This window comes from Delphinapterus leucas, chromosome 19 (assembly GCF_059928025.1).
Source record: "Delphinapterus leucas isolate spDelLeu-1000000601 "Yukka" chromosome 19, BTC_Dleu_Yukka2, whole genome shotgun sequence".
In the NCBI taxonomy this organism is placed as follows: Eukaryota; Metazoa; Chordata; class Mammalia; order Artiodactyla; family Monodontidae; genus Delphinapterus; species Delphinapterus leucas.
The window spans coordinates 44,703,086-44,774,240 of record NC_143147.1 but is presented as its reverse complement, the minus strand read 5'-3'; the positions used below and the strand labels follow the sequence as shown (position 1 = coordinate 44,774,240).

At 42.7% G+C, this 71,155-nt stretch overlaps 2 protein-coding genes across 2 annotated transcripts; both read right to left on the bottom strand.

The window, feature by feature from the left end:
- Window positions 1-37,731: 37,731 nt before the first annotated feature.
- LOC111163733 (C-C motif chemokine 3-like) lies at window positions 37,732-44,178 on the bottom strand. The gene is made up of 4 exons (XM_022552679.1): window positions 44,050-44,178; window positions 39,389-39,576; window positions 38,625-38,739; window positions 37,732-38,229 (listed from the first exon to the last, which is right to left on the bottom strand). Exons 2-4 carry the CDS (start codon window positions 39,453-39,455, stop codon window positions 38,139-38,141), a joined length of 273 nt encoding a protein of 90 aa, XP_022408387.1. The 5' UTR covers window positions 39,456-39,576; window positions 44,050-44,178; the 3' UTR covers window positions 37,732-38,138.
- A 22,256-nt stretch (window positions 44,179-66,434) lies between these two features.
- On the bottom strand, window positions 66,435-69,423 carry LOC111163731 (C-C motif chemokine 3-like). Its single transcript, XM_022552677.3, has 3 exons — window positions 69,197-69,423; window positions 68,434-68,548; window positions 66,435-68,027 (listed from the first exon to the last, which is right to left on the bottom strand). Exons 1-3 carry the CDS (start codon window positions 69,270-69,272, stop codon window positions 67,937-67,939), a joined length of 282 nt encoding a protein of 93 aa, XP_022408385.2. The 5' UTR covers window positions 69,273-69,423; the 3' UTR covers window positions 66,435-67,936.
- Window positions 69,424-71,155: the final 1,732 nt, after the last annotated feature.

Here is a 71,155-nt window from a genome sequence, read left to right as displayed (position 1 = left end):
CTAAATGTTTGATAGAATTCACCTGTGAAGCCATCTGGTCCTGGATTTTTGTTTGTTGAAAGATTTTTAATGACAGTTTCAATTTCATTACTTGAGTTTGGTCTCTTCACATTTTCTATTTCTTCCTGGCTCAGTCTTGGAAGGTTGTACCTTTCTAGGAATTTGTCCATTTCTTCCAGGTTGTCCATTTTATTGCCATAGAGTTGCTTGTAGTAGTCTCTTAGGATGCTTTGTATTTCTGTGATGTCAGTTGTAACTTCTCCTTTTTCATTTCTAATTTTATTGATTTGAGTCCTCTCCCTTTTTTCTTGATGAGTCTGGCTAAAGGTTTATTAATTTTGTTTATCTTCCCAAAGAGCCAGCTTTTAGTTTTATTGATCTTTGCTATTGTTTTTGTTTGTTTGTTTCTATTTCATTTATTTCTGCTCTGATCTTTATGATTTCTTTCCTTCTATTAACTTTGGGTTTTGTTTGTATTTCTTTCTCTAGTTGCTTTAGGTGTAAGGTTTGGTTGTTTTTTTGAGATTTTCTGTTTGTTTGTTTCCTGAGGTAGAATTATATTGCTATAAAGTTCCGTCTTAGTACTGCTTTTGCTGCATCCCATAAGTTTTGTGTTTTTGTGTTTTCATTGTCATTTTTTTCTAGGTCTTTTTTGATTTCCTCTGATTTCTTCAGTGATCTCTTGGTTATTTAGTAGCACATTGTTTAGCCTCCATGTGTTTGCGATTTTTACAGGGTTTTTTTTCCCGGTAATTGATTTCTAATCTCTTAGCATTGTGGTCGAAAAAGATGCTTGATATGATTTCAATTTTCTTAAATTTTCTGAGGCCTGATTTGTGACCCAAGATGCGATCTATCCTGGAGAATGCTCTGTGTGCACTTGAGAAGAAAGTGTATTCTGCTGCTTTCAGATGGAATGTCCTATAAATATCAATTAGGTCTATCTGGTCTAGTGTGTCATTTAAGGATTGTGTTTCCCTTATTAATTTTCTGTCTGGATGCTCTATCCATTGGTGTAAGTGGAGTGTTAAAGTCCCGCCCTATTACTGTGTTATTGTTGATTTCCCCTTTTATGGATGTTTGCATTTGCCTTACGTATTGAGGTGCTCCTATGTTGGGTGCATAAAAATTTACAATTATTTTACCTTCTTCTTGGATTGATCCCTTGATCATTATGTAGTGTCCTTCCTTGTCTCTTGTAACAGTCTATTTTAAAGTCTATTTTGTCTGATATGAGTATTGCTACTCCAGGTTTCTTTTGATTTCCATTTGCATGGAGTATCTTTTTCCATCCTCTCACTTTCAGTCTGTATGTGTCCCTAGGTCTGAAGTGGGTCTCTTGTAGACAACATATATATGGGTCTTGTTTTTGTATCCATTCAGTCAGTCCGTGTCTTTTGGTTGACACATTTAATCCATTTACATTTGAGGTAATTATTGATATGTATTTTCCTATTACCATTTTCTTAATTGTTTTGGGTTTATTTTTGTAGGTCTTTTTCTTCTCTTGTTTTTCCTGCCTAGAGAAGTTCCTTTAGCATTTGTTGCAAAGCTGGCTTTGTGGTGCTGATTTCTCTTAGCTTTCCTTGTCTGTAAAGTTTTTGATTTCTCCATCAAATCTGAATGAGAGCCATGCTGGGTAGAGTAATCTTGATTGTAGGTTTTCCCCTTTCATCACTTTAAATATATCCTACCACTCCCTTCTGGCCTGCGGAGTTTCTGCTGAAAAATCAGCTGATAACTTTATGGGGATTCCCTTGTATGTTATTTGTTGCTTTTCTCTTGCTGTTTTTAATATTTTTTCTTTGTATTTAATTTTGAGTAGTTTGATTAATATGTGTCTTGATATGTTTCTCCTAGGTTTATACCATATGGGACTCTCTTCCTGGAGTTGATTGACTATTTCCTTTACCATGTTAGGGAAGTTTTCAACTATAATCTCTTCAAATATTTTCTCAGGCCCTTTCTCTTTCTCTTCTTCTGAGACCCCTATAATTTGAATGTTTGTGCATTTAATGTTGTCCCAGAGGTCTCTGAGATTGTCCTTAATTCTTTTCACTCTTTTTTTCTTTATTCTGCTCTGTGGCAGTTATTTCCACCATTCATTCTTCCAGCTCACTTATCCGTTCTTCTGCCTCAGTTATTCTGCTACTGATTCCTTCTAGTACATTTTTAATTTCAGTTATTGTGCTGTTCAACACTGTTTGTTCTTTAGTTCTTCTAGGTCCTTGTTAAATGTTTCTTGTATTTTCTCCATTCTATTTCCAAGATTTTGCATCATCTTTACTATAATTACTCTGAATTCTTTTTCAGGTAGATTGCCTATTTCCTCTGCATTTATTTGGTCTTGTTAGTTTTTACCTTGCTCCTTTATCTGCAACATATTTCTCTGTCTTCTCATTTTGTCTAACTTACTGTGTTTGAGGTCTCCTTTCTGCAGACTGTAGGGTCATAGTTCCTCTTGCTTCTGTGTCTACTCCCAGTGGGTGAGGTTGGTTTAGTAGCTTGCCTAGGCTTACTGGTGGGAGGGACTGGTATCTGCATTCTGGTGGGTGAAGCTGGATCTTTTCCCTTGGCTGGGCAGGGCTGCATCAGGTGGTGAGTATTGGGGTGTCTGTGGGCTTAGTCTGACTTTAGGCAGACTGTCTGATGATGTGTGGGTTTGTGTTGCTGTCTTGCTTGTTGTTTGGCATGGGCCATTCAGCACTGGAGCCTGCAGGCAGTCGGGTGGAACTGGGTCTTGGAGTTGAGATGGAGACCTCCGGGAGAGCTCTCGCCAGCTAACATTCCCTGGGGCTGGGAATTCTCTGGCATTCCAGTGTCTTGGACTCGGTGCTCCCACCCCAGAGGCTCAGGCCCGACCTCTGGCCTGGGAACCAAGACCCTGCAAGTCACACGGCTCAGCAAAAAAGGGGGAAAAAAATAAAAGAAAAAGAAGGGTGGGAAGAAAACAAATGAAAACAAACAGACAAACGAAACCCAAGACAAATAGCAAAGACAAAAACAAGCATACAACAACAGCAATAATTAAAAACAAACAAACAGACAAAACCCCACAGAAATGGTAAAAGCAAAACCATACAAATAAAAACAAACTAACAAAACACACGCATACAAAATAAGGAACAGAAACAAAAACAGAGAAAACAGAAAACAAGAGAACAACCAGACAAACAAAAGAATCACAAAATGAAATCGAACAATTAAAAACAAAACTAAGAAACACAAGAAATAAAATGGAAAACAAAAGCAGAATGCAAACTGAAGGAAAAAACAAAGAAAACAAAACAAACACAAAAATGATAAAAAGTGATAAGAAAAGAACAAAGAATAAAAAGCAAACTAAAAAAAAGGAAAAAGAAAAACAAGGAGAAAACACAGAACAACGAAAAAGTAACATAGAAATAGAAATATAAAAAAAAAACTAAACAAAAATAAAAACAAATATAATAAAAACAGCAACAGAACAAAACAAAATATGAAAAAATAGTAATAATTATATTTTCCTGGGGTCTCAGCTCTCAGTGTCCTTGCCTGTACCATTAGTCACAGCCAACTTCTTCTCCCCCAGGAGGCCATCCAAAACCTGTAGGTAGGTCTCTGGTCCCTCTGTGGGCACTGTGGGGGCAGCTCAGACTCTGACCTGTCATAACTCCTGAATGTACTAGTCCTGAAAGTTCACAGCTGCTGGAGCTAGATGGGTTTCATTTGTGGGAACACTTATACATTCAGATATGCCGTAGATACAGGGTTTACCAAGCCAATTGTGGTGATTTAATCTGTGTTTTGTGCAGCTGCACGGAAAGATGTTTGTTCTTCTTCCTTAATCACCCCATTGTTACCAAAGCAGGAGTCTGCTCCTGAGGCTGCCCTGGAGCAATTGGGTCTGCCCTGGTGAGTACAGGACACGGAGGTGGCACGACTGCCTGGGTTATGGGGGCCCCAGCGGTGACAGGTGCGCAGGAAAGCTGGCAGCCATGGGCACGAGAGATCCGGCCCTAGTGGGAGCCTTTCTTAGCACCTGGCAGCTGGCATGAGAAGGTCAGCCCTGGTGGGGGCTTTTCCTAGTGCCTGGTGGGGCAGAGGGCTGGCATGTGGGGAGAGAGAGGCTGCAATGGTGGCTCCACCCACTGCACGTCACTCAACAGTGGTGCCTTGCTTCTATGGCAGTCTGGGTCTCCTCCACAAGCATTCCTGTTTGCGGATTTCCTCCCTCCCATCCCCTCAGGCTGTCTCCTCACATCCAACAGCAGTCTTCCACCCAGGTTTATGCTCGAAGCCCCACACTCCAGCTCTCAGCCACCGTGTGCACCGGCAGACACACGTCCCAGTCTGGGGCACACAGGGCTGTGGCACGGACCACTTGCATACGTCTCACTCTGTCCTGTCTGCCACAAACCGGCCATTTCACTCTCCTCCAACAGCCTCAGATGCTCCCCTTCTGTCCCAACTGATTTCCCCGTCGGTGAGGGAGATTCCCAGGATGCAGGAACCTCTCCTCTGCTTCATTTCCCTACCAGGGACTCAGATCCCATCCCGCTTCCTCTCCTCTTCTTTTTCCCTTCTTTCTTTCATCCTACCCAGTTATGTGGGCATCTTTCTTGTCCTTTCTGGTGTTCAAGGTCTTCTGCTAGTGTTCAGCCAGTATTCTGTGAGAATTGTTCCACGTGTAGATGTATTCTTGATGCATTTGTGAAGAGAGATGAACTCCACAGCCTCCTACTCCTCCGCCATCTTGGTTTCTTCTCATAAATGATGTTTCTATGTGTAGTGACAAGATTATAGACTCAATAACACATTGAATGTTCTCTAGCACATATAGACGGTTGATAATAGAACACATGAAAAGAAGGGAACATTAACACAAAGTAAAGGGCCAATGAAAATCATTTAAAAATGGAAAAAAATGCTACAACTATTATTTAAAAGTTATCACTCAAAACTAGAAATCTGGGGCTTCCCTGGTGGCGCAGTGGTTGAGAGTCCGCCTGCCGATGCAGGGGACACGGGTTCGTGCCCCGGTCCGGGAAGATTCCCACATGCCGCAGAGCGGCTGGGCCCGTGAGCCATGGCTGCTGAGCCTGCGCGTCTGGAGCCTGTGCTCCACGACGGGAGAGGCCACACAGTGAGTGGCCCGCGTACTGCAAAAAAAAAAAGTTAGCCAATGTTTCTGGTTTCATGTCCTAGTATTCCATGACATTTATGCATTTTCTCTTTGTATTTCTTCTATTAAAGCATTTATAAAGAACTATAGCCTTTAGCAATTATTCAAACACTGGCCAATGTCAGCAGACATTATTATTCAATAACATAATATCCACATCTCCTAGCAAGAAACACAGTTGAAGTTGCCCATTTAAGGATATATTTTGTTTCCCGAGCTTGTTATTTCTTGAAATACTACTTATATGAGTTGTGAAAATTTATTAGTTTTACAAACTCATTAGCATTTCTTAGCAGCAGAGCTATGAACTTGTACCATGGCAACAGTCTCAAGCTGTTGGATGGAGACCACCTCTCCCATACATGCTCCTGCCCTGATCTCCACACATGCTGATCTTAACCTTGAACTCCAGGTGCCAAGTGTTTCCTGCTGTTGCTCCTGATGTCAGCAAATTCCTTTAAGTCAGTAACATCTCTCTGTTGAGTGTTAAGCTTTACACTTTCAGGAGAATTATAATACTTTTTTCCATTTTCCCAATTGCTCAACTGAGTTTTCTCGGGACTTGGAATTTAGAAAAACATATAATTTCCTGAGAAATGCTGAGAAGGAATTCCCACATGAAAATGCTAGTAGATGCCCAAGGTGGGCCACAGCAGGGTGGGACTGTTGCCCTGCATCTGAGAGGACCCTCCCTCACAGGTCTCAGGGAGGAGGGGGGGATGCTAGAAGAGGGGAGTTTGCTTGGCCCAGAGGAACAGGGCCTTGGCTAGGAGGCAGGAAAGCTTGACTTGTCCTTGTTTCTGCTCCTGAGAGCTGTGTGACTCCAGGCAGGACACTCACCCTTTCTGAACCTTTGTCCTTAAAATGGCAAATAGTAGTAATGGGGCAAGTACTGTGCAAATTGATTTTTATACTTATGATTGTTTTGTGCGATAAAGGCCTTACGACCCCTGTGGAACAGACGCAGAAGCTGAGGGTCAGCAAGGCTAAACGAGGCACAGAAGGTCGCAAGCTGACCAATGCGGAGCTTCCAGACTGAGGCTTCCTAGAAACAGATGTGTCTGCTTCTGCCCACCGCTGCATTCCAGGATGTTGCCTGAGTGAGTGGCACAGAGTAGGCTTTTAATATATAAATATATATACTTATTGAATGAATGAATGAATTCAATTTGAATCTATGTTTTCCTGACTGTAAAGCCAGTTAATTTCTCCATTCTGTTTTGCTGTTCTCTGAAGAAAAAAAAGCTTGCACTTACAGACGGTCCCTGATTTAGGATATTTTGACTTTACGATGGTGTGAAAGTGATACACATTCAGTAGAAACTGTACTTTGAATTTTGGATTGTGATCTTGTCCTGAGCTGGTGATAGGTGATAGATCCTCTCTTGTGATGCTAGGCAAGACAGCTGCAGCTCTGAGTCGGACATGGGATCACCAGACTCAACACCGACACACTTATAACCACTCTGTACCCAGACGACCATTCTGGTGTTCATTTCAGTGCAGTGTTAAAAAAAATTACATGAGTCAACATTCTTTCATAAAATACGCTTTGTGTTGGATGATTTTGCCCAACTGTAGGCTAAGGTAAGTGTCCTGAGTACATTTAAGGTGGGCAAGGCTAAGCCGTGGTGTTTGGTAGGTTAGGTGTATTAAATGCATTTTTTGACTTCTGGTATTTTCAATTTCCAATGGGTTTATCGGGAGGTAACCCCATTGTAAATTGAGGAAAGTCTGTACTAAGCCTCTACTACAGGCCAGGTGCCTGGCTTAGTTCCTGATGTGACTTATCTCCCTTCCTCACACAACCGTTTGAGAAATTATTACTTATCCCATTTCCAGATGAGAAGTCATACAATGAGAACTGAAATTATGGGAGAGCAGTAAAAAGCCCTTTTGCAGTCAAAGTTCCTGGAAAATAGCCATCATCCCTTGAACTGGCAGGATGTCACATGGTAGTCCTAGCATGGAGTGTTTTCTGTCTCTGATTTTGGTTGCAACTCAGCTTGGGAGAGTGGTTTCCTGGGAAACCTCCTCCCAGGGCCCCGGCTCTGCTACCTTCTCCCCTAGCTCCAACCCATTGCAGAGAGGCAACCGGGCCTGTTTAGGGCAGTGAGCTGGGAGTCAGGACACCTGGGGTCCAGCCCTGCCTCTTTCAGAGTCACCTGCTGCTTCCTCTTCCTGTATTCTACTGATATTTATTGAGAGACTACTACATGCCAGGAGCGACTGTGCTGTATACACAATGAGACAAGTCTTATAGGGAGAGGAGGGAAGTTGACACGGGTGTCTCAGGCTCAAATGCCCCCGCAGGCGTGTCAGAGAGAGCAGCTGGGTATGGCCCGGAAGTGGGGACCCCTGAGGCCTGGGCAGCACCCCTGTCTAAGGGGACAGCATCACCACCTCAGTTCCAGTTGGAGGTTAGCTCGTGGAAACTTGGGCTCAGGTCTGCTTGGTCTTCCATATTTGCGAGAGAAATGGGCAATATAGATTTTTTTTTCTATTTTTATTTTTTTTAACATCTTTATTGGTGTATAATTGCTTTACAATGGTGTGTTAGTTTCTGCTTTACAACAAAATGAATCAGTCATATATATATACATATGTTCCCATATCTCCTCCCTCCTGCGTCTCCCTCCCTCCCACCCTCGCCACCCCACCCCACCCCTCCAGGTGATCACAAAGCACCAAGCTGATCTCCCTGTGCTATGCGGCTGCTTTCCACTAGCTATCTACCTTACGTTTGGCAGTGTATATATGTCCATGCCTCTCTCTCACTTTGTCACAGCTTACCCTTCCCCCTCCCCATATCCTCAAGTCCATTCTTTAGTAGGTCTGTGTCTTTATTCCTGTCTTACCCCTAAGTTCTTCATGACATTTTTTTCCCTTAAATTCCATATATATGTGTTAGCATATGGTATTTGTCTCTCTTTCTGACTTACTTCACCCTGTATGACAGTCTCTAGGTCTATCCACCTCATTACAAATAGCTCAATTTCGTTTCTTTTTATGGCTGAGTAATATTCCATTGTATATATGTGCCACATCTTCTTTATCCATTCATCTGTCAATGGACACTTAAGTTGCTTCCATGTACTGGCTATTGTATATAGAGCTGCAGTGAACATTGTGGTACATTACTCTTTTTGAATTATGGCTTTCTCAGGGTATATGCCCAGTAGTGGGATCGCTGGGTCATATGGTAGTTCTATTTGTAGTTTTTTAAGGAACCTCCATACTGTTCTCCACAGTGGCTGTATCAATTTACATTCCCACCAAGAGTGCAAGAGGGTTCCCTTTTCTCCACACCCTCTCCAGCATTAATTGTTTGTAGATTTTTTGATGATGGCCATTCTGACTGGTGTGAGATGATATCTCATTGTAGTTTTGATTTGCATTTCTCTAATGATTAGTGATGTTGAGCATTCTTTCACGTGTTTATTGGCAGTCTGTATATCTTCTTTGGAGAAATGTCTATTTAGGTCTTCTGCCCATTTTTGGATTGGGTTGTTTTTTTTTTGTTATTAAGCTGCATGAGCTGCTTACAAATTTTGGAGATTAATCCTTTGTCAGTTGCTTCATTTGCAAATATTTTCTCCCATTCTGAGGGTTATCTTTTGGTCTTGTTTATGGTTTCCTTTGCAGTGCAAAAGCTTTGAAGTTTCATTAGGTCCCATTTGTTTATTTTTGTTTTTATTTCCATTTCTCTAGGAGGTGGGTCAGAAAGGATCTTGCTGTGATTTATGTCATAGAGTGTCCTGCCTATGTTTTCCTCTAAGAGTTTGATAGTTTCTGGCCTTACATTTAAGTCTTTAGTCCATTTTGAGCTTTTTTTTGTGTATGGTGTTAGGGAGTGATCTAATCTCATACTTTTACATGTACCTGTCCAGTTTTCCCAGCACCACTTATTGAAGAGGCTGTCCTTTCTGCACTGTACATTTCTGCCTCCTTTATCAAAGATAAGGTGACCATATATGCGAGGGTTTATCTCTGGGCTTTCTATCCTGTTCCATTGATCTATCTTTCTGTTTTTGTGCCAGTACCGTACTTTCTTGATTACTGTAGCTTTGTAGTATAGTCTGAAGTCAGGGAGCCTGATTCCTCCAGCTCCGTTTTTCATTCTCAAGATTGCTTTGGCTATTCGGGGTCTTTTGTGTTTCCATACAAATTGTGAAATTTTTTGTTCTAGTTCTGTGAAAAATACCAGTGGTATTTTGATAGGGATTGCATTGAATCTGTAGATTGCTTTGGGTAGTAGAGTCATTTTCACAATGTTGATTCTTCCAATCCAAGAACATGGTATATCTCTCCATCTATTTGTATCATCTTTAATTTCTTTCATCAGTGTCTTATAATTTTCTGCATACAGGTCTTTTGTCTCCTTAGGTAGGTTTATTCCTAGATATTTTACTCTTTTTGTTGCAGTGGTAAATGGGAGTGTTTTCTTGATTTCACTTTCAGATTTTTCATCATTAGTGTATAGGAATGCCAGAGATTTCTGTGCATTAATTTTGTATCCTGCTACTTTACCAAATTCGTTGATTAGCTCTAGTAGTTTTCTGGTAGCATCTTTAGGATTCTCTATGTATAGTATCATGTCATCTGCAAACAGTGACAGCTTTACTTCTTCTTTTCCTATTTGGATTCCTTTTATTTCCTTTTCTTCTCTGATTGCTGTGGCTAAAACTTCCAAAACTATGTTGAATAAGAGTGGTGAGAGTGGGCAACTTTGTCTTGATCCTGATCTTAGTGGAAATGCTTTCAGTTTTTCACCATTGAGGATGATGTTGGCTGTGGGTTTGTCATATATGGCCTTTATTATGTTGAGGAAAGTTCCCTCTATGCCTACTTTCTGAAGAGTTTTTATCATAAATGGGTGGTGAATTTTGTCGAAAGATTTCTCTGCATCTATTGAGATGATCATATGGTTTTTCTCCTTCAATTTGTTAATATGGTGTATCACGTTGATTGACTTGCATGTATTGAAGAATCCTTGCATTCCTGGAATAAACCCCACTTGATCATGGTGTATGATCCGTTTAATGTGCTGTTGGATTCTGTTTGCTAGTAGTTTGTTGAGGATTTTTGCATCTATGTTCATCAGTGATATTGGCCTGTAGTTTTCTTTCTTTGGGACATCTTTGTCTGGTTTTGGTATCAGGGTGATGGTGGCCTCGTAGAATGAGTTTGGGAGTGTTCCTCCCTCTGCTATATTTTGGAAGAGTTTGAGAAGGATAGGTGTTAGCTCTTCTCTAAATGTTTGACAGAATTCGCCTGTGAAGCCATCTGGTCCTGGGCCTTTGTTTGTTGGAAGATTTTTAATCACAGTTTCAATTTCAGTGCTTGTGATTTGTCTGTTCATATTTTGTATTTCTTCCTGATTCAATCTCGGCAGGTTGTGCATTTCTAAGAATTTGTCCATTTCTTCCAGGTTGTCCATTTTATTGGCATAGAGTTGCTTGTAGTAATCTCTCATGATCTTTTGTATTTCTGCAGTGTCAGTTGTTACTTCTCCTTTTTCATGTCTGATTCTATTGATTTGAGTCTTATCCCTCTTTTTCTTGATGAGCCTGGCTAATGGTTTATCAATTTTATTTATCTTCTCAAAGAACCAGCTTTTAGTTTTATTGATCTTGGCTATCGTTTCCTTCATTGCTTTTTCATTTATTTCTGATCTGATTTTTATGATTTCTTTCCTTCTGCTAACTTTGGGTTTTTTTTGTTCTTCTTTCTCTAATTGCTTTAGGTGCAAGGTTTGGTTGTTTATTCGAGATGTTTCCTGTTTCTTAAGGTAGGATTGTATTGCTATAAACTTCCCTCTTAGAACTGCTTTTGCTGCATCCCATAGATTTTGGGTCATCGTGTCTCCATTGTCATTTGTTTCTAGGTATTTTTTAATTTCCTCTTTGATTTCTTCAGTGATCACTTCGTTATTAAGTAGTGTATTGTTTAGCCTCCTTGTGTTTGTATTTTTTACAGATCTTTTCCTGTAGTTGATATCTAGTCTCATAGCGTTGTGGTCGGAAAAGATACTTGATACAACTTCAATTTTCTTAAATTTACCAAGGCTTGATTTGTGACCCAAGATATGATCTATCCTGGAGAATGTTCCATGAGCACTGGAGAAAAATGTGTATTCTGTTGTTTTTGGATGGAATGTCCTATAAATATCAATTAAGTCCATCTTGTTTAATGTATCATTTAAAGCTTGTGTTTCCTTATTTATTTTCATTTTGGATGATCTGTCCGTTGGTGAAAGTGGGGTGTTAAAGTCCCCTCCTATGAATGTGTTACTGTTGAGTTCCCCTTTTATGGCTGTTAGTATTTGCCTTATGTATTGAGGTGCTCCTATGTTGGATGCATAAATATTTACAATTGTTATATCTTCTTCTTGGATCGATCCCTTGATCATTATATAGTGTCCTTCTTTGTCTCTTCTAATAGTCTTTATTTTAAAGTCTATTTTGTCTGATATGAGAATTGCTACTCCAGCTTTCTTTTGGTTTCCATTTGCATGAAATATCTTTTTCCATCCCCGTACTTTCAGTCTGTATGTGTCTCTAGGTCTGAAGTGGGTCTCTTGTAGACAGCAAATATATGGGTCTTGTTTTTGTATCCATTCAGCCAATCTGTGTCTTTTGGTGGGAGCATTTAGTCCATTTACATTTAAGGTAATTAACGATATGTATGTTCCTATTCCCATTTTCTTAATTGTTTTGGGTTCGTTATTGTCGGTCTTTTCCTTCTCTTGTGTTTCTTGCCTAGAGAAGTTCCTTTAGCAGTTGTTGTAGAGCTGGTTTGGTGGTGCTGAATTCTCTCAGCTTTTGCTTGTCTGTAAAGGTTTTAATTTCTCCATCAAATCTGAATGAGACCCTTGCTGGGTAGAGTAATCTTGGTTGCAGGTTTTTCTCCTTCATCACTTTCAATATGTCCTGCCAGTCTCTTCTGGCTTGCAGAGTTTCTGCTGAAAGATCAGCTGTTAACCTTATGGGGATTCCCTTGTGTGTTATTTGTTGTTTTTCCCTTGCTGCTTTTAATATGTTTTCTTTGAATTTAATTTTTGACACTTTGATTAATATGTGTCTTGGCGTATTTCTCCTTGGATTTATCCTGTATGGGACTCTCTGTGCTTCCTGGACTTGATTAACTATTTCCTTTCCCATATTAGGGAAGTTTTCAACTATAATCTCTTCAAATATTTTCTCAGTCCCTTTCTTTTTCTCTTCTTCTTCTGGAACCCCTATAATTCGAATGTTGGTGCGTTTAATGTTGTCCCAGAAGTCTCTGAGACTGTCCTCAGTTCTTTTCATTCTTGTTTCTTTATTCTGCTCTACAGTAGTTATTTCCACTATTTTATCTTCCAGGTCACTTATCCGTTCTTCTGCCTCAGTTATTCTGCTATTGATCCCATCTAGAGTATTTTTCATTTCATTTATTGTGTTGTTCATCACTGTTTGTTTCATTTTTAGTTCTTCTAGGTCCTTGTTAAATGTTTCTTGCATTTTGTCTATTCTATTTCCAAGATTTTGGATCATCTTTACTATCATTATTCTGAATTCTTTTTAAGGTAGACTGCCTATTTCCTCTTCATTTGTTAGGTCTGGTGGGTTTTTATCTTGCTTCTTCATCTGCTGTGTGTTTTTCTGTCTTCTCATTTTGCTTATCTTACTGTGTTTGGGGTCTCCTTTTTGCAGGCTGCTGGTTCATAGTTCCCGTTTTTTTTTTTTTTTTGCGGTATGTGGGCCTCTCACTGTTGTGGCCTCTCCCATTGTGGAGCACAGGCTCCGGATGCGCAGGCTCAGCGGCCATGGCTCACGGGCCTAGCTGCTCTGCGGCATGTGGGATCTTCCTGGACCGGGGCACGAACCCATGTCCTCTGCATCGGCAGTTGGACTCTCAACCACTGCGCCACCAGGGAAGCCCATTCCCATTGTTTTTGATGTCTGTCCCCATTGGCTAAAGTTGGTTCAGCGAGTTGTGTAGGCTTCCTGGTGGAGGGGACTAGTGCCTGTGTTCTGGTGGATGAGGCTGGATCTTGTCTTTCTGGTGGGCAGGTCCACGTCTGGTGGTGTGTTTTGGGGTGTCTGTGCACTTATTATGATTTTAGGCAGCCTCTCTGCTAATGGGTGGGGTTGTGTTCCTGTCTTGCTAGTTGTTTGGCATAGGATGTTCAGCACTGTAGCTTGCTGGTCGTTGAGTGAAGCTGGGTGCTGGTGTTGAGATGGAGATCTCTGGGAGATTTTCACCATTTGATATTATGTGGAGCTGGGAGGTCTCTTGTGGACCAGTGTCCTGAAGTTGGCTCTCCCACCTCAGAAGCACAGCAGTGACTCCTGGCTGCAGCACCAAGAGCCTTTCATCCACATGGCTCAGAAAAAAAGGGAGAAAAAGTAGAAAGAAAGAATTAGTAGAAGTAGAAAGAAAGAAAGAAAGGAGGGAGGGAGGGAGGAAGGAAGGAAGGAAGGAGGGAAGGAAGGAAAAAAAGAAAGAAGATAAAGTAAAATAAAATAATGTAAGATAAAATAAAATAAAGTTATTAAAATAAAAAATAATTATTAAGAGGCAAAAAATCAAAAACAAAAAAACGGACGGATAGAGCCCTAGGACAAATGGTGGAAGCAAAGCTATACAGACAAAATCTCACACAGAAGCATACATATACACACTCACAAAAAGAGGAAAAGGGGAAAAAAATCATAAATCTTGCTCTCAAAGTCCACCTTCTCAATTTGTGATGATTCGTTGTCTAAAGGAGGGAAGGAAGGAAAGAAAGAATGAAGATAAAGTAAAATAAAATAAAGTTATTAAAATAAAAAGTAATTATTAAGAAAAAAATTAAAAACAAAAAACGGACGGATAGAACCCTCGGACAAATGGTGGAAGCAAAGCTATACAGACAAAATCTCACACAGAAGCATACACATACACACTCACAAAAAGAGGAAAAGGGGAAAAAATCATAAATCTTGCTCTCAAAGTCCACCTCCTCAATTTGGGATGATTCGTTGTCTATTCATGTATTCCACAGGTGCAGGTACATCAAGTTGATTGTGGAGCTTTAATCCTCTACTTCTGAGGCTGCTGGGGGAGATTTCCCTTTCTCTTCTTTGTTCTCACAGCTCCCGGGGCTCAGCTTTGGATTTGGCCCCGCCTCTGAGTGTAGGTCACGGGAGGGCGTCTGTTCTTCGCTCAGACAGGACGGGGTTAAAGGAGCCGCTGATTCGGGGGCTCTGGCTCACTCAGGCCGGGGGGAGGGAGGGGCACGGAGTGCGGGGCGAGCCTGCGGCGGCAGAGGCCAGCGTGACGTTGCACCAGCCTGAGGCGTGCCGTGCATTCTCCCGGTGAAGTTGTCCTTGGATACCGGGACCCTGGCTGTGGCGGGCTGCACAGGCTCCCCGGAAGTGGGGTGTGGAGAGTGACCTGTGCTCGCACACAGGCTTCTTGGTGGCGGCAGCGGCAGCCTTAGCGTCTCAGGCCCGTCTGTGGGGTCCGCGATGTTAGCCGCGGCTCGCGCCCGTCTCTGGAGCTCATTTAGGCGGTGCTCTGAATCCCCTCTCCTCGCGCACCAGGAAACAAAGAGGTAAGAAAAAGTCTCTTGCCTTTTCGGCAGGTCCAGACTTTTCCCCGGACTCCCTCCTGGCCAGCCGTGGCACACTAACCCCCTGCAGGCTGTGTTCACGCCGCCAACCCCAGTCCTCTCCCTGCGTTCTGACCAAAGCCCGAGCCTCAGCTCCCAGCCCCGCCCGCCCCGGCGGGGAGCAGACAAGCCTCTTGGGCTGGTGAGTGCCGGTAGGCCCGATCCTCTGTGCGGGAATCTCTCCGCTTTGCCCTCCGCACCCCTGTTGCTGTGCTCTCCGAAGCTTTCCCCCTGTGCCACCCGCCATCTCCGCCCGCGAAGGGGCTTCCTAGTGTGTGGGAACCTTTCCTCCTTCACAGCTCCCTCCCACTGGTGCAGGTCCCGTCCGTATCCTTTTGTCTCTGTTTATTCTTTTTTCTTTTGCCCTACCCAGGTACGTGGGGGGTTTCTTGCCTTTTGGGAGGTCTGAGGTCTTCTGCCAGCGTTCAGTAGGTGTTCTGTAGGAGTTGTTCCACGTGTAGATGTATTTCTGGTGTATCTGTGGGGAGGAAGGTGATCTCCGCGTCTTACTCTTCCACCATCTTCCCGGAAGCCACGTCAGTCCTTGATTTTCTAAACTCCTCGGGCAATACAGATTTTTAAGTGTTTCCAGTTTTTCAATGTTGGCAACCAATCCAAATATGATAAAACCCCATTAAACCATGAAGACAGTTTCATCCTTGGTGGTTTCCTCTCTCCCAGTTTATGCTCATGCCTGGCTCCTGTGTGTCCCCAGGAAGCAGCTGAGCAGATAGCCTGGAGTGCTCTGGATCAGCTTCTCTAAGTTGGGGACCAGAGACCAGGAAGGCTGTATTGAGGCAGGTTTTCCCCACCCAAGGGGAGGCAGAAGTGAGTCCCAACCAGAAATGGGGAGATATCCTTGGTAAAGATGCTGTCTGTTTTGCAGTAACTTCCAGGTTGCTTTTTCTAGGCCACCCTCATCTCTCCCTGCAGCCCCTCTCCCACCCCCTCCAGCCACAGTGTTCTTTTTGTTCAGAGCAATGAGACTAACAGGTCTCACCTTTATTGGCCTCGGAGTGGAGGGCAGCAGGAGTGAGGAGGAAGGCTAGGGTAGCCAGGCTGACCCTCACCCTTCCGGTGGCCAACCAGCTACAGGAACAGGGGTTCTCTGGCTCCTTGAAATCTAGTCCCTGAGCCTCATTTATAAGAGGTTGCTTGCTCAGGAAGTCACAAGATAGAAAAATCCAAGATTGCACGGGAGTTTTGATTCTTTGGAATTGTGACCAGCGAAGTATCTAAAATATGAGAACTAAGTCAATTCAGCTAAAGAAAAGCGGAAGGCAGAGAACGACCCCAGGTTTCACAGTTGCTTTATATCTTGAAGGTGGTGGTAGGAGAGGCCCAGAGACCAATGGCTTTGTTGGAAACTGCCCTCCTCTCCTGCCTCTCCCCAGGGAGCCTGGTTGAGCCCACTGGATGAGGCCAGCCTCAGGTGTGGACCATGAACTCAGAGGCCTGGATGACTGTCTCAGGATCAGCAACTACAGGGCCCACCAGGATAGGGATGTGAGGGTTCAGTGCTGTGTCCACCCTGAGCACAAGACTCAGGCCTGATGGGGGTTGGCAGTGGGGAGCTGGGTCCAGAGAGGATCCTGGGATGGCTGGGCCTCACCAGCCAGGATTGGACTGGAACCCCTCACCTAGGCTGAGCTTAAAGCCCTTGCCCCCTGCCCAGCACAGGGGGCTTGATCAGATCCTTAGCAACCAAGACAGGGGCATGGGGCTCTCTGCTCAGCCAGGACTGAGGGACAGGTTTCTTCTGGATTGAACTGGGGGGGCCAGAGGCAGGGCAGTTCTATTCCATAGAATAGAGTTATAACTTGTCACCCTCAAGTTTGTGCTGCAGGGTCCCTGCAAAGGACACCACAATGACTTAGTAACCGAGAGGTAGGGTACCAACCATCTTGGTTTGCCTGGGGCTCAGGGGGTTCCTGGGATGTGGGACTTTTAGTGCTGACACGGGGATGTGTTGGTCACCCCCCTGGAGGTCAGGCAGAGGTGACTGTCCCCATCTCCACTCCCACCAAATTCAGATCAGGCACCTGTGTGGTTTTTAAATTTCTCTTCATTGTGGTAAAATACATATAGCATAACATTTTCCATCGTAAACATTTTTAAGGGTACAGTTCAATGGTATTAAGTACATTCATACATTGTGCGACCATCACCACCATCCATCCACAGAACTTTTTTCATCTTGCAAAACTGAAACTCTATCCCATTAAACAATAACTCCTCATTCTTCCCTCCCCCAGCCACTGGAAATCACCACTCTGCTTTCTGTCTCTATGAATTGGACTACTCTAGGTACCTCATATGTAAGTGGAATCATACTAGGTACCTCGTATGTAAGTGGAATCATACAGAGTTTGTCTTTTGGTGACTGGCTTATTTCTCTTAACATAATGTCTTCAGGGTTCATCTGTTTTGTAGCATATGTCAGAATTTCCTTTCTAAGGCTGAATAATATTCCATTGTATGCATATACCACATTTTGCTTGTCCATCCGTGCATGGACACTTGGGCAGCTTCCACATTTTAGCTATTGTGAATAAATGTTGCTATGAATGTGGCCATACAAATACCTCTTTAAGGACCTGTTTCTGATTTTTTTTTTTTTTTTTTTTTGCCTGTGTACCCAGCACTGGGATTGCTGGGTCATACGGCAAATCTATGTTTAATTTTTTCAGCAACTCCCACATTGTTCCACAGCCATTGTACCATTTTATATTCCCATCAACAGTGCACAACAGATCCAATTTCTCCACATCCTCACCAACATTTGTTATTTTCTGTATCTTTGAGAGTAGCCATTCTAATGGTGCGGGGTGATATCTCATTGTGGTTTTAAGCACCTGTGTTTTTATCAGTTTTATATAATAGGGTTCCAGTGTGTTTGCAAAGAAAATGACCCCTACTAAAATGAAAAATTTAATGCCCTGTTCTAATGGAAAGAGCAGGAACTTTTGATCTAGTCAGAGGGAGGCATTGTTTTGTCCTGGAGTCCACTGCTTACAAGCTATGGGAACTTTTGAGTAATTTCATTAAGTTTTTAAAGCTTTGCATGGTTACTGAAAGGTGTATGTAACATAATCTAAGTGAGTGAAATCTTCCTTATATGTCCATATTTAGACCTTCCTTAGGGCTGAAGTTCATTCAGTATATTTGCAACTTTTTTTTTACTTTATTTTAAAAATTATTTTTAAAATTTAATTTTTTCTACTCATGTTTATTGAACCTCTCCTGTGTGCCAGGCAGTTTCTAGGCCCTTGGGATACAGAGGCAGACAAAAAAAGCAAGGCTTCTGCTCTTCAGGTGCTCAAATTATAGTGGGGAATCAGACAAAAAGGGAGTAGGAGATGGAGTTAGGAAGAGAATAAACCAAGGTGTTGTGATAGAGCCTGAGGGTTGAGTGGAGGTTGCTTAACAAGCCAGTGAGGGGAGCCTCTTCAGAGTGGGTGTCATTTCAGTTGGGACTGGCTTGTTGAGGAGGAGCTGGACTTGCAGAGATCAGGGGAGGTTCGTCCTGGGAGGGGGAACATCAAGGGCAAAGACCTGGAGTGGGGAATGGAGTTGGGGCATTTGAGGAATAGACAGAAGAGCAGGTGACTGGAGAGAAGGGAGGTGAGGTCCATCGTCCAGGTCCTTTGGGCCTGGTCACTCAACAGTTTGCATCCCATTTCATCCACGTGGGCCCTGAAGGTAGCTGTATCCTGCCGAACAGGTGGGTGGATGTAACAGGAACACTTGTCATTTGCTTTAAGGGAAAACAAGGAAGAGAAGACCACGGAATCATCCCCCTTAGACTTCAGTCTCCCTCCTGTAGGTAGATGGAGAGGGTCTGAGCTGCCTGATTTCTCCCAACAAACAAAAGCCTAAGTGGGGATCAGTGCCTTTCCCCATTCTTTATAAGTTCAGAGAGATGGAGAGGCATGTAGCGGATGCCTCTGATGGCTGCCTTTCTCCTCCCTGCTGACTGTGGGCGACTGGGTATGCAAAGGACGGGGCGGGTGGCAGTCAGTGGCCTTTGTCCCTTGGTTAGCAGAACATCAGATGTGGGGGAGGTGTGGGACACGCAGGGTCAGAAGGATGAAAGAAGCTGACTCATACCAGAACTTGGGTCCCTATGCTAACTCCTGGGTTCTCGAATCTAAGTTCCTGGTGACACTGAGTTATCTGCCTTCCATGCTTTTGTAAGCAACATGCACCCTCCACCCTCTTGCCTAACTGACTACTTCTCTATTCAAAAAAGGAGGGCTGGAGTGGGGGAGGGGGCTTGGGGTAGATTAAGCCTCCAAGAGATTTTTTTTGGGTAAAGTTGCTGTTTTTGTTTTTGTACTGGCAATACGATAATGTGTCAGCCTGCAATAGATTGTATATTAGCTTCCTGAATTTTATTGTTTTCCCAGCTGGTTTCAGGTACTTTTATTAAACGCTGGAGATCAGAGCCTTTGTTTACAGCTCTTTCCAGCCCACTGTTCCTCAGATATCTGCTGCTGCCAGAGAAGGAAGTGGAGTTGCTCCCGCCACGCTTGCTCTAGCGGCACCCATGCTGACTTGCAGTGAACACTTCCTTTTTAAATTGCCAACAAAGAATTTCTTACCAAGAATTGCTTAGGTATGGAATCTTGTCCATAATAGAGGTGGCTGACCACTCTCAAGTTCATGGAATCCATCTTCTTTCCTATTCCTTCTTTGGAAAGCCAATTGCTGTATGCTCATCTTATATTCTACAACCTCTTTGACTCCCCCAAATCCACAAAGATGATCAGTATCTACTGTAAGTTGGCTGGGCTGCTAGAAGGGACTTCATCCAAGCCAAGAAATGAAATGTCATACAATCTACCTATCCATCTGGGGCTTCAATTTCTTCTTATCCATTGGAATTATGCCTGTTTAGACTGTAATGGACAGAAAAGGGTCAAATAAAAATTGGAAACCAAGTGTCCTGCTTTATCTCTTCCACCTGTTTAGTTAACACTCTCTGTTCATTCATTAATTCACTCATTTACCCTTTCACTTATTCTATAAAGAATTACTGAATGCATACAATGAGTTGAGCATTGTCCAGGCACCAGAGATTCAGCCATGAGCAAAATGCTTGGGGTCTTCTGCAAGTTTAAGTAAGCAGTAGGCCTTTGGCACATTCTTCTTAAAATGAGGCAAAAGAAAAACATTCATCATGATTCATTATTAAAAAGCAACAATATGGAGAAGTTTAGAAAATACTTAAGCAAAAAGAAGTAAGCAGAAATACGCTGTGGTCCCACAGTGACACTTTTAAATGTCTCTTTTCCCTCTGCATGCTTTCTCCTCAGCTGGGATCATACACAAAAAAATCAGTTTCATAGCCAATGCTTTGACAAATTGTGAATAATACAATTTATTTATTATTCTAATTTATAATATAATAAATATTATATTTATATTATAATAAATATTATATTAAATAAAATATAAATATATTTATTATATTATAATAAATATATTATATTATTATAAATATAATATTATAAATATATTATGATATAATATAAATATATTATGGTATAATATAAATATATTATAACATTATATATATAATATATAATATATCATTATAAATATATTATATAATATATATAGTATATTATAAAATAATATTATATTAATATAATTACAATAAATATAATAAATATATTATTTATTATAATACAATTTATTTCATTATAAAATTCTATATGTTACTTAAAATAATTTTTTCACAAAAATGGTGCATACTTCTTATAGAATTTTTAAGAAAATCAGAGAAGAGGAAAAAACTCACTGTTTACCGCTATTCACATTTTGATGTGTAATTTTCTAGTCATTTTCCTATATATAATCATTATGCATATTAAATACATATACCATTAAACAAAAAATAGGGCCATACTAAATCTTCTTTTCTATAATTTGATTGTTATAGTTTTATAATTATTTTTTTAGTATTGAGTAGGCATAAAATATAGATTGAAAATAAAGAGAAACAAGACAACAAACATCCCTGCACCCATCGCCTCATGTGGCCCTCTGCAATTCTGTCCCTTTTCCATTTTTCCTCTGAGCAATCTCTCTTCCAAATATTGTTTATGCTATACTTTTTCTTTTCTTGTAGTTTTATTACCGACTCCAAGCTTGTACTGCTCACTGCAAAACAGGCCAATAAATCGAGAGAGAAGTTTTTGGGGCAAGGAATTGTGACCCTATTCAGAAAACCAGCAGCCAGAGAAGATGGTGGACCTGAGTTAGAATTCAGGCTTCTTTTTTTTTTTTTTTTTTAACATCTTTATTGGAGTATAATTGCTTTACAATGGTGTGTTGTTAGTTTCTGCTTTATAACAAAGTGAATCAGTTATACATATACATGTGTTCCCATATCTCTTCCCTCTTGCATCTCCCTCCCTCCCACCCTCCCTATCCCACCCCTCTAGGTGGTCACAAAGCACTGAGCTGATCTCCCTGTGCTATGCGGCTACTTCCCACTAGCTATCTATTTTACATTTGGTAGTGTATATATGTCAATGCTACTCTCTCACTTCATCCCAGCTTACCCTTCCCTCTCCCCGTGTCCTCAAGTCCATTCTCTATGTCTGCATCTTTATTCCTGTCCTAACCCTAGGTTCATCAGAACCAGTTTTTTCTTTTTAGATTCCACATATATGTGTTAGCATACAGTATTTGTTTTTCTCTTTCTGACTTACTTCACTCTGTATGACAGTCTCTAGGTCCATGCACCTCACTACAAATAGTTCAATTTCATTCCTTTTTATGGCTGAGTAATATTCCATTGTATATATATATATGTCACATCTTCTCTGTCTATTCATCTGTAGATGGACACTTAGGTTCCTTCCATGTCCTGGCTATTGTAAATAGTGCTGCAATGAACATTGTGGTACATGACTCTTTTTGAATTATGGTTTTCTCTGGGTATATGCCCAGTAGTGGGCTTACTGGGTCATATGGTAATTCTATTTTTAGGTTTTGAAGGAATCTCCATACTGTTCTCCATAGTGGCTGTATCAATTTACATTCCCACCAACAGTGCAAGAAGATTCCCTTTTCTCCACACTCTCTCCAGCATTTACTGTTTTGTAGATTTTTTGCTGATGGCCATTCTGACTGGTGTGAGATGATACCTCATTGTAGTTTTGATTTGCATTTCTCTAATGATTAGTGATGCTGAGCATCCTTTCATATGTTTGTTGGCAATCTGTATATCATCTTTGGAGAAATGTTTATTTAGGTCTTCTGTCCATTTTTGGTTTGGGTTCTTTGATTTTTTGATATTGAGCTGCATGAGCTGCTTGTATATTTTGGAGATTAATCCTTTGTTAGTTGCTTCGTTGGCAAATATTTTCTCCCATTCTGAGGGTTGTCTTTTCGTCTTGTTTATGGTTTCCTTTGCTGTGCAAAAGCTTTTAAGTTTCATTAGGTTCCATTCGTTTATTTTTGTTTCTATTTCCATTTCTCTAGGAGGTGGGTCAAAAAGGATCTTGCTGTGATTTATGTCATAGAGTGTTCTGCCTATGTTTTCCTCTAACAGTTTTATAGTGTCTGGCCTTACATTTAGGTCTTTAATCCATTTTGAGTTTATTTTTGTGTGTGGTGTTAGGGAATGTTCTAATTTCATTCTTTTACATGTAGCTGTCCAGTTTTCCCAGCACCACTTATTGAAGAGACTGTCTTTTCTCCATTTTATATCCTTGCCTTCTTTGTCATAGATTAGTTGACCATATGTACGTGGGTTTATCTCTGGGCTTTCTATCCTGTTCCATTGATCTATATTTCTGTTTTTGTGCCAGTACCATACTGTCTTGATTACTGTAGATTTGTAGTATAGTCTGAAGTTAGGGAGCCTGACTCCTCCAGCTCCGTTTTTCTTTCTCAAGATTGCTTTGGCTATTTGGGGTCTTTTGTGTTTCCATACAAAGTGTGAAATTTTTCATTCTAGTTCTGTGAAAAATGCCATTGGTAGTTTGATAGGGGTTACATTTAATCTGTAGATTGTTTGGGGTAGTATAGTCATTTTCACAATGTTGTTTCTCCAATCCAAGAACGTGGTATATCTCTCCCTCTCTTTGTGTTGTCTTTAATTTCTTTCATCAGTATCTTATAGTTTTCTGCATACAGGTCTTTTGTCTCTTTAGGTAGGTTTAATCCCAGGTATTTTATTCTTTTTGTTGCAGTGGTATATGGGAGTGTTTCCTTAATTTCTCTTTCAGATTTTTCATCATTAGTGTATAGGAATGCAAGAGATTTCTGTGCATTAATTTTGTATCCTGCAACTTTACCAAATTCATTGATTAGCTCTAGTAGTTTACTGGTAGCTTCTTTAGGATTTTCTATGTATAGTATTGTGTCATCTGCAAACAGTGACAGTTTTACTTCTTCTTTTCCAATTGTATTCCTTTTATTTTTTTTTCTTCTCTGCTGTGGCTAAAACTCCCAAAACTATGTTGAATAATAGCGGTGAGAGTGGACATCCTTGTCTTATTCCTGATCTTAGAGGAAATGCTTTCAGTTTTTCACCATTGAGAATGATGTTTGCTGTGGGTTTGTCATATATGGCCTTTATTATGTTGAGGTAGGCTCCCTCTATGCCCACTTTCTGGAGAGTTTTTATCAAAAATTGGTGTGAATTTTGTCAAAATCTTTTTCTGCATCTACTGAGATGATCATGTGGTTTTTATTCTTCAGTTTGTTAATATGGCGTATCACATTGATTGTATTGCGTGTATTGAAGAATCCTTGCATTCCTTGGATAAACCCCACTTGATCATGGTTTATGATCCTTTTCATGTGCCGTTGGAATCTGTTTGCTAGCATTTGGTTGAGGATTTTTGCATCATGTTCGTCAGTGATATTGGCCTGTAGTTTTCTTTTTTTGTGACATCTTTGTCTGGTTTGGTATCAGGGTGATGGTGGCATCGTAGAATGAGTTTGGGAGTGTTTCTCCCTCTGCTATATTTTGGAAGAGTTTGAGAAGGATAGGTTTTAGCTCTTCTCTAAATGTTTGATAGAATTCGCCTGTGATGCCATCTGGTCCTGGGCTTTTGTTTGTTGGAAGATTTTAAATCACAGTCTCAATTTCAGTGCTTGTGATTGGTCTGTTTTTATTTTGTATTTCTTCCTGGTTCAGTCTCAGAAGGTTGTGCTTTTCTAAGAATTTGTCCATTTCTTCCAGGTTGTCCATTTTATTGGCATATAGTTGCTTCTAGTAGTCTCTCATGATCTTTTGTATTTCTGCAGTGTCAGTTGTTACTTCTTTTTCATTTCTAATTCTGTTGATTTGAGTCTTCTCCCTTTTTTTCTTGATGAGTCTAGCTAATGGTTTATCGGTTTTGTTCATCTTCTTAAAGAACCAGCTTTTAGTTTTATTGATCTTTGCCCTCGTTTCCTTCATTTCTTTTTCATTTATTTCTAATCTGATCTTTATGATTTCTTTTCTTCTGCTAACTTTGGGGTATTTCTGTTCTTCTTTCTCTAATTGCTTTAGGTGTAAGGTTAGGTTGTTCATTTGAGATGTTTCTTGTTTCTTGAGGTAGGATTGTATTGCTATAAACTTCCCTCTTAGAACTGCTTTTGCTGCATCCCATAGGATTCGGGTCGTCGTGTTTTCATTGTCATTTATTTCTAGGTTTTTTTGATATCCTCTTTGATTTCTTCAGTAATATCTTAGTTATTTAGTAGTGTATTGTTTAGCCTCCATGTGTTTGTATATTTTACAGTTTTTTTTCCTGTAGGTGATATCTAGTCTCATAGTGTTGTGGTTGGAAAAGATACTTGATATTATTTCAATTTTCTTAAATTTACCAAGGCTTGATTTGTGACCCAAGATATCTATCCTGGAGAATGTTACATGAGTACTTGGAAGAGAGTGTATTCTGTTGTTTTTGGATGGAATATCCTCTAAATATCAATTAAGTCCATCTTGTTCAATGTGTCATTTAAAGCTGTGTTTCCTTATTTATTTTCATTTTGGATGATCTGTCCATTGGTGAAAGTGGGGTGTTAAAGTCTCCTACTATTATTTTGTTACTGTTGATTTCCCCTTTTACGGCTATTAGCATTTGCATTATGTATTGAGGTGCTCCTATGTTGGGTGAATAAGTATTTACAATTGTTATATCTTCTTCTTGGATTGATCCCTTGATCATTATGTAGTGTCCTTCTTTGTCTCTTGTAATAGTCTTTATTTTAAAGTCTATTTTGTCTGATATGAGAATTGCTACTTCAGCTTTCTTTTGATTTCCATTTTCATGGAATATCTTTTTCCATCCTCTCACTTTCAGTCTGTATGTGTCCCTAGGTCTGAAGTGGGTCTCTTGTAGACAGCATATATATGGGTCTTGATTTTGTATCCATTCAGCCAGTCTACATCTTTTGGTTAGAGTATTTAATCCATTTACATTTAAGGTAATTATCAATATGTATGTTCTTATTACCATTTTCTTAGTTATTTTGTGTTTGTTATTGTAGGTCTTTTCCTTCTCTTGTGTTTCCTGCCTAGAGAAGTTACTTCTTTAGTATTTGCTGTAAAGCTGGCTTGGTGGTGCTGAATTCTCTTAACTTTTGCTTGTCTGTAAAGATTTTAATTTCTCCATCAAATCTGAATGAGATGCTTGCTGGGTAGAGTAATCTTGGTTGTAGGTTTTTCCCTTTCATCACTTTAAATATGTCCTGCCACTCCCTTCTGGCTTGCAGAGTTTCTGCTGAAAGATCAGCTGTTAACCTTATGGGGGTTCCCTTGTATGTTATTTGTTGCTTTTCCCTTGCTGCTTTTAATATTTTTCTTTGTATTTAATTTTTGATAGTTTGCTTAATATGTGTCTTGGTGTGTTTCTCCTTGGATTTATCCTGTATGGGACTCTCTGCACTTCCTGGAGTTGATTGACTATTTCCTTTCCCATGTAAGGGAAGTTTTCAACTATAATCTCTTCAAATATTTTCTCAGACCCTTTCTTTTTCTCTCCTTCTGGGACCTGTATAATTTGAATGTTGGTGCGTTTAATGTCCCAGAGGTCTCTGAGACTGTCCTCAATTCTTTTCATTCTTTTTTCTTTACTCTGCTCTGTGGTAGTTATTTCCACTATTTTATCTTCCAGGTCACTTATCCGTTCTTCTGCCTCAGTTATTCTGCTATTGTTTCCTTTTAGAGAATTTTCAATTTCATTTATTGTGTTGCTCATAATTTTTGTTTGCTCTTTAGTTCTTCTAGGTCTTTGTTAAACGTTTCTTGTATTTTCTCCATTCTATTTCCAAGATTTTGCATCATCTTCAGTATCATTACTCTGAATTCTTTTTCAGGTAGACTGCTTATTTCCTCATCATTTGTTTGGTCTGGTGGATTTTTACCTTGCTCCTTCATCTGCTGCATATTTCTCTGTCTTCTCTTTTTGTTTAACTTACTGTGTTTGGGGTCTCCTCTTCACAAGCTGCAGGTTTGTAGTTCCCATTGTTTTTGGTGTCTGCCCCCAGTGGGTGAGGTTGGTCCAGTGGCTTGTGTAGGCTTCCTGGTGGAGGGGACTGGTGCCTGTGTTCTGGTGGGTGGGGCTGGATTGTCCTTCTGGTGTGCAGGGCTGCATCCAGTGGTGTGTTTTGGGGTGTCTGTGAACTTAGTATGATTTAAGGCAGCCTCTCTGCTAATGGGTGGGGTTTTGTTCCTGTCTTGCTAGTTGATTGGCATGGGACATCCAGCACTGGAGCTTCCTGGCTGTTGGGTGGAGCTGGGTCTTAAGCATTGAGATGGAGATCTCTGCGAATGCTCTCACCGATTGATATTACGTGGGGCTGGGAGGTCTCTGGTGGTCCAGTATCCTGAACTTGGCTCTCCCACCTCAGAGGCTCAGGCCTGACACCAGACCAGAGCACCAAGACCCTGTCAGCCACACGGCTCCAAACTCCAGAACCCCACACTTCAGTGATCCCCCCTCTAGACCTGTCTCATAATTTTTTATTGTGTTTTGGGCATTTTGTATACAAGAACAATAGGGACTGAAGCAAATAATTTACCCAGAACGTGCATGCCTCTTCTTCTTTCAGGCTGCTAAATATGGGGCTGATTCTATCTGATCTGTAGTTGAATTGGCTATGGGCTTCGTTGCAGCTGTAGTTTGACTCAGCTTGTACTGGCTTTAAATATTCTGAGGGGAGGATCAGGACTTTTCTTTCAGCAGGGTTTGAGATCTGAGCACTGGCACAATTCTCAACATCTCTTTGTGCTGTTAACTTTCTGAACCATATGAGATCTTTTTAATTTATAGCCCATTTGCCCATCTAGGTCACTGGTTATTTCTCTTTATAGTACTGCTCTCAGCTTTTGGTACCTCAGGAGAGTTTTTCTTTGCTTCTTTGCTCTAATCATAGATTTTGGAAGGCAGCTGCCTTATCATTTGTGAAAGAGTAGAATGCCCCAGAGTTGTTTCTATGTGCTCTCCTGCCCCTGACTTCAGTAGTTGAAAGCCCATGGCATTCCAGAATGATTTCTTCAAAGCTTTCCTACCCCCTACCTTCAATAGCTGAAGCCTATAGTGCCTTGAATGGACTTATCTCAGATTTCCTGCCATGTTCTCAGCCTTTGGTAGCTGAAAAGTTGGAGAACTTTGGATGAATTTCTGTCATCTGTTCTCCCCCACCCCTCCTGCCTTGGCATGTAGTTGCTTCGAACTTGCTGGGAGTCCAACACATTTCAGGAGGTTCTCTTTCAGATCTGCTGCCCCTAGCTTTTAGTATGCTAATCATGGTCTTGAAGACGACTTGTAGGAAAGAGATGGCAGATGTGTGCAGGCTTGCTCTGTGTCTGGAGCTCCTTGGAATTCTAATATATTATGCTAACCCACACATGGCTATTAGAAGTTAAAGTTCAGAAGTTTGCTTTTTGGGGTTTACTTCATTTTGCTTTGTTTTTTCCATTTGTAGCCTTCTTATGAGTATGTGTGTATTATCATGTTTATTGAGATATAGTTTAAATACATATAAAATTGATCATTTTTAAGTGTACAGTTTGATGAGTTTTGACAACTGCATAAAGTCATGTAACTATCACCACAATCCAGATTTAAGGCATTTCCATCACTCCAAAAAGTTCCTCAAAAAGTTCCTTTCTGCCCCCTTTTTCACTCAGTCACCTTCCCTCATCCCCAGTGCTTGGCAACCACTGATCAGATTTCTGTCCCTATAATTTCATCTTTTCCATAATACTATGTAAGTAAAATAATTTGATACATAGACTTTTCAGTCTGGATTCTTAATATTATGCTTGTGACGTTTATCCACGTTGTTGCATGTATCAGTAGTTGGCTCCTTCTTATTGCTAAGTAATATCCCATTGTATGGATGTATAGTCAGTTCTGCTATAATGCTTGTTTAGAAAATGTGAATTTATTCCGATATGATTAAAATATTAGGAAACAAGTTGAGCATAACACAAATTATTCCATTTGCTTACATGTGATTTTATCCGTGAAAAACATCAGGTGAACAAGCCTCATAGGAATACACAACACACACACACGCGCACATACACCCCTCAAATACCTACTAGCTACCTCTGTTCACTGCATGCGTTATGAGCCATACTCATCCACAACTGGAGTTACAACTTTCTGGCTTCAGACAACCCTCTTTCTACCACTTTACAATAACTCACAAGCTGTAACCCTCTGACTCTCACTGCCACAAGCAAACTTCAGGTCTTTTTCAAAGTAAAGTGCCATATTTGTTGTAGTATTTATGTTAACTATTTAACGTGTAAAACTGTGCTATCATTTTTATTAGATTCCTATTTTTTCAGTGTGTCACTGATGAACTGTTTGAGTGTTGTGCCTCAACCCTATTTTCCTGTAACCCTGCAGTTTTTATTGCATATTTCTTATAGTGCAGTGATTTTTAGGGATGTACGTTTCATGTTATAGCAGAATGACTGTACCACAATTTGCTTATCCATCCACCACTTGAATATTTGAGTTCTATTTTGAATGAAGTTTGGAGATATTTTGAATAACACTCTCACAAACATTTGTGTACAAGTCTTTGGACGTAAGAGATAAAAATAGTGGGAAGTCTGAGGGAGCAAATGTAAGGGCCCTGATGTGGATGGAATCTTGACCGTGTCTGCAGAAAGGAGAACTTGGCATGGAGCTCATTCTTCATTTGCACCCCAACCTCCCTGGCGACTTGCTTTATTCAGTGCCACCAAGACCTCTGGATGAACATTTATTTTCAGTTCTAATAGGAGGAAGGAAATATAATGGGAAAAGGGAAAACTTTAATGTCTTTTAGAAGCAAAATTATATATTCAATACACTTAAGTATGTAATATATTTGTTATTTTTCTTATTTTTTCTTGATATGTGAAGAATATTAACCATTATACAAGTTGTGTATATCTTTTCTAAAGTTGGGGCCATACTTGTGATTTCTTATCTAAGTTGCAGAGTTCTGGTGTAATCTTTTTTTAAAATTAGTTAATTAATTTATGGCTGTGCTGGGTCTTTGTTGCTGCTCATGGGCTTTCTCTAGTTGTGGTTGTGGCCACCAGGGAAGTCCCTCTGGGGACTTTCCAGCCCTAGGCAGTGTCACTCCCCTCCATCTTCCTGAAATTTTCTGTGTAATTTAATAAGATGTTGGTTGGGATTTATCCTACTTTAAAAAGCTGTTGTCTCATCCAAAAAAGACCTTTCCATATACCCCCTCCACAGACGATATCCCTGGAGTTGGCAGGACTAGCCCTATACCTCTTTACATCCCTCCAGTCTACTGAAGCAGGAGATTGAAGAGAAGGGAGAGGAGAGAATCATTGCCCAGGGTAGGGAATGTTATTGCTTCACTACTCCCATAAAAGCAAATGAGAGGGGCTTCCCTGGTGGTGCAGTGGTTAAGAATCTGCCTGCCAATGCAGGGGACACGGGTTTGAGCCCTGGTCCGGGAAGATCCCACATGCCGTGGAGCAACTAAGCTCGTGTGCCACAACTACTGAGCCTGCGCTCTAGAGCCCACGAGTCACAACTACTGAAGCCCACGCGCCTAGAGCCTGTGCTCCGCAACAAGAGAAGACACCGCAATGAGAAGCCCGCGCACCGCAACAAAGAGTAGCCCCTGCTCACCGCAACTGGACAAAGCCTGCATGCAGCAACAAAGACCCAATGCAGTCAAAAATAAAATAAATAATATAAATAAATTAAAAAAAAAAAAGCAAATGAGAGAACTCCAAGGGAAATACTTGTAGAGATTGGAGGTGCCATCAAAGAAGGAGGGAGTCTTCTCAATACCTAGGTGGAGTCAACATAAACAGTATATTTGCTGATGTGCCCTGAGTGTACCTGAGTAGGGGTAAGGGGAAGGGAGAGAGATGGCAAGCAGAGAGACTTTGCCTACACTCTGACTTTTGCTTGATAAGCATGAGCAAAGTGAAGATGCCATAAGAGGTAGAGGGACTTGAACCGTCTTGCCTTTGCCCACCCAAGTAGACGATCTCTTGGTTAGCTGGAAGCAGAGTAGCAACATCAGGGAACAGGGAATGTCAGGTTAAATCTGTGCCAGGTGGAACAACACCTTGAGAGACAGGGATCTGATGGTTAAGACCATGTGACATGGATGGACCCAGGTTTATCCAACACTGCTAACTACATAGCCATAAGGAAGTTAATCTAAACCCTCTGAACTTCTGTCTCCTTATCTATCAACTGGAGGAGCAACAGCATTTGCATCATAGTAACATTTTGAGGATGAAATGAGCCAATACATGAAAATTATTATTTTTATATACCACATTTCCTTTATTCATTTTTTAGTTGAAGTATAGTTGATTTACAGTGCTGTGTTAGTTTCAGGTGTACAGCACAGTGATTCAGTTATATATATATATATATATATATATTCTTTTTCAGATTATTTCCCTTATAGCTTATTAAGAAATGCTGAGTATAGTTCCCTGTGCTATACAGTAGGTCTTTGTTGGTTATCTATTTTATATATAGGAGTGTGTATCTGTTAATCCCAAACTCCTAATTTATTCACCCCCTTCCCCCCGTTGGTAACCATAAGTTTGTTTTCTATGTCTGTGTGTCTATGAAAATTCTTAATTCATATTAGACTCTGAATAAATATGTCATTATTCTCAAGAAAGATTGATTTATTTTTTTTTCAAAAAGCAAAGGTGCACATGAAGGAATGTCTTGCTTTTTTGTTCATGTAAAGTGCTGATTTTATTTTAGGAAGTAGAAATTACAGTTTAATTTATAACATAATATTTTGGCTTTAGCTTTCTAGGATGCTGTCTCCATTGTAAGGCATAATGTCATTAAGGTGGCATGTCTTCTCTTTTTTTGTCTTTTCTCACTCTTCCAGTTTTCCTAAACTTCCCCTTTCATTCTTCTCAATCAGAATTATTGATGATCAAGGAAACAACATAATGGCCAGAAGTCCAAGGCTTACTTTCATTTCATTTTATTTATTTCTTTATTTTATAAATCCATCTATTTATTCATTTATTCTTGGCTGTGTTGTGTCCTTCCTGCTGAGCGCGGGTTTTCTCTAGCTGTGGCAAGCCGGGGCCACTCCTCGTTGCGGTGCATGGGCCTCTCATTGAGGTGGCCTCTCCTGTGGTGGAGGCGCCCAGGCTTCAGCAGTTGTGGCATATGAGCTCAGCAGTTGTGGCTCACAGGCTCTAGAGCGCGGGCTCAGCAGCTGTGGCGCAGGGGCTTAATTGCCCCGCGGAATGTGGGATCCTCCTGGACCAGGGCTCCAATCCGTGTCCCCTGCATTGGCAGGCGACTCTTAACCGCTGCGCCACCAGGGAAGTCCTCCCAAGGCTTACCTTTAAATAAATAAAAGTATCTTCATTATTCAAAGGGTTATAGCATAGTGCAAAGTCCAAATATTTGTTGAAAAATGAATATTTATAAAGTCTTGTTTGTTGATGGATTTGGCTCAATATCTAGAGAGAAGATTTAGCACAAGCACCCAACATCACCTTGAACAAGTATGTACTATGTGATTTCTTGGAGAAAACATTAAGTAGAAAACATATTTCCAATTTTGAATTACATTAATAAAGATGAAATAATTTAAATAAATTAAAATTTAAACATGGAAGACTCCAGAGTTTGGTTAGTAGGAGGTGGGGTTTAGACCCATAAAAGAGAGTTGCTGGGTCCCATTCTTCTGGCTCAGGTTTCTGCTTCCTAATCTACTGATGGATTTGGCTCTTTCTTTCCGGACCCCTCAGATTCAACTCCAGGCTCTTGATGTAATCCTGGACCCAGACATCACTGGGGTTGGCACAGACCAGCTGATCTCTTTTAGTATGGAAGCTATGAAGAAGAGCAGAATGGTTAAGGACACAACCAGCAGGGAGATTTCTTGGCCATGATGACCCCTTCGTTCTTTCTGACTTGACATCTCAGGATCTGTCACTTTCTCAGCAATCAGCTCTCATACCTCAGGAACCCCAATTTCCTTGACTCTCTCATGGGGATCTCCTCAAATAGCTTCCCTCCTGCTCTCTCTTCTTTTTGGCATTTAGTTATTTTTTATTGAAGCATAGTTGATGTACAATATTATACAAGTTACAGGTATACAGAACAGTGATTCACAATTTTGAGGTTATACTTCATTTATAGTTATTATAAAATATTGGCTATATTCCCTGCATTGTACAATATACCCTTGTAGCTTTTTTTTTTTTTGAGACAGTGGTACAAGATCTTTTATTACTATTATTTTTTACCACCCCCCCGACCCCGCTTTCCCCCCTCGGTGTCCATATGTTTCTCCTCTCCTTGTACCTTATTTTATACATAATAGTTTGTACCTCTTAAACCCCTACTCCTATATTGCCCCTCCACCCTCCTGCTGCTCTCTTCTTTTTGCACTTGGCCAACTCTTCCTGGTTCCGTGCTGGGTCTGGACTGGCTCAGAAAACACCTCAGAGTCTCTTCTGTATCTGTGATGGACTCAGAGACAGTATTTCTACCATGGTGCCCAGTCTACTTCTCTATACTCACGCAGGCAGCTCCCCTCTATGGGGCTTCCCAGTTTCTCATCCCAAGAATAAGCAGGACGAGTGGCCCTTACATGACATTGGCTTAGAGCACTGGCGGCTGCTACAAAATCAGCAGGAGGCTGAGGAGAAGGCACAGCAAAACACTGAATCATTCGAAAGCCGAACAACATCAACTTCTCCTTGCCTTCCACCCACAAAAGGTCAGAAGGAACTAGAAAGACATAACATTTCTTAAAATTGGGGAACTTAAATGAACTGGGACATGTGTGTTTTCCTGGTAAATTTCCCCTCACTCCCTCTCTATCTCTCCATTTTGGCTTTTATTCTTACTCTTTAGGGGACTTAGCTCACTAAAATGCCTACCATCTTTTGGAGGAGGGAATTTCATCTAGCCCATGATGTCACAAAACGACAGAGATCAAACCTGAGATATCTCTTATGTCTCCACAACAACAGGGCTTTTGGGAATAGCTGACATGAATCTAAACTTACCTGCACCAATGGGAAATAACTAGACCTGGAGTATGCCTCTTGCCAATTATTCAGTGAATATGGCCTCAATTATCTTATTTATAAAGTGGAATTAGCCTGCCTTGTTCTTTCTCCCTGAACCACTTGGTAGAATATGATAGCCTGGGCACTTTTGAAAGGGAGATCGCCTTGGGCTCAAGCCGTGGCCATTTTTCTTGGAAGACAGAAACCGGGGGTGACTGGAGGGGGATGTTTAGTAATAGTGTTGGTGTCATGCTGTGAGATGCACAACTCAGGGTTGTCAGCACCCTTTGGTTAACAGAGGGGTTCAGAGCATCTGCACGAATAGCTGAATTTCTCCATTGGTTGGGGACACTTCTGATGAAATTATTTGTTTTCTGAGATCCTTCTGAAGAATCCTTAGTGGGTGGCCAGGAGCTTGTATTGCGACAGGCCTCCTTTCAAGGACAGATACATCTGTGAAATGTGTGCTGACTGTTGCTCCCCCACAGAGCAGAAGGTGCTGATGTTCTTTCACAACTGACTTGACTGCATAGGTATGATATATATGACGATGCCACAAGCAGTCCAGTTTAAAGATAACCCTCACCATCTGGGCTGGAAGATCCACTTCTAACATAGCTTCCTTGGTCATGTCTGGTGCCTGGGCTAGGACAGTTGCAGGACAGGCTCACCTGGGACTGTCAACTGGAGCTGTGTATATGTGGCCCTTCCAGATGGCAGTCTTAGGGGTAAAAGATGACTGTTCCTTGTGAATGAGGTGGAAGCTGAATAGCTTTTTATGACCTAGCCACAGAAATCCCATTGTGCCTCTCCCAACATAATCTGTTGGTCAAAGTTGTCACAAGCCTGTCCAGATTCAAGGAGAGGGGAACTAGACTCCTACCTCTCCATGAGAGGAGTGTCAAAAAAATCTTGGCCATGTTTTAAAAGCACCATAGTATCATTTTATCTGTAAGTATTTGTATTAGCTTCTTATTTTTTATGTTTATGTATTGTAAAAAATTTTAATTGAAGTTGATTAAATCAATGTAGTTGATTTATAATATCGTCTAAGATTCAGGTGTACAGCACAGTGATTCAGTTGTATTAGATCCTTGTTACTGCTGTAACAAATGACCCCAAACTTAGTGGCTTAAAACAACACAAATTTATTTCAAAAGTCTGAAATGGGTCTCACTGGGTTAAAATCAAGGTGTCTGCAGGGCTGCCTTCCTTTTTGGAGGCTCCAAGAGAGGATCCATTTCCTTGTCTTTTTTGGCTTCTAGAGATTGCCCACATTCCTTATCTGTAGCCAGCAATTTCTGGTCAAGTCTTTCTCACATTGCATCACTCCGACTCTGACACTCCTGCCACCCTTATAAGGATCCTTGTGATTACATTGGGCCCACGCAGATAATGCAGGGTAATCTCCCCATCTCAAAGTCAGTTGATAGCAATCTTGATTCCTCCTTGCTGTGTAATGAAACATAGGTTGCAGGTTCTCTAGAGCACAGGTTCTAGAGATTAGGACGTGGACCTCTTTGGGAGGGGGGTCATTATTCTGCCTACTGCACTATTTCAACCTTTATCTTTAAAAAATAAGGATTAAAAAAAATCACAAAACCATTGCTTATTTGCCATCTGTATATCCTCTTCAATGAAATGTCTGTTCATGACTTTTGTCCATTTTCTAATTGGATTGTTTTTTTACTGTTGAGATTTGAGAATTCTCTATATATTCCAAATACAAGTCCTTTGTCAAATATGTGGTTTGTAGACATTTCCTCCCATTCTATAGCTTGTCTTTTCATCTTCTTGACTGGGTGTTTTGAAGAGCAAAAGTTTAAAATTGATGAGGTCCAATTTATCAATTTTTCATTTTATGGGTTGTGCTTTTGGTATCAAAGCTGAGAACTTTTTGCCTTGTCTTAGGTCCTAAAGATTTTTTCTTATGTTTTTTCCTAAAAGTTTTGTAGTTTTATGTGTTACATTTTAGTCCATGATCCATTGTGAGTAAATTTTTGTGTAAGATGTGAAGTTAAGGTCAAGGTTTTTTGGTTTTGTTTGTTTGATTTTGTTCTATGGATGTCCAGTTTCTCTGGCACCATTTGTTAAAAAGTTACTCTTTCGCCATTATCTCTTCCATTATTATTTGGTAGAACTTGCTTTTGAAGCCAAATAGGTAAGAAGATTTTTTTTTTGCAAAGGATTTAAATTACTGATGTTAATTCCTTAATAGAAATAACACCATTCATATTTTCCATATATTTTTGTTACGTAGACTTCTCATGTCAGTAAATTATATTTCTGATAAGGGAGAAAAGGGACTATACTCCAAAGGAACAGCAAAATTTAACAAGCATGTATCAGCCTGAGCTGGGAGATTACCTTGGGTTTGGATTTTGAGGATGCTTGATCAAGGAAGCTGGAACACAAGAATGGATTGAGGGAGCTTATTGACCAGGGGGTTCTCTTTCTGGATATAGGCTATAACTTCCTGGCAAGGATCCCAGAGGTTGGTGCAAATTTGCAGCCAGGAAAGCTCCAGAAGCCTGGAGAAAGCAATAGTTCATGCTGAGTGAAGTTAAAATACTTGAATTGCCATGACAGATGGAGAAGGAAGGGATGAAAATGACCATGGAAGTGGGCATGCTGGAGTAGATATACCATGTGAGGCTGAAAGACCCACCAGATTATGTTCCATGGGAAGTCCCAGAGAACACACTATTCATCAAAGCCATAAGGATTCACTGGTGAGACAGGCACCAGCATCAGTTGTATTTCTCCTCTGTAGACTAGGACTGATGGTAGGAGTGGCTGTCACAAAACTTGGCCTACTGATAGCAACGGGTATGATGCCTTCCCTCCTTCCCTCCTTGAATCTTCAGAATTATATCTTTCATCAGTTTTGTAAAACTTTTAGCCATTATCCCTTCAGATCCATTTGCTATCTTATTCTCTCTCTCCTCTCATTTTGAGATTCCAATTAACCAGATGACAGGTGCCCTACTCTATCCTCTATGTTCTCTTATCTTCTTTTTTTGTAATTTTTTATTCTTCTGTTTCTCCTTGCTTCACTTTGATATGTTTTAAATTTACCGATATTTCTTCAGTTGGGTTTAATCTGCTCTGAGTTTTTATTTCAGTTTTTGCATTTTTCGGTTCCAGAATTTATTTCTGACTTTTACAAATCTGCAATGATACTCATTATAGTTTCCAGTTCCTTGCCAAAAAGCTCAAGCTTCTTTGTAAGGCATTAGCATTAACATCTGGGATCATGTTTAAAAACATTTTAGAGTTTGAGATTTTCTAAACCACCCAGGTGACTGGAGCTGGCCTCCTGTCTGTTCAAGGGATGGTCCTCTTCTAATTTACTTTTACTCCTAAGCCATCAGCCCAAACAGAGGAAGGTTTCTCACAGTCCCTTCACTTGGGCAAACCTGGACTTTGTTTTCCTCCAGCCTGGCAAGGCTGAGAAATGTTCAGCTCATCTTCTTAGCCACCTCTTCTGAATTGCAAACATCCTCAGTCTAGAAGAGGTCTCAGTGCCAGGCTCACATCTCTGGGTTTCTGTCCTCTCTGGGGTCTTAAACCAATAATTCCTTACTTCTCATTTGCTGAGGTAGACTGTCTCTTATTAGAGAATTGTGCATTCCTGGTAACTCTGCTTCAGGTGGAACACTGAGAGACAACTTCCTAGTGTTTAATTAAGAGTGTAGGACTTGCTCTCCTCTGCAGGTTTGACCACAAAGTTACTAGCTGTGTGACCTTGGGAAAGCTCACTGAAACTCTGTTTTCTCATATGTCAAAGGAAGATAATCAGTATACACAGCACAGTGATTTTGAAGAAGAGACAATGCATGTAAATCCCTTAGTACAGTCTGTGGTTCATAGTAAGTCCTCAAAAACTGTTAGTCTTTATTCTTAAGAAAGCTGAATTTATGAAAATACATAAATATGCATGATCGAATACTTTGCTTTGGTGCAATGTAAGTGATGGATTTCCCTGGTGCATATAAATTTGCATTTGTTTTTAATACTTTTCTTTTTCTTTTTTTTTTTTTTGCGGTACTGCTGTGGCCTCTCCCACCGCGGAGCACAGGCCCTGGACGCGCAGGCTCAGGGGCCACAGCTCAGGGGCCCACCCGCTCCGCGGCATGTGGGATCCTCCCGAACCGGGGCACGAACCCGCGTCCCCCGCATCGGCAGGCGGACTCCCAACCACTGCACCACCAGGGAAGCCCTTTTCTTCTTTTTTAGTCTATGGGAAATGTTTCCCTGGTATAAAGCCTGGTATTGTTGGGATAACATATCCTCATTCTCTTGCCTTCCCTTTCTACTCAGGTGCCTCTAATCATTCTTTCTTATTCTTTCCAACCAATGAAACTGATTTGTCAGGAGAAAAAAAGAATAACCAGTAGTCCAAGATATATTTAGGAAACAAAAAGAATCTTTATTATTCTGACATTTTGAACAGAGTAAAAGGCTCATAAAAACTCAGTAAGCATCTGTTGATGGGTTTGATCCAATGTCTACCCAGATACAGCAGAACACTCATTCACCATCATCCCAAACATGAGTCAACCACTGCGTGATTGACTGGGAAGGGGCTTGGGAATGAGAGGGTGTCATATGATTTCTCAGAGACAGCATCAAGTGACTAAAATGATATACACTATTTAACTAGCTTAACTAAATTAAAGAAGGTTTTCAGAATGTGGTTAGTGGAGGGGAGAGGGACTCAGAGGAGAGGGAACTTCTGGGGTTGCAGTCCCCTGGTTCAGGTCCCTGCTGCCCAATCTACCCACACCTCTAACAGGCTCCTTCTGGACCACTCAGGGGCTCTTCTCCAGGTCCCTGAAGTATTCCTGGACCCAGTCATCGGTGGGATTGGCACAGGTGTATGAGCCCTTTCTGGTGAATAAGCTGTGGAGAGGGCAGAAGTATTATATAGAGAATGAGTAAGGATGTTCTTGACCACCTGTGGCCCTTTCATCTTCATCCCTATGGGATTTATGGAGATAACCTCAGGTCATCTCCTTTCTGCTGTCTCTTTCTCTCCTCTCTTCCCTCTACTTCTGGCCACATCCTCCCTGGCTCTCGGCAGGCCCCATCCCATGTCAGGAAACAGCCCAGTGGCCTCTCTCTGTGTGTCCTGCACGCACAGAAAGCCCCCAGAGGGCTGGGTGCCTTCCCAGGATGGCTCCTTATCCACAAGCCGGTATGCTTGAGATCTGCTCCCTGCTCTGACTCCTGTGGATACTCCCCCCACCTCCACATCCTGTGTCTCCCCAGGGCTGAGCAGGAGGACTGACGCTTACATGATACCAGGTTTGGGGCACTGGCTGCTGGTCTTAAAAAAGTTAACCACTTTTCTGCGGGGGATTTTCTGGGAGGTGTAGGTGAAGCAGCAGGTGGGTGCGGTGTAAATCCTTTCTGTGGGGAAGCAAGAACAACAGTTACTCAGGAGTACAGGCAAGCCCCAGAGGATCAGGAAGAAGTGGAGAGAGACAGCGTAGCTCAGAGCTGAGGTTTGGGGGTAGAGGAAACCGGAAAGCATTTGATTCTTTCGTTTGTTTGTTTCTCATTAATTTCCCTCGTCTTGTTTTTGGTCTTGTCACTCCATTTTGGTCTCCATCTTTTTCTACAGGGAACTAAGCCCTGGAGAGTCTACTCCCTCCTCCTAACTCTCTTTGTGGAATTTTTTTCTGATCAATTGAAGGATAAGATGGCTGAGTTAAAGTACGAATGATTTTCACAACTCTTGGGAATCGCTGAATTGGGATTCTGAAACTTACCACCAGGATCTAAATAGACCTGGATTCTACCTCATGCTAATAAGCAAATGTATTAGACTTCAATATTTTCATCCAAAAACTAGGATAAAACCTCTCCTAACTCCATCCTGAAGCCCAAATCAATAGAAGCTTTCAAACCTTCTTGAAGAAAACAACCATGTCATTTTTGAAACCCCGTTTGAGGTTCTTTAATTTCACATGGGGGTTCTTAGGCCACAGCACTTGGGCTAGACTTCAGACCAGAGTGTGGGTAGCAAGGATTAAAGGAGGGCAGGTAACAGACTTACCTTTTGCAGAGCAGCAGAGGGCCATGATGCAGAGAAGGACAAAGATGGTAGCCACGATGACCTTCATGATGTGGGACAGGCAAGCAGAAGAGTGTGGACAGAGCTGAGACGGGGCTTGGGAACTCCCTACTGCTCGCCTCCTTCTGGAATGTGAGCTATCTTCGCTCCTTTTAATAGGTGGTCCTGGGCTGCGGGAACATAAAAATCGGAGGTGCCTAAACAAGGAATTTTAAGTGTAGTGGTGTCGTTTGAGTTGTATAACCCAGCGTTGCCTGTGGTTACTAGAGAGGTTTTGGGTGCACCTAGCAATGGTTCAATTGCCAATTTGCTTGGGTGCTTATGAGGAAGTTGTTTCTCCAGATGGGGGACCAGGAGTTGGCATCGCCCAGGGATCATGCTTAGCTGTTTCCTTTCCACGTGACAGATATCTCTCTGTAGTGAGTGATCACGGCCTTCTTCCATAGAGCAGGATGCTCTGATGGACTCCCACAATTGTCCTAAGTGTAAAAATGCCACTGAGTCTCAAGAAGGATACGCCAAGCTTAAGCGCACCCTAGATGGAAAGAACAGAATTGGAAAGGCTGGAGGTACAAGAATGGTGGAAATAAGGATTAGCTTTCCAGTAATGGTCTATTTGTCAAATACTCGCCACATACCTACAATGAAGTCTGGATTTAACGCTGGCTAAGGGTCCAGCCTTAAAAATGTCCATATTATTTGAGCCAGAAATTCTATTTTTTCAGAACCTATCCTATGGAAATGAACTCACAAAACATGGAAAATTTTAAGGACACTGTTATTTGGTGCAGCTTATCTATGATCAAATAATTGACACCAAACTACATATTCTACAGTGCTGGAATGATAAAGTAAAGCCTAGTGCCAGCCTCTTAAACAAATAGAATGACATGAAAAGACTTAATTTTTAATATTAAATATTAACAAGCAAGATGCAAAAAAAATCCTGAGAAGAGGAAGAAAAAACCAGAAAGAAATATGCCTGTCTGCCCCTCACCCCATGGCCCATGGGTTGGCTCTCCTCCACAAGCCCTGCCTGTCTCTAGGAAGGAGAAGTGATACCGATATTATACCAGGGTAGGAAAACTGGCTGTGTGTGTCACCATGACCTTGAACAAATTTGTGACAGATCTGGAGAGAAATAAGAGAAGCAGCAGGCACTGAGGTGTCTGCCCTAACCATGAAGTGGCAATCAAGAGCCCGAGAAAAGCCAAATTCAATTTTTTCTACCCTGGGAGGGGGCCACCTAGAAGTTGGTGGAGATGTCAGAGCTCAGGGCTGCAGAGTAGGGCACAAACGAAGGGAGGAAACTAAGCATTTCTTCTTTTCCTTGAATTTTAAAAAATTAATTAATTTATTTATTTTTGGCTGTGTTGGGTCTTTGTTGCTGCGCCCGGGCTTTCTCTAGTTGCGGTGACGGGGCTGCTCTTCGTTGCAGTGTGCGGGCTTCTCACTGTGGTGGCTTCTCTTGTTGCAGAGCACGGGCTGTAGGCCCACAGGCTTCGGTAGTTGTGGCTCGCAGGCTCCAGAGCACAGGCTCAGTAGTTGTGGCACACAGGCTTAGTTGCTCCGTGGCATGTGGGATCTTCCCGGACCAGGGATTGAACCCCTGTCCCCTGCATTGGCAGGTGGATTCTTAAACACTGCGCCACCAGGGAAGTCCCTACCTTGAATTTTTGTTTTGAATCTCTGCCTGTCTTGTTCTCAGTCTCTGGCTCCCTCTTCAGGGAATATAGCTATAGGAACAGTGAGCCCTTGTTCCATCTCTTTCGGGGGAACTTCATCTGGTGCACAGAGACATTTCCCAGCAAGATACCACCTTATGTGCATCACCCAAAGTGTGGAGCTCCCTGGGAGAGCTGAGGGAATATATCATTTGGCTCATCCTAGGAACCAACTGGACCTGGCATTTGCATCTTGTTAATGGCTGCATTAGACCTCAGTTTTCCTCACTAAAAATGGGTCCTAGTCCTCTTCTGCCTTTTAGATACAGAGGCTAGGAGAGCTAAAACTTCTTGGGAAATAGTTCAGAATATTTTGAAAACTTCTGTGAATTCTTTGCTTTCACGTAAGGAATCTCAACTGTAGGGCTTAAGTAATATGGTTTAGACATCCATCCAGAGCATTGGGAAACAATTCTAAAAGGGAGAAAGGATGAGGGTGCAGAGAGTCTTGCGATAGACAAGACTTGTGAGCTGAGGGCCGTGGTGAGGAGATGGTGAACAAGGGCAGCCATGGGGAACTCATCAGTGATGGGCAGGCAGAGGGCAAAGCCAAGATAGGACTGGGCACTTGCTGCTGCCTCCATCCTTCTGGAGTCCATCCTGTATCCTTGTCCCTTTATAGGCAACTCTGAAGCACGAGAAGCTGGAGGCTGGGGATGACCAGATCGGAAGTTGTCGGATGGTGTCGTGTTATGAGTTGCACATGTCGGGGTCCCTGGGGTCACACGGAGGTTCAGGGCATCCAAGATAGAGCTCAGTTGCTCACTTGTTGGGGCTGATTGGCTGGAAATGTTTTGGACAGTGATAGGAGGTGACATGATGTTAGGGTTAGAGCTATAAGTACATGGAAAGATCTAGAGATTAATGGTTTCACCCACAGAGCAGATCTGATGCTTTGCTACAGCTCTTCTGATCATACAAGGTGACATTTATGGGTAATGCCCCAGCACCGTGAGCACACAAATCGCAATGAAAACCGCACCCTGGGTGGAAAGGGCCATGACATCATGTTGCTCACAGTGCTTCTAAGGAAGTGATTCACCAAAAACGGGGGAAGACAGCAGTTGTTGTCACTGGGGGACCAAGCTTAGCTGGTTCTTTCTACCAAGAACAGTTCTTTATGGCCCATACCCTTCCGTTTTTCCTTCCTCAGAGCAGACATGTCTAATGTTCTTCACAGGTGTTTTGACCATGACATATCTAATGATGCCACAGAGTCTAAAGTAGCCTGAGCCACGTTTGATCCAGGCCCAGATGGACAGAATGGAATTGGAGAAGCCTGGGCTACAGGCATGACAAGATAGATGAGATCAGCTTTTTAATGACTGTTTCAATCACCAAACATTCACGAGTCCCTACAATGTGTCGTCACTGGGTTTAACAATAGGGTATAGAAATGAACATGCATTAGATATAGGGTGCCTCTATAGGTCAGGAGCCTCAGTTGTTCTTATTTTTTTGGCTCAGAAAGTCTACAGCTAGGAGAATACCCTATGGAAAAAAAACTTCATTTATGGAGAAAGTTTTATGCCTATAGATGTTTGGTGCAGCTTATTTATAGCAATTAAAAATTGGAACCAGTCCAAATGTGCTACAATAGTACGTGATAATATAAATGCACTAAGGCTGATGGTTGAGTAAATTAGGCAGCTCTTAAAAATACTGGAATGATTTGGAAAAGTCTTGTAATGTTAGGTATAAATAAGAAAAATACAAAATTGCATCCACATCATGACTACAGTAATGTCCCTTCCCCTCGCAGACACATAGTAAAAAGAGGTAAAAAAAGCAAGTAAGTAAATGGAACTATCGTAAGCCTATAGGGGAAAATGCACTTGAAAGAAATAAACCAAATTAATAGTGGTTAGGTTTGGGTAATAGAATTTTTCCTACCTTTAAGGAATGTAATTTTACTCAGATTATGCCTCGGAATACATTTATGCCACAATAAGACAGGAAGAATGTGGACAAAAGCCTCCTACATCCTTACTTGCACTTGTCATGCTTACCCAGCTTTCAGAAATGAAACAAGTTTTTTTTTTCTTTTCTGTATTTTATATATAGTTAAAATTAGCTTTTACCACTTTTGAGGGTCATCTACAGTTCACATTACAAATTATGTTAAAAAAAAAAACCAATTTGAATTAAAAACACTAGCAACACTGCTTTTTCTCTACTCCTGTGAGACTCCCTCCTATGCCTGTGGTTGAGACTTTTTGTGAAGATGGGATACCTGAGCAGCAGCCACCATTTCATCACCATGAGGTAACAAGCCCAAAGAAGAAAAGCCAATGAAATGATGGGGCAAGGGGATATGTTTAAGAAGGGAGTCCTTGATGACATTATTGAGCTGCCAGGCAAACCCTGGAAATGCCAGCTTGACTTTACAATAAGGAAACAGGAAATGTTCTAGAATTTTTAAATAACGAGGACTTCCTTTTAAAATTTCTTTACTTTCACAGTTTCTAAGGGCGAATTATTATTGCAAGAGGTGAATACACCATCACGTATTTAACTGTAGCTCATCTTTTAATTGTTATAAATAAGCTGTGACAAACACCATGATGCCTACGATGTCATCTCTGTGTTTATATCCATAGGATAGATCCCTGACAGAGAGCTTTGCTGTTCAAAGGGTAACAACATTTTAAGGCTCATCATATTAGCTCCCAGTAAGCCCAGTTAAGCCAGGGACCAGCTGCTCTGTGTCAGTCTCACCCTGTTGATGGTGATGCTACAGTTCAGAATGCCCTGCAGGATCTCACCTGGGCTGTACTCCTTGTGGGAGCCCCACAGACATTTCCCTGACCAGAGCCAATGTTGAGGCTGGACCAGCCACTGTAGTTCTTATTATGACTGCAAGACACACCTCAGCAACAAACATCAGGGGACTTTGAAAAGACAAGAATTGTTACTCACAGGTCCTGGAAGGTACACGGCACTGCTGGGGCCACACGGCGAGGTTGCCAGTAGAGAAAAAGAGAGCTCGGACCTGGGGTTCGGCTTTTATTGGGGCGAGGGTCGGGGTGCCCAGGGTTTCATGGGTTCACTCTTTATTGGTGAATTTAAAACATAAAAGAGGAAATTACAACAGGGAAGGGAAAAGTGGGGTCACTCAAGTGGTCAGTTATCTAGGTCACCCAGAACTTTCTAAAAGGGGAACTTCATGGGTAGGGCAGCCTGGCCCTTTATCTAGTTGTGTATTGGGCAATGTGCTTATTTGAGATAGATGTCTTTGAAATGGATGCTTCAGCAGTCAAAAGTTTAAGGTAGAATGTTTGAGGAATGAGCCAAAGTCTGAAAGGCCAGCCCCAATCTGGCCCCTTCTGTAGCTGAGGCTTCTCCAGTTCTGCTGTCTCCATCCAGGCTATGGTTTCCCCTTGGGGTGTGCTTCTTAAGACTCCGTGGCATTATCGTCTACATCACAGCTGTGCCGTCAGCTGGGGTGAGTATCAGAAGGTTCAGCCCTGTGGGAGAGATGCTTGGTCTACAGATCTGCTCTCATGAGAAGGCACCACCTAACCTGGTCACAGGGCCACACCAACCTCTCACCTTCTCTCACTGTGGAAACCATTTCCCCATCAAGTAAGCAACACAACCATTCTTGCAAATAGCCTGAGCCTTTGTGGCGACCCAAAGCTTTCCTGGTTTCTGCAGTTCACTGCATGGTCCCAACACAGTGATCAAAAATTTCCCCCTTGGTCTACCCAAGTTTCCATCTTCGAATGCCCCAAGGCTGCCTATAAAGAGGGGACATGGCTTAGACCCCAGAAGGAGGCTGCAGCTTTGAGTCGCCAAGTCCCAACTCTTCTTGGCCACCACTTGGGCTCTCACTCGGCTGTCAGGCATCACGGAGGTCCCCGGGGCCACCCTGATTGTCCCACTCCTCTCCGCAGCCCCCCTGTGAGTCTGTCCTCCCTTTCTTTTGCCCTGTCCCCTGCCGCCCCCTCTCCCCACTCTCTGACCACGGCTTGGGCCACAGTGCCAAAATCTTGTTCCTGATCCCTCTAAGTAGGCGACTTCAGAGAGATTTCAGACACTGTTTCCTGAGCAGAATTTCCCTTCTCAAGGGGTTTTAGCAATTCTAATCTCCGGCTCTGGAAGAGAGTGGGAGGGATTCCTGGGAAAACGAGACCCAGATGGGATTCTGACAAGAGATGGAACCTGTGTCCAGCTGGCTCCCAGTGGTGTGGCCTTCACTCTCCTTAAGAATCCAGTTGAGACTCCCCAGTGTGAGACAGAAAAAGAACTAGTTTGTTCAGAAAACTAAATCCTCCATAGAGAGGCACAGAGACTCCAAACCAAGACAGACAACCCCGAAAGAGAGACACAGAAATAAAAATGTCAAAGGAAAGAGGAAATGCCAACTTCCTCCTGGATCCCCCCGCCCATCATCCTCCCCTCCGGCAGCGCTGTCTCCTTCAGGTCCGCCTGACCCTCCAGGTGCAGCTGGTTCACCTTTTCCTCTGAACAAGGACTTAGGATCAGTCTGTCCTGTTTCTCACGGTTGGTGCCAACACCCCGACCGCCTGCTGCTGCTTCTACATCGCCTGGCAGATCCCGCGTAAATTCATGGATGACTATTATGAGACCAGCCGCCAGTGCTCAAAGCCCGGTGTCATGTAAGGGCCAGTTTCCTTGCCCACCCTGGGGAAGCAGACTGGGGGTCTGGCCTGAGGCACCTCCTCAGAGCTCAGGACACCAGGAGAGGCCACTGCCGTGTTTTCTGACCTGCTCCGGGGCCTGCAGAGAGTCCTGGAGGGTCTGCCCCCCAGGCAGAGGGACGAGTGACAGCAGGAAGTTGGCTTTCCCAGGGGAACCCCGTATGAGACACAGGGGTGGTCTGTAAACCCCAAGAATAGGGACATGATATAAAGCATGTGGATAGGCTCTGAGAGGTCTGGGGCAGAGAAGGAGGGAGGGGTCACGGTGGGCCCAGGATTCCCCTGCGGGATTCCTCAGTGTGTAATCCTTCCACTCCTCTCCACAGCTTCCAAACCAAAAGAGGCCAGGAGGTCTGTGCCGACCCCAATGAGGACTGAGTCCAGGAATACATCACTGACCTGGAGCTGAGTGCCTGAGTGGCCTGGGAGCTTCAGGGAACGTGTTACATCTATGGCAGATGGGGGAGCAGGACAGTAACCCTGGGACTCCAAAAGGCACCTCTCCTGTGGGTCACATCCCCGCCCCCAGCCACACTCTGGGGCCCTCCTTAACGTTGATGTATCTTATTTAACTTTTGTCATTTATTTCCACTGTCGAAGTGGGTGATGTAATGAACATTTGCTCTGACACCGCATGTCATCCTCTTCACCATCCATCCCTCCTCCTTCCTCTTCAGTTCTTCGGTTCTCTCAATATGTGGACCAATCAGTGTGATTAGCGCTCTCTTGGCAGAAATGGCATCACACACAACAAACAACACATGCTGATTGAGTGCTTTTGCCCGGCACCATGATTCAAAATATCGAAGGCTCTTATATAAAAGGTAAACCAGCATTTTCCTTGTGCTGACTCTCTTGATTTTGTTTTCCCAACTAACCTGAATCACAGGTTGAGAGGAATACTGGGGGAAGAAGTAGGGAAATATGAAAACGGGCAGAAAGCAATGAGAAATGGATAAAAGTACTAGTAGAGGGACACCAGACATCTCCCTGGAGACACTTTCCTGGGAAGTTGAAACTGACATATTATTTTGTAACCAAATCACAATGGATATGGTCTAGGAAAATTTCCTAGTTAAATGAATACCATGGTGATGCGAATGTGTGCACACAAGTTCCTTTTCATAAATGATTTCCTCAGAATGATGGCTAACACTTGTTGAGGGCTTACCAAGTGTTGGGTTCTTCGCTAAGTGCATACATTAGTGCTGTGCTAAGTGCTCACATTAGTGACAGTCTAGCCACCCCTGCCTGCAGTCTCTCAAGGATACCCTACCCGCCGGTTGACTGAGAGCCTTGGTCACCTTCTCTGTTGTTCTGCACTTTGCTTTCTCGGGGAATGTTCTCCATAGCCACACCTGAGCTGAGGCTTGGGGGCCAGAGTGGCCAGAGTTAAATATAAATACAGGATGAAGAATTCTTCACTATAAGGTTGTCCCATGCAATAGATGGGACATACTTATACAAAAAGTATTTGTCGTGTATCTGAAATTCAATTTTAACTGGGAATCCTGTATTTCATCTGGTAACCCTACTTGGGGTGCATACCTATATCATAAAGGCTGCCTAGTTCCTTCTGGAGATGGGTGCTATAGGATTGGCTTGAGGGCAGAGCACTGCTTTTCAACCTTGAATTCACATAGAATTACTTGCAGGAGCTTTTAAAAAAAACTCCATTGCCTGGAGCATACCTCCAAAGTTATGGATTTAATGAGATTTAGGTGGGAACTGGGCAGCAGTAATTTTAAAATGTTAATGCACAGGTAGTTTGAGAACCGATGATGGGGTGTAGTCCTAGTCTGTTTTTGGCTGGTCTTGGGGTTTCAGAGGCAATACAGCTCCTTTCCCATTTTTCAAGGTTCTGATATGTTTTTGGTCAATTCCACTGGATGGTTAATTAGCAGAAAATCCGTCAGCTACTGTTACTTTTAGAACGGGGTTTTGGAACTCCTCGCTTATAGCACAGTACTGGGAGCTCTGGGCGTCCCCTTTACCGTCACACCCCTCTCCCCCACGTCACTGGCTGCTATCTCCCCATGGCCCTCTGCTGATGAAACGATGCCACAGGCATGGAGGTTTCCTTAATTAGCTCCAAGTATGTTGCCGCAGTTGATGCCTCCAACTGCATCCCAGTTGCCTGCGTCTTCACAGAGAACATGATGGTTCATTTTGTCCACAAGATAAATATTTAAAGGAGGGGTCTGAGAACGGGATGAATCAGGCTGTATATGGACCCCACTTTTTTGTCCTCTCTATTCTCTCATCTTCCCATTTCTTCTTATACTAACATTAGCTTGGAGGAGAGAATTCTGCTTTTCCAGATGACTGATTCTCAATCAGCTTGATTTGCAGGCAGCAAGCAGAAAGGGTTTCTCTCAAGCAAACTATACTTTTTTCCTTCTCTGCTATTGGAGAAGCCAGTTTCAAAGTGAGCTAATCTCTTTCTTAGTGGGCTTTGCTCATGTATGCAAGAAGTAATCAGTCTTCAACATCCTGAATTTTGCTTTTGGATGCAACCTTGGTAGGCAGATGACCTTAGTGAGAATATATGAGGCCATGGGGGTGACCCGCTGTTGTGCTGACTAGAGGTATCCTTACTGATTTTGCATTCAGCTCCTGCCCTCAGCCAATTCCACTTTTGGGGCCTGCTGCCTGCAACACTGCAGTCTGTGTCACTTAGGGATGTTTTGAGTTACTGTATCAGAAAAGCTGGCTCAATCTGACTTACCCGATAAAGGAAACTTGTTAGTTCACTTAACTGAAGCTTCAGGAAGTATTGATTGACTACCTTCAGGCAAAGCTTGATCCAGTGGTCCTTAAAGTATCACCATAAACCATGTTTCTTTCTGAATTTCTTTTTTTTAAAATAGATTTTATTTATTTGTTTGTTTACTGGTTGTGTTGGGTCTTTATTGCTGCACGCGGGCTTTCTCTAGTTGCAGTGAGCGGGGGCTACTCTTCTTTGCGGTGCGTGGGCTTCTGATTGCGGTGGCTTCTCTTGTTGCGGAGCACAGGCTCTAGGTGTGCAGGCTTCAGTAGTTGTGGTCTGCGGGCTCAGTAGTTGTGGCTCGCGGGCTCTAGAGCGCAGGCTCAGTAGTTGTGGCGCAGGGGCTTAGTTGCTCCGCGGCACGTGAGATCTTCCCGGACCAGGGCTCGAACCCGTGTCCCCTGCATTGGCAGGCGGATTCTTAACCACTGCGCCACCAGGGAAGCCCTCTTTCTGAATTTCTGATCTCCCTTTCATTTGAGAGCTTCATCCTAGGACCTCAACTGTAAAGTGAGTCATTTTGCTTGCAGGCACTTCCAGATTTTATGAGTTCCCCCACCCCTCAAGATCCCTTCACTGCGTTTCAAGAGGAGAATGACCTCTCTTCACACAGGTGGAACCCACTAGGCGGTCCGCTCTCTTTCTTCTTCCTATAGGTATAGAATGTGCTTGTTGACTTCCTGAGCCAGACTGAGTGGGAGAGAAGAAAATGAGCTAAGGGGCAGGGCAGAGAAAGGAGTGAGTTTCCTCTTGGTCAAGCGACCCTGTGGAAGGTTCTGGAGCTTGAGCCTTCTTCTCAATGACACAGCACAGATTGGGGAATCATATATCCCACCTTTTCTGGGGAAGACCCCGCTTATGCTGGTTGTGCCAGCATAATTACTAATAGTATCCTCTTTGACTCTCAGAATGGTCATCCTACCAATAGGAGGTCTAAGTCTTGAAAGGTCTCTAACGGCAGGAGCTCAGTGTTGATGTCCACAAAGGTCCCTGGCTGTGTGGGCAAAGGATGCTGAAGTACAGTCTGCACATCACCTGTAAACTCTTACACCCAACGCAGGGCCAGGTGTGCTCCAAGAGGGAGACTTTTCTTAACATGCTCAGGCTAGCGAAGGCCCAGGTGTGCTGCCAGTGCTGTGGACTGAGGGAGAGATGAAGGATGCGGGCAGGAGTGGGATGTCAACACCAGGGAACTATGCAAAGAGAGGACCCACAGAAACCCCTTCTGTGCAAAGAAATGCACGTGCTGCCCAAAAGAGCATCAGTGGCTTATTGGTATTAAAAAGAGAAGCAGAGATAACAAACAGAAGGGAAGTTTAAGTTTTCTTAAACTGTTAAGTTTTCTCTTTACTCCAGTATCACCCCACATAGACCACCCACCTCGCCACCATACCAGAAGAATTAGGCCTTTAAAAGAGTGGAGGGGAAGGGATCCAGGACCAAACTAAAGCCTCATCCCACTCCAACTCCTCTGAGCCCAAGTTGCACCAGTGGGAGGTGTGGAGGTGGGGAGAAGTGGAGATGAGATCAAATTTGAGATTGAAGTTTTAAACTGAAAGAATTTTAATTACTGAATGTGGCCAGAAAGTTATGGGATCTGCCCCAAATGTTGTTAAGGTGGAACCAGCAGTGGGAGAAAAGTTCAGCATTTTATGTTTATTTTCTGTAAGAGTCAGGATAGGACAGGCTATAGTTCTGTAATGAACAACCCCCCGGTACATTAACAAAATAAAAGTTTCTCACTTGCACAAGATCTGATGTAGGTTGGATCATTGGTTCTCAAAATTTAGTGTGCTCCAGAATCACCTGGAGGGCCTGTCTAAGCCCAAGAGGCTCTAATTCTATATGTCTGGGGTATGGCTCAGCTCTGCTTTTCTGTTGGGCTTTCAGGTGATGCTGATGTCGCTGGCCCATGAACTATACTTTGAGTTGTACTGATCCCAGAGCAGCTTGCCTGGTGACTCAGGAATCTAGGCTGCTTCCATCCCGTAGCTATAGCTTCTGGAATGAGAGAGAAGGAGACAGAAAAGGCATACTGCTTTTAACTGTTCTGACCCAGAAGTGACACACGTCACTTCTGCTTACAGACCATTGACCAGAATTAGTCACAAGAGACCAACCCAGCTGTAATGTAGGGAAACATATGGACTATTTAGGGAGCACTGTCTCTGCCACTTACTCTCAAACAAAAGGCTAACCAAGGAAAGAGGTCTGACCAATGTGAACTTTTTTTTTTGGCCGCGCACGCAGATTGCGGGATCTTAGTTCCTCCACCAGGGATTGAACCCGTGCCCTCAGCAGTGAAAGCACCAAGTCCTAACCACTGGACCGCCAGGGAATTCCTGACCAATGTGAACTTGCAGTCTATGAGAGTATTTTGCTTTTTCTTTTCCTTCCCCCCCCTTATTACTAAAAGATGAATGTCAGTTTAGTACTCATCCTACATATGAGGTATTCATGCAATATTCGTGCTGTCAAGATGTGGACTAAACCTTAGATCTGTTGGGAAACATTTCAATGCTCATAGGCCAATAGTGTAAGTCGTCAGATGTTGAGAGTCCACAGAAGCAAGGAGGAGGCTCCATGGCTTCAACAAGAGCAGAGGTTCCTCCTGTGATCACTCCTAATAATGCCCACACACTTGTCATGGGTGGTTTGCTATGTTGTTGGGCAGAAGGGAGAATATCTCAGAATGGGAAAGGATTATAAAATGTTGCATGGGAGGAGCTCTGTGTGCAGGTACGTGTGCGTGTGAGTTTGTGTGTGTGGAGAGAGAGAGAGAGAGAAAGAGGGAGAGAGAGAGGGAATCCTGAGTCAAAATGTACCCCTTGGAGCTAGACAGGATATGTCTGTTACCTTGATCTCTTGATACAATGGACAGCATGACATTAACCGACATTCCAAAGTTTTCTGAGCCACTGAAGTCTCAAAGGCTCATCCCTTCAATGGTGGATCTAGATCTTGAGCAGGGGATTCAAATATCTGGGATACCACATATAGCTGGGGGTGGGCTGTGGGAGGATGAGATGAGGACAAAGAGAGCTAAGAAGGGGCAAGTTTTTGGAGTAAGACCCCAACTTAAAAAGTCTTGTCTCTTAAATGAAAAAATTTCACACACTCATATGTATGAAAATCAAAGGACAAAGAGTGGAAAATGAAAAGTGGAGCCCTCCATTTCTTAAAAATTGTGTTTCCCAGAGGAAATCACATTTAACAGGTTGAGAGGTATCACATCACATGTCCTTCTTATGTTTATGTAAATATATAGAGCTTTTACCAAAGCAAGCATTATTACATGTAGTTCTGAAACAATTATGTTATAACAAAGATATTTGTATATTTACAGATACACATATGAAGGGTATATTTTATATACATAGCTTTAAATTAATGTCATGGATACGTTTTCATCTCAGCACATTTACATCTACTTCATCATTTTCAGTGGTTTCGTATTTATTATGTGGCTATTCCATTTTTGATGAATTTGTTGCTCTTTCATTGCTTTCACAAACAGGGCTGCAAAGAACATCTGTATACCTATACCTTTATGTCTTTAGATAGTGTTTCTCAAAATAGATTCCTCAAAATAAGATAGATTGAAGAATGCGTACATTTAAAAATTTGCTAGAAACTGTCTCATTACTCTTCAAAAACCCTGACTATCAAAATTCCACTCTGTGATGCTAAAAAATAAAGAGTTAAAAACAAAACAAAGTAAGTAGGGCTTAACAAAAAATTAATATACATTTGCATTTGTCATAAGCACGTGGAATTTCTCCCTCCTGAATTTTACAACAGAGACTCTGACTTAATCTAACTTTCTTACGCTTAAAAACATAATCTAGGCCAGGACTCAGAAAACTTTTCCATAAAGGGTCAGGTGGTAAATGTTTGGGGCTTTGCAGGCATACAGACTCAGTGGCAATTATTCAACTCTGCCACAGTAGTGAGAAAGCAGCCACAGACCGTATATCATGGAATGGGCATGGCTGTGTTCCCCTAAGACTTTGTTTACAAAAACAGTCTGGAATTTTTTTTTTTTTTTCCGGCCGTGTGGGGCGGCATGCGGGATCTTAGTTCCCTGACCAGGGATCAAACCCATGCCCCCTGCATTGGAAGTGCAGAATCTTTAACCACTGGACCACCAGGGAAGTCCCAAAATCACCTTTCATTTTTAACTTTCAGGAATATGTGGCCTCTAGATGTGTGACAAACCTGAAGCCTGGCTCTCAAGCTGAGGCACAAGAACAAGCAAACAGGCCTCTTTTACAGAGAGCTGGGGTGTGTTTCAACCTGTTATTTGTGCTGTGCCCTGAGGCTGGTAGCCTGTTTTCCATGATTGTTACAGTCTTGAGGGACCCAGGAATGCAAACCCCTGTGGCCGCTAGAGTCAGAGGTTCACAGGGCATCCCCTGGCAGCAGCCACAAAGCCTGGACACCAGATGGAAAAACATGGTCACCAGGAATGTGTAAAAGCCCGTCTCCGGGAGATTACCAGTGCTGTGGAGAGTGGCAGGGGCTGAGCACAAAGATGGTGTCCACTGGTGGGAGGGTAAAGATGCCTTATGCTGAGAAGAAAAAAAAAGAAAAAACAATAGCTGCTGGCTTTAGTAGAGCACAGAGAGAGCGCAAAAATGGTTCTACCATACCTCCATCCTGGAGATTATCCCAATGGCCTGCCCCTCAGGCCAGTGCTTTAAGTTTAGCAAATGCGTCTTTTTGGCCTCAAGTCTGATGCTTTTCAAATGGCTGCTTCTGTGCTGGGCCCTGGGGCGAGTGAATCTGCAGCATGAGACCCTTAAGAGGGGTTTCTCAGTTTGCTACAGCTCTTTGGATCTCGTGGACACGAGTCCCATTGGTTTTCAAAGCCTGATCTTTGGGGGGGATCACCTCTCAGTTGCAGGTCTTAAAAGTTGGGGTGCCTGAAAAGTTGATGGGTTACAGACCTTTTGCTCCTCAGGGAGAAGCTCCCGGTTTGTGATTTCCTTCCTGACTGTGGGTGGTCACCCTGGGGGTGGGGTTAATGGCCAGACCACAGCTCAGACCCTTCTACCCTCCTCCCATGTGGTACATTTTTTTAAAACTGAGGTATATTTACAATATTATATTAGTTTCAGGTGTACAACATAGTGATACAAAATTTTTATAGATTTCACTCCATTTATAGTTAGTATAAAATATTGGTTATATTTCCTGTGCTGTATATACCTTGTAGCTTATTTACTTTACATATAGTAGTTTGTACCTCTTAATCCTCTACTCCATCTTGCCCCTCTTCTGTTCCCTCTCTCCACTGGTAACCACTAGTTAGTTCTCTGTATCTGTGAGTCTGTTTCCTTTCTGTAATATTCACTAGTTTGTTTTATTTTTTAGATTCCACACATAAGTGATAACATACAGTATTTGTCTTTCTCTCTCTGACTTCTTTCACTAAGCGTAATGCCCTCCAAGTTCATCCATGTTGTTGCAAGTGGCAAAATTTCATTCTTTTTTAATGGCTGAGTAATATTCCATTGTATATATAAAACCACATCTTCTTATCCATTCGTCTATTGATGGACACTTAGGTTGCTTCCATACCTTGGTAATTGTAAATAATGCTGCTATGAACATTGGGGTGCATGTATCTTTTCGAATTAGTATTTTCTCTTTTTCCTGATATACACTCAAGAGTGGAATTGTTGGATCATATGGTAGTTCTAATTTTGTTGTTTGAGGAAACTCCATACTATTTTCTACAGTGACTGCATCAATTTACATTCCCACCAACGGTGTACAAGGGTTTCCTTTTCTCCACATCCTTGCCAACATCTGTTATTTGCGGTGTTTTTGAAGATAGCCATTCTGACCAGTGTGAACTGATAACTCATTGTGGTTTTGACTTGCATTCCTGTTGATTAAAAATGTTGAGCATTGGGCTTCCCTGGTGGCCCAGTGGCTGAGAGTCTGCTTGCCGATGCAGGGGACACGGGTTCGTGCCCCGGTCTGGGAAGATCCCACATGCCGTGGAGCAGCTGGACCCGTAAGCCATGGCCGCTGGGCCTGCGCGTCCGGAGCCTGTGCTCTGCAATGGGAGAGGCCACAGCAGTGAGAGGCCCGCGTACCGCAAAAAAAACACAAATAAATAAACATTTTAAAAAAAAATGTTGAGCATCTTTTTACGTTCCTGTTGGCCATCTGATGCCTTCTTTGGAAAAAGTTATCTTCAGGCTTTCTGCCCACTTTTAAATTGGGTTTTTTGTTTTTTCATTGTTGTTGTTGAATTGTATGGGCGAGTTATATATTTTGGATATTAACTCTTTATGAGTCATATCATTTGCAAATATTTTCTCCCATTCAGTGGGTTGTCTTTTCATTCTGTTGATGGTTTCCTTTGCTGTGCAAAATCTTTTAAGTTTAATCAGGTCCCATTTGTTTATTTTTGCTTTTGTTTCTTTCGCCTTAGGAGACAGATCCAAACAAATATTGCTATGATTTATGTCGAGGAATGTTCTGCCTTTGTTCTCTTCTAGTAGTTTTATGGTTTCCAGTCTTACATTTAGGTCTTTAATCCATTTTGAATTTATTTTTGTACATGGTGTGAGAAAATGTTCTAATTTCATTCTTTTACATGTAGCTGTCCAGTTTCCCTAGCACCACTTATTGAAGAGACTGTCTTTTCTCCATTGTATACTCTTGCCTCCTTTGTTGCAGATTAATTGACTATAAGTGTATCGGTTTATTTCTGAGCTCTCTATTCTGTTCCACTGATCTTTGTGTCTGTTTTTGGCCAGTATCATATTGTTTTGATTATTGTAAGATTGTAGTATAGTCTGAAGTGAGGGAGCGTGATTCCTCCAGCTCTGTTCTTTCTCAAGATTCCTTTGGCTACTCGGGGACTTTATTGTTTCCATATAAATTTTAAAATTATTTGTTCTATTTCTGTTAAAATTGCCATTGGTATTTTCATAGGGATTGCATTGACTCTGTATATTGCCTTGGGTAGTATGGTCATTTTAACAATATTAATTCTTCCAATCCATGAACATGGTATCTTTCCATCTGTTTGTATCTTCTTCAGTTTCTTTCATTAGTGTCTTATAGTTTTCTGAATACAGGTCTTTTACCTTCTCAGGTAGGTTTATCCCTAGGTATTTTATTCTTTTTGATGCAATTGTAAATAGAATTGTTTCCCTAATTTCTCTTTCTGACAGTTTATTATTACTGTATAGAAATGCAACAGATTTCTGTACATTAATTTTGTATCCTGCAACTTGACCAAATTCCTTGATGAACTCTAGTAGTTTTTTCATGGTGTCTGAGATTTTTTATGTATAATATCATGTCATCTGCAGATAGTGACAGTTTTACTTCTTCCTTTCCAATTTGGATTCCTTTTATTTCTTTTTCTTGTCTGATTGCTGTGGCTAGGACTCCCAATACTATGTTGAATAAAAGTGGGGAGAGTGGGCATCCTAGTCTTGTTCCTGACCTTAGAAGAAATGCTTTCAGCTTTTCACCATTGAGTATGATGGTAGCTGTGGGTTTGTCATATATGGCCTTTATTATGTTGAGGTATGTTCCCTCTATCCCCACTTTTTGGAGAGGTTTTATCACAAATGGATGTTTAATTTTGTCAGGAGCTGTTTCTGCATCTGTTATTCTTCAGTTTATTAATGTGGTGTTGATTCACTTTGATTAATTTGCAGATATTGAACCACTCTTGCATCCCTGGGATAAATCCATCTTGATCATAGTGTATCGCCCTTTTAATGTATTGTTGGGTTTGGTTTGCTAATATTTTGTTGAGGATTCTTACATCTGTGTTCATCAGTGATACTGGCCTGTAATTTTCTTTCTCTGTGATATCTTTGTCTGCTTTTAGTATCAGGGTGATGCTGGTCTCATAGAATGAGTTCAGAAGCATCTCTTCCTCTGCAATTTTTGGAATAGTTTGAGAAGGATAGATGTTAACTCTTCTCTAAATGTTTGGTAGAATTCACCTGTGAAGCCATCTGGTCCTGGACTTTTGTTTATTGGGAATTTATTTTGTTACCAATTCAATTTCATTACCAGTAATTGGTCTGTTCATAGTTTCTATTTCTTCCTGGTTTAGTCTTGGGAAATTGCAGATTTCTAGGAATTTGTTCATTTCTTCCAGGTTGTCCATTTTATTTGGCATCTAATTGTTTGTAGTAATCTCTTATGATCCTTTCTAATTCTGTGATGTCAGTTATAATTCTCTTTTTTCATTTCTGATTTTATTAATTTGAGCCCTTCTTTTTGATGAGTCTGTCTAAAAAATTGTCAATTTTGTTTATCTTTTCAAAGAATCAGGTCTTAGTTTCATTGATCTTTTTTATTGTTTTCTTAGTCTCTATTCCATTTATTTCTGTTCTGATCTTTATGATTTCTTTCCTTCTACTAACTTTAGGTTTTGTTTGTTCTTCTTTTTCTAGTTCCTTTAGGTGTAAGGTTAGGTTGTTTATTTGAGATATTTTTTGTTTCCTGAGGTAAACTTGTATTGCTATAAACTTTCCTCTTAGAACTGCTTTTGCTGCATCCCATAGATTTTGGATCATTGGGTTTTGGTTTTCATTTGTTTTCAGGTATTTTTTGATTACTTCATTGATTTCTTCAGTGAGCCATTAGTTGTTTATTAACATGTTGTTTAGCCTCCACTTGTTTGTGTTTTTTGCAGTTTTTTTCTTGTAGTTGATTTCTAGTCTCATAGCACTGTGGTTGGAAAAGATGCTTGATACGATTTCAGTTTTCTTAAATTTACTGAGGCTTGTTTTGTGGTATAGCATATGATCTATCCTGGAGAATGTTCCATGTGCACTTGAAAAGAATGTGTACTCTGATGCCTTTGGATGGAATGTACTATATATATCTATTAGGTTTAATGTGTCATTTATGGCCAGTGTTTCTTTGTTGATATTCTGTCTGGATGATCTGTCCATTGATGTAAGTGGGAGTTAAAGTCCCTTACTATTATTGTGTTACTGTCAGTTTCTCTCTTTATGTTTGTTAATATTTGCTTTATGTATATAGGTGCTCCTATGTGGGTGTATATATATTTACAATTGTTATATATTCTTTGATTGATTCCTTGATCATCATGTCCTTCTTGGTCTCTGGTAACAGTCTTTGTTTTAAAGTCTATTTTGTCTGCTATAAGTATTGCTATCCCAGCTTTCTCTCTTTTTAAAAAATATTTATTTATTTATTTATTTTTGGCTGTGTTGGGTCTTTGTTGCTGCCCGTGGGCTTTCTCTAGTTGCAGCGAGCAGGGGTTACTCTTCATTGCGGTGCATGGGCTTCTCATTGTGGTGGCTTCTCTTGTTGCAGAGCATGGGCTGTAGGCATGGGCTTCAGTAGTTGTGGCGCGTGGGCTCAGTAGATGTGGCTCATGGGCTTAGTTGCTCCGTAACATGTGGGATCTTCGTGGACCAGGGCTTGAACCTGTGTCCCCTGCATTGGCAGGCAGGTTCTTAACCACTGCGCCACCAGGGAAGTCCCCCCAGCTTTCTCTTGATTTCTGTTTGCATGGAATAACATTTTCCATCCCCTCTCTTTCATTCTGTGTGTCTTTATATGTGAAGTGATGTCCTGTGAGTCTCAGCAGTGCACTCCCCTCTGGTTACTAGAGCTATATCCTCTAGGGGTGTGCCCTATGTGGGCTGCTTGGATCCTTCTGTTGTGGTGGGCTGACTACTGTGGGTGGTCTGGTAGGCTTGGCTGGCTCCTGGTCTGTTTGGTTGCCAGGCCCTCCCTTGTGTGGAGGCCACCAGCCACTCCTTGGGGGGGCCGGGTCAGAGGGTAGGGTCAAGGGTCAGGCTGGCTGCAGAACCCTGGGGGGACCCTGGCGCTAATGCTGGCTCACTAGTGGGTGGAGTTGGGGCACAGGAGATCCCTGGACTGGTGCCCACCCACTAGTGGTTGAATCTAGGTCCTGAGGCTAGTGCTAGCCCACAGGTGGGCAGAGTTGGATCCTGGGGTCTAGCTGCAGGGCCCAGGGATCCCAGAGCTGGTGTTAGACTGCTGGTGGGTGGGAATGATTTCTGACATAGCTGGCTGTGGGGTCTAGGGTATCCCAAAGCTTGTGTTGGCATGCTGTTGGGCAGAGCCTGTGTCTGGTCAGTCCCAGGGCTGGTGCTGGCCTGCTGGTGGGTGGGCTGGGTCTGGCAGGCTATGGAGCTGCAGTTTTCCTAGGCCTGGTACCTGCCCGCTGGTGGGTGAGGCTGGTTCTGAGTTTAGAGTAGGCTCACTGGTGGGTGGAGCCAGGGCCCAGCTGGTCTGAGGGTTGGTGCTGGCCTGCTGGTGAGTAGGCTGGGTCCACAGGTATTGAGCAAGGTTTTCCTGGGGCTCATGTTAACACACTGGTGGGTGAGACTGATTTTGAATCTAGAGCAGGCTTGCTGGTGGGAGGAGCTGGACATTCTGAGGCTGGTGTCTGCCCTCTGGTGGGTGGACCTGGGTCCTGGGTCTCTGGCTGTAGGGCTCTGGGGGTCCCAGATCTAGTGCCTGCTCACTGGTGTGTGGGGCTTGGTCCTGGGCCCTCTAGTGTGTAAGGCTGTGTTCAGGGGAGGCCATGGGCTCGGGGGGTCTTAAGGCAGCCTATCTGGTGGTGGGTGGGGCTGTGTCCCTGCCCAGTTAGTAGCTTGGCCTGAGGTATCCCAGGACTGGTGTCTATGGGCTGGTGGGCATGGATGGGGCTGGATCTGAGGCTAATAAGCTAGAGGGAGGATTCCAGCATGGCACCTGCCAGCACCAGTGTCCACATGGTAGAATGAGCTCCCCAGAATGGCTGCTGCTGGTGTCTGTGTCCCCGGGGTGAGCTGCAGTTGCCTCCTGCCTCTCTGGGAGACTCCCCAAGATCAGCAGGTACGTCTGACCCAGGCTCCTATCAAATTACTGTTTCCATCCTGGGTCCTGGAGCATGTGAGATTTTTGTGTGCACCCTTTAATAGTGGAATCTTTATTTCCCATGGCCCTCTGGGACTCCCAAAAGCTGGCCTTCAAAGACAAATGTTCTAGGAGCTTGTCTTCCTGGCCCAGGACTCTTGGCCTGGGGAGCTCAATGTGGGGCTCAGACCCCTCACTCCTTGGGGAGAACCTCTGTAATTGTAATTATTCTCCTGTTTGTGGGTTGCCCACCTGGGTGTATGGGTCTTGACTGTACGGTGAATCCTCTCCTCCTGTCTTGTTGTGGTTCTTTCTCTATATCTTTAGTAGTAGAAGATCTAGTTTGGTAGGTTCTTGTCTTTTTCATTGATAGGTGCTCTGTAAATAGTTGTAATTTTGGTGTGCCTGTGAGGGAAGGTGAGCTCAGGGCCTTTCCATTCCGCCATCTTGCCCTGCTATCCACTGTCGCTCTTTTCTGTTTGCTGATGTGAAGTAGCTGCTCAGGTAGTTTTCAGGTCTTCTGCAGAGGAAATTGTTCGGTACGTAGCTACAGATACAGCATGTCTGTGGGAGGAGGTGAGTTTGGGATCTCCCTAAATCACCATCTTGGACCACTTCCTCTATTGCTTATTTGCGCTAATCTTAGGTTTAGTCTCTGTCTCCCTCTGCAGAGAATGCAGCTAATTGAACAGTCTGTCTCTTGTTCCAGTTCCATTTGGGAACCTTAATCTGTTCTAAGAAGAGATTTTTCCTGGTCTAAGAAGAGATTTTTTCCAGCAAGAGACTATCTCTGTAAATCACCTATAAGGTGACACTGAGGTTACTTAGCTGGTCACTGGGAACCACCTGAAGCTGGATTCTGCCTCCTATTGAAAACCCACCCAATTTTCCCACTCCCACTATAGGACAAGCCCCCACCCTTCCTTCTGGGTACATAGAATAGAAAGCTAGAACTCCTTTGGAAAGAGAAGCCCCCCCTGAACAGATAGCCCAGGGCATTTTTGAAAACCCCTTGGGAAGTCCTGTATTTCACTTGGTACCTCTGTACATAGGGCTTTAGTGATGTGGTCTGATCTGAGCCAGAAAGTGGGGGGACAACAGCAAATGTCAGCACGAGGACACTTGTGAGAGGAGGCCTGGGAGCAGAGAGCCCTGGTGAGGAGGGCAGTAAGGGCTCAAGAGTGTGGGCCAGAACAACTCGCTGTTGCCAGCCTCCTTCTGGGGTCTAAGCAACGTCCCCTACTCTTTTTTTTTTAACATCTTTATTGGAGTATAATTGCTTTACAATGGTGTGTTAATGTCCCCTACTCTTAAGACCTAAGTGGTGGACTATTGGGAGATAGAAACTCGGGGTGATGAGAGAGGAAGTTTTTAAGCCCAGTTGTGCCTTGTTGACTTGTATATGCAAGAGGGGTCTTGGGTGACCACAGGGCTCAGGGTATTTGCAAGAATAGTTCAAGTGCTCACTTAACTGGGGCTGTTTATGGGGAAGTGGTTTCCACGGCGAGAGGAGGTGAGATGTGTCGTTGTGGGACCACACTTAGTTGGCTCTTTCTCTGTAGAGCCTTATAGTCATAATTTCCCCCAGCAGAAACTTCTGTTATTCCACAGCTGTTCTAACTGCATAGATGTGGCATTTGCAATGATGCCATGAGTCCTGAGCAGCACAACCCAATTTAAACCACACCCAAGTAGACAGAGTTATATTATCAAAGCCTGGGCTTCAGGAGTGATGAGAGGGCAGGCTGCTTTTCAGACACTCACTCATTCAAGAGAGGTTCATCAAGGGCTCTCAATAAACACAAAGCAAAGGGGATAAAGACATGTTAGGTGGACTTCCCTGGTGGCACAGTGGTTAAGAACCCACCTGCCAATGCAGGAGACACAGGTTCGAGCCCTGGTCTGGGAAGATCCCACATGCCACAGAGCAACTAAGTCCGTGCGCCACAACTACTGAAGCCCATGCACCTAGAGCCCGTGCTCCACAACGAAGAGAAGCTACCTCGATGAGAAGTGCGCGTACCGCAACAAAGAGTAGCCCCCACTCGATGCAACTAGAGAAAGCCCGCGCGCAGCAACAAAGACCGAATGCAGCCAAAAAAAAAAAAAAAAAAGACGTGTTAGGTATGGGGGTAACATACATAAGGAACCTTAAAATGATCTTAGCCTTTGACCAAGATAATCCGTGTCTAGGAATCTATTTCCTATATAAATACATTCAAATATGGAAGAAAGTTTACGCATAAGAGTATTTGGTCCCCAGCATATTCATAACAATTTAAAATTGGACCCAATTTAAATCATCTACAATATGGAAATGGCAAAGAAAATTATGGTATCTTCACTTGGTTGGCTCTTAGGGAGCCTTTACAAACAATACAATGACATGGGAAATGCTTAAGTTCTAATGATAAGTTAAAAAAAAAAAACCCAAGGTGCAAATAGGCTTATTTTAATCAGGACCTACCCCATGTCTGGGGATGTGGTCAATTCTATATATTTTTTGTGGATGCTGTTCCCAGGAAAGAGGGAGAACAGAAGCAGCAGGTATGATGTGTCCCCTGCCATCTACCCCTTAGTCTGTCTAATAGTAAAGGATTCTCCTCTCTTCCTCAATATGGGCAATTTCAGTAATGATGATTCATTATTCTGAGAGTTCTCTCATTTTCCTCTTTCCCCCGTCTTTTGCTTTTATGAAGCAGGTTGGGTAGTGTTTGTGGCAGGACCAGTTCTACCCCACTTAGTGTATCCTGGGATGAACATGTAGCCCTATTTTCTGGTGGTGACTGTGCCACTATGAAGAGCTTAATGTCTCTTTTGCCTCAGATTTGGGCAATAGTCATTTATAGGGTAACAGGAAATACACAAATCAGCATCTTCTTAAAAGTAAAGTCATTCAGGAACGGAGAAGACTAAAAGTTTCTAATCTAGAGAGCAAAGGAGAAGACATGTGTATCACACCCAAAGTGTTAGTGTTGTTAACTCAAGAAAAAAATCTATAGGAAAAACAAACACACACACACACACAAAAAAAACCACATAGTGAGAACATGTTTTTCCTGACCAGCACCTACTCTACATCCTTCTTGATACCATAAACCCACAGTTCCTTTGGGAAGCGATTCTTGCTCATAATTCTCAGATTTATGTGAAATTCATCCAACCATGATGCAGGTATGTGCCTCGATTAGCTTAAGCAAATCAATGAAACCCATCCCCTTAGCCATAGTGATTGGTTAGGAATTGGATTTCTGACCTGTCAGTCAAATCTGAAAGAACCTAGTGATTTTTTTTCCCAAGGGAGACACAGCGTCTCTCTTCCCTGAAGAAAATGAACAAGAATTCATGTGACACTGGAAGGTACCGGCAGCTATCCTGGGACTCGTACATGGAAGGGAGGTCAGAAAGAGAAAACGGGACCTGCAGGGCATCACAGGGCTGCTGCATCCAGCCTTTCCTGGAGCCAGAGCCTCCCTGTATCCTTTGATCTTGGAACCACAGGGTTCATTTATTCCAGTCTCTTTGAGGTAGGGTTGCTTGTTTGTTTTCCTTCTTGCAACTACTAATATCCTGAGAAATACAGAGTTCTGTATCTGTGCAGAGATACAGAGTCTGTTAAAAGTAACAGCTCGTGACTGAAGCATGGGATTAGCTGAACTGAAAAAGCAGGGAGTTTGGTGAGGACTTTGTTAAGTGGAAGTGGTTTGGTGTGTCTGGGAATTACCTGGAGGCTTGTTAGACACAGATTGCTGGGCACCACCGCCTAAAGGGGGAAGCCCGGGGCGAGGGTGGGGGGGGTGTTTGCTTAGAATTTGCATTTCTAATGGTTCCCAGATGCTCCTGCTGTGGTCCGGGCAGGACCTTTTTTTTTTTTTTTTTTTTTCGGGCAGGACCTTTTGAGAACCGCTCTCACATGGTACTGCTGGTGCTGGTTGACCTGTGGTCTATTGCATCTCAGTAAAAATCTTTTTTTTTTTTTTTTCCTTTAAGTAAAATTCTTTAAGAAAGAGCTCAGGCTGCTTTGAAATGGGCTTATCTGACATCGAAAAAGGGAAACAATTCAGCTTTGCTAAGAAAGGCCTTTCCAGTCTGTCAACTGTTGTCAGTAATCTGGAGTCTGGAAGGCTGTAAATGCAGGTATTTCGACTTCAGTCTGAAGTTAATGTGAATAGAGGCAGGGAGGTGAGAGACTTAACAGGAGAGAATCCTGAGCTCTGACTATGGGTCCTAAGTCCCTCTCTCCACCCTCTCCTGTGAAATATTTGTCTTCCTTATTTGAAGTGGACAGTCAGCTGCTTGTAAAGGCGCAGGGAAGGCGTGGCTTTGGGCATCAAATATTCATCACTTTTGCATGTTGCTCCATCTCTGCAGGGGCCGGAATGGAGGCAAGCGCTCTCCCGCCACGTGGCTAGAGGTAGGGGTGTAGGGGTGACTGTAGTATTGAGGCCCATGCTAGGAAACACATTCCCAACACCAGGTAAAATGCAAGGTATATGACCAGGCAAGCTCTCCCTTTTGGGTTATTGAGCTCATGGAATAGATCAGAAGCCTGCTGTCATTAGATGGGCATTATTTGCGGGACTTCCCTGGCGGTCCAGTGGTTAGGACTCCGCTCTCCCAATGCAAGGGGCACGGGTTCGGTCCCTGGTGGGGGAACTAAGCTCCCGCACGCAGCGCAATGCAGCCGAAGTTAGCTGCCCAACACCTAAGGCAAACTCCAGGCTCCTAACTCACATGGATAAGAAGTTGGCAGCTCCCGAAAAGGGCTCCTCGCTGGCACACATGTGTGTCCACAGAGGACAGTCCCCAGGGAGGTCAACCCCCAGGGAGGTCAACCCGAGAGGCTGACTAAGCACTTCAGTCAAGTCTCGGACTCTGAAATGCCCTCTACATTGGTTAATAGTGCAATTCCCACGCTCCCCGCTCCCTCACAGGGGTCTTTATTCTATTTACACTTTTTGTTCGCAACACTTGTGTTGAGTGATCGGGCACGGGTTAGCTTTCATTAGCCTTTGGGCTGCTGGACCTTGAGAAGCAGTGCAGCATAAACGAGCAGATTTTGTTTGTCCCTAGATGCTGGAAGCCAATAGAGAAGAAGTGATGACAGCCTCACTGCTTCTTTGGGGACAAAGTTTGTTCCTCTCATTCTCCTGATAGAATCTTCGCACTTGTCATGGTGTGGGTGGTAATGGTGTTAGGGGAATGGGGCCCCCGTAAAGGAAGGGGATTATAAAATGTTTTCTAGGAGGAGCTCTGTGTGTGTGTGTGCGTGTGTGCGCGTGTGCGGGTGATATGAAAGCCTTGGGTGAAAGGACTTGCTCCTTGTATTGTCCTCGTTATGTAAAAGCCATTATGGCACCAAGACTGTGAGCTAAGCTGAGCTCTCTTTGTGTCAACTCAGAATCTCAACCAGAAAGTAGTTTTGATGGATGGAATATCACCTGTCGAAGGGTGGGTAAGATGAGACTGGAGAGGTGAGCAATACATGCTCATTGAAAACTAAATCAAATAAAAAGTACAGAAAATAAAAAGGAGTCCCCATTCCTTTAAAGAATAAAAATCCCATTTCCTCTAAGAAACCATAGTTAGCTATTTGATATGTATCTTTCCAAATATGTGCCTTTGTAAATATATATGTATATCTGGTTTTTTAAAATAAAAGCAAAAATAATGTCATTCGATACATATAGTTCTGTAGCATATAGGTAGAGTATATATGCATATACTAGATGTAAACAGATATACCTTTTGCACCTAATATTATGGACACTTTCCATAGGTATAGATGTGTGTTATCCTTTTTACTAACCACAGAATAGTCCATTGGTGGGCATCTCAATTCTCTTCTGATGTAATCTTCTACTGGTTTAAATGGTTGTTCCCATTTGCTTGCTGGTTACAAACCGTGCTGCAAAGAATATCTTTGTGTCTATATATAGTCCTGTCCTCTGGCAGTGTTGCTACAAAACAGATTCCTAGAAATGGAATCAGGGCAAACGGTATCTTGGTCCAATAGTGTGTGCATTTTAATGTTTGTTTAGCAGTAGTGTTGAATTGTACTCTAAAAGTTTCATAACTACAATTCTAAACTAATTTGGGGTACAAAAATTAGATTATTTTAAACAACATGAAACAATTGTGGGTCATAAAAATTAATACATGTTTGGTTTTCACACAAGTCTTTAGCATTTCTCCTCCTTCTGCCGAAAGGACCTGAGCTCAGTGTACATTTCTTATAGTTATAACTCAGGCAACCTATCTATTAAATAACTGAGTTGTCACAGTAAACCTATAAACAGAATCCTGCTCCACATGTAGGCTGGTTATCTTTTCCTTCTCTAACATTAGCCATGTATTTTGTGGAGCATGGATTCTAGGAAAATAATGTACAATATACCTGTTACCATATGCAGATGTGCACTGCATTTGGAAAAGAGCAGTGAATTCTATTGACTATTTCAGTGGTTCTCAGCTGTTAAAATGCATGTGGAACACCTGAAGCTTGGTAGAAATATCAATTCCCAGGTCCACACCTAAAAATTCTGATGTGAGTGGCTTAAACAATCATTGCTTGTAATTTGAGTACAGGTGGATTACATTTTGGGAAATAACTTGGTTACTGGTTAAGAGCAAAGTCTGTAGTTACATCAAAATCTAGTTTTGGAACTCAGTTGTGCCGCTTACTTGCTGTGTGATCTTGGCCAATTTGCTTAACCTCTCTGAGCCCCAGCCCCAGTTTACTCTTCTGTCAAATGAAAATATTAATAGTACTTAAACTATACTATTTCATTGTGAGGAGCAAATGAACACGGCAGAAAAAGCACTCAGCCTGGAGTAAGTCTCAAATATGTTAGTAACCGTTATTCAGAAAGTTTGATTTATCGTAAATATGTATTATGAATACTCTTCTTAATGGTATCCATTCATGTACATTATGATTTGATTCATAAAATAGTCGTAATTTAAATGTCCTGGAAATGTGGCTCCAGAGTGTTGACTGAAAAAAAAATGCATAACCTAAAAGTTAAGAGTTAAGTTTTATTGACAGACAAAACTGAGCACTTAAGCCCGGGACACAGCACCTCAGATAACTCTGAGGGACTGCTCTGAAGAGGCAAGAGGGGAGCCAGGATATATAGGAGTTTTTGCAACAAAGACCAGGTAGTCAGAGCATCAAAAGATTACTGTTAATTAAAGAAAACCAGCTGTCTCAGGTTAAGGAATTCAGTGCTTTTGTATGTATGGGAAGATGCAGGAGACTGGGCTCACTGAAATCATTCTTCTGATATGAACCTCAGCTACCTGGGGCCAGCATCCTGTGTTTTCTCATCCCGAGTTTCCTCAGGAGGCACCATTGGGGGTGGCAGCAGCAGCTGACTGCTAGATGGTGGGCAACCTGTTTCTATCCTGAATTCCCTCAGGGCGCACCTCCGGAGGGGGGCGGCTGTAAGGTGATGGCTTGATGGCGGCAACATTCTTTGTTTACCGATACAGCAGGCAATATTTTTCATTCACAAGTGTAAAGCAGAGTAGCTCTGTGGTAGCCCCCTTCCATCTCTCCCAATTTTCCTCCATTTCCTATCTTCCTATTCTTTAACCTACTATTCCTTTCAACCTGTGATTCTTTTTTTTAATTAAGTTTTTTATTGGAGTATAGTTGATTTACAATGTTGTGTTAGTTTCTGCTGTATGGTAAAGTGAATCAGCCATACGTATACACATATCCACTCTCTTCTAGACTCCATTCCCATATAGGACATTACAGAGCACCAAATAGAGTTCCCTGTGCTATACGGTAGGTTCTTATTAGTTATCTTTTATGTATAATAGTGTGTATATGTCAATCTCAGTCTCCCAAATTATCCCCCTCTTCCCCGTTGGTAACCATAAGTGTGTTTTCTATATCTGTGACTCAATTTCTGTTTTGTAAATAGGTTCACTTGTACCATTTTTCTAGATTCCACATATAAGCAATATCATGATATTTGTCTTTCAGAGAAAGTCAACCAGTGATTCTGATTTGCCAGATAAACAAAACCAAACTCAATGCCAGTTTACTTTTCAAAAGAGCATCTTTATTATTTCACTTTGCTGAACACAGCACTGAACGGAAACATCCAATACACGATTGTCAGTCTGGTGGCATTGGCACCATCTCTGCGTAGAACAAGCTGCCGACAGTCAATTGTCAGCAGAGTGCAAGTGAATGGGGAAGGGAAGGTCTGTGAAAAGGTGTCTTGGGACCTCTTGGAGCACACAGTCCCAGACACAGTGGGACACTGAAATTAAATTACAAAAATATGAATATTATATATAAATAAGTTGCAATCTAAGTTAGGAGCGAGTCCCGGAGTGTTGCTGTTTGGAAACAAGCAGCACACAGGAGAGGTAGCTGTGGAGGTGACAGGGGTATTTCCAAGGCTCAGACCCCTGCTGCCCAGTCGGGCCACTGAGGTCACTGGGTTCCTCAAAACTTCCAGGCCACTCAGGCATTCAGCTCCAGGTCAGTGATGTATTCCTGGACCCAGTCGTCACTGGGGTTGGCACAGAGCTGCCGGCCTCTTTTGGTTTGGAAGCTTTGGAGAAGGACAAAAGAATTACACACTGAGGAATCCAGCAGGGGGATCCTGGGCTCCCTGTGGCCCCTCCACCCCTCTCTCCTGGGAGGCCCAGGGCCTGCCACTCCCTCGGGGACCCTCTGCCTACCTCAGTCCAGAGAGACGCTCTCCCTGACTCAGGGGGCCCCTCAGAGGATGCAGCCTCCTTCTTCCCCTCCCTCCCTCTGGGCTGGCCTAGCACCCCCTGACTCTGCAAGCCTGGCCAGGTCAGGTCACAGCTCAGAGACCTGGGTCCTGTATACTTGATAGGCCCCGGCGGGCTGGGCTTGCCAGGATGGCACCCCTGGCCTGTCTGTGCCCTTGAGTGCTGACTCCCATCCAACATCCCATCTCCCCAGAGGTGGGCGGGAAGACTGGCACTTACATGACACCGGGCTTGGAGCACTGGCTGCTGGTCTCAAAATAGTCAGCTACGAATTCGCGAGGAAGCTGCCAGGCATTATAGGAGAAGCAGCAGGCCGTTAGGGTGTCAGCCTCAACTGTGGAGGAAGGGACAGAATGAGGCTGAGTCATAGTTCAGAACAGGATGAGGAAGACTCGGAAGGAGAGAGACAGCCTGGCTTAGGGCACAGACTGGGAGACAGGTCACTGGAAGGCTCTGGGCATTTTTCCCTAGAAATATCCCTGTCTCTGTCCTTGTTTCTGTCTGCGTCCTTCTTTATTTTTGACTCTTCACTGTGGGCTCTCTTTCTCTGTGTGCTCCAGACATCCAAACAGACTGTTCTTATCACATCTCCCTTCAGGAAATTGTTTCTGGTTCAAGAAGTCACACCCCAGCAAAAGAAAAACCTTGGACAGCTCTCATGAGACATCCAAGGGACAAACTCTTGGGACTTAGCGTGAGTTACTGGAAGACTGACACCATGGGGCGGTAACCAAATTTGGACTCTGCCTCTTGCCAACTCTTTTGTTTAGGTCCCCATTTTACCATCTGTAAAATGGGACTGTAACTCCCCAACCCTGGCTCCAGATCTGAGGACCCCTTTATAAAGATAAAAATTAAAATCTTGAAGAGAAAGGCCAAAATGTTTCATAACCCTTTAAGAAGATCTTTATTTTCTCTTGGGGGCTCTCAAGGCCAAGTAAAGTTTGGTGTGGGGACCCCTGCAACTACTGCACAGACTCACATGGTGCCGAGAAGACCTGGCTGCAGAGGGCCATGGGGCAGAGGAGGACGGCGAGGGCAGCAGCGGGCACCTTCATGATGCTGAGTAGACAGAGTGTGGCCTTGAGTGTGGGACTGGGTGCTCGCTGCTGCCTGCGTCCTTCTTTAGTGAGAGGCCATCTCCCCAGCTCTTTATAGGCAGCCCTGATGGGTGGGGAAATGGAATCTGGGAGTGAGGAAGGAAATTTTTAAGCATCGTGATGCTTTCACACTGTTTCATAACTCAGGGTCCGTGGCAACCACAGGGGCTCAGGATATCCAAGAATAGCAGCTGTCAGCTACGAGTCTCAGCCCGCAACGCATGGCTTGTTCTGGTTTCATGTGAGGAAATGGTTTCCCCTGTGAGCAGCGGCAGAGGGGTGTGTGCCCATCCAGGGCTATTCTCAGCCGGTCCGTTCCCCTCACGACTTCTCCAGCTCTGACCTTTCCACAGAGCTGAAACTGCTGCGTTTCCCCAGCTGCTCTAACCACAAGGATAGGGCAGGTGTGATACCGCCCTGGAGGGTGGCACAAGCTTCCCTTGGATGCAAGGGACTTAATCAAGGAATCCACGCTAGGGGACTAGGAAGCATGAGGTCACGTTTCCGTCATGCGTCCAGTCATCAGTCACCGAGTAACCAGGGGCACTGGGTTAAACGCTAGTTGAAAATCATGAAGAGGCATTAGATGCGGGTGTTAATGTGTCAGAAGCCTAAAAATATTTATACCCACTAACCTAGAGATCGCATTTCTAGGAAAGAGTTCTAAAGAAACAGGCCCAAATATGGAGGCATCTTCAGGCAGGAAGGTGCTGGCCCAGCAACATTTATAACTCTAAATAAGGAAACCTAAATCTTCCTCTATCAGGGAATGATAAACTCAGTTATGATATATCCACTGGAATGTTTGTTATTAAGCCCTTAAACTAAATGAAGTAGCATAAATATAATCATAACATCAGTTGTCAAAAAGTAAGATAAAAATTATACCAACTGTATAAGATGAAGAATTATACAAATATATATGTGTATATGTGTATATACACATATACGATGAATATCGTAACCATAAATTGTGTGTGTGTATACACACACACAGAGATATGGTCTAGGCATGGAAGAAATAAAAAGCATTGGAAATAAATGCCCAAAGCGTCATTAGTACTTAACGCTGTGTGACAGATGAATGGGCGATTTTGTTTTCCTTTTTGTCTGGAATTTTCTCTCTCTTTTTTTTTTTTTTTCGAGTAAGAATGGATTACCTTCCTGGTGAGCCCACAGATTTGTGAACACACTCTGTCTTGAAACATTTCCAGCGCCACCAGTTGGAAGGTAGGCTGTTGGCAGATGTTTAACTTGAAAGAACGTTTGGATAAATATGCTAAGGTTTCTTTAGAACGGCCTTTGCTCAGATGAAGTCTTGATTTCCATTTCTCCGAACTATTCTGAGGAACCTGTAAGATATTTACATAAGTAATTTACATAAGTGTTCCTTTCCTATTCTTTTCAACTCATAATTTCAGGGGTGTGAAAGAGCCTACTTTCTTAGCCAGATGTATATATCTTCTTTTCCATCCTTTATTATTACAGAATTAGTGGGCATAAATCACATTTTACATTGAGAAATAGATTTAGTTCTTTCTAGTGATCTTTTAAAAGATGTTATTGAGGTATAGTTGATTTACAATATTGTGTTAATTTCTGCTGTACAGCAAAGTGATTCGGTTATACACACATATATATCTATATATTCTTTTGAATTATGATTTATCCTTTCTAATGATCTTTATCCTCTAGGTGCCCCTAGTCTAGTAGGAGCAGGTAGAGTATAAACAGGTAACCACAGCACTTAACAGAAACTGCTAAGATTCTCAGGAGGAAAATAAATGAAAGCTCAGAATGTGAGGAAGAGGGAGTCCTGGTCTCCCTTGGGAGGATAGGGA

Excerpts from the sequence above, each read along its gene's own strand:
- LOC111163733 (XM_022552679.1), bottom strand. The coding sequence starts at position 39,455 with ATGAAGGTCATCGTGGCTACCATCTTTGTCCTTCTCTGCATCATGGCC. Across the intron at positions 38,740-39,388 it reads CCTCTGCTGCTCTGCAAAAG|AAAGGATTTACACCGCACCC; the intron begins GTAAGTCTGTTA and ends GCTTCCCCACAG. Across the intron at positions 38,230-38,624 it reads TGCCCCAAACCTGGTATCAT|CTTATTCACCAGAAAGGGCT; the intron begins GTAAGCGTCAGT and ends CCCTCTCCACAG.
- LOC111163731 (XM_022552677.3), bottom strand. The coding sequence starts at position 69,272 with ATGAAGGTGCCCGCTGCTGCCCTCGCCGTCCTCCTCTGCCCCATGGCC. Across the intron at positions 68,549-69,196 it reads CCAGGTCTTCTCGGCACCAT|TTGAGGCTGACACCCTAACG; the intron begins GTGAGTCTGTGC and ends CTTCCTCCACAG. Across the intron at positions 68,028-68,433 it reads TGCTCCAAGCCCGGTGTCAT|CTTCCAAACCAAAAGAGGCC; the intron begins GTAAGTGCCAGT and ends CCTTCTCCAAAG.